This window comes from Zootoca vivipara, chromosome 2, assembly GCF_965207765.1.
Source record: "Zootoca vivipara chromosome 2, rZooViv2.hap1.1, whole genome shotgun sequence".
Lineage (NCBI taxonomy): Eukaryota > Metazoa > Chordata > Lepidosauria > Squamata > Lacertidae > Zootoca > Zootoca vivipara.
The window spans coordinates 81827189-81898790 of record NC_142584.1 but is presented as its reverse complement, the minus strand read 5'-3'; the positions used below and the strand labels follow the sequence as shown (position 1 = coordinate 81898790).

Sequence of the window (71602 nt, the reverse complement as noted above, 5' to 3'; positions counted from 1 at the left end):
AGCACCAGGTTAGCTCTGCTGGTGCACCCAATCAGTCCCAACTTCAGCAGTGTCTCACCCCTCCAGGTACATGGCAGTGATGCTGCTTCCTGGATGATACCATTGCAGCTCTGCCCCACCAGGGGAATCTCTCTTGCAGGTTCTTATGGGAATAGACAATCCTTCAGGTACTAGGGCCCTAAGCCATGGTCTTTAGAGATTAAAAGCGGCACTTTGAATTGCTAGGAAACATATTGGCAGCCAATGCTGATGGGCAAGGACTGGTACATAGCTGCCAAGTCTCCCGTTTTCCCGGGAAACCCCCGTTTTTAAAGCCGTTTCCCACTGTCATCCCGAATGGCGAAATATCCCGTAATTCCCCCGGATTTCTTCCAGTGCCGCTCTGCCCATGTCTGGGTACTGGACTGGAAATCGGGCAGTGCCGGCACCGGAAGTTGCTTCTACGCATGTCTGGACATGCGTAGAAGTGACCTCCGGTGCCAGCGCTGCTGATCCTGTCTTTTTCTAACCGGGACTTGGCAACTATGGATTGGTATGATGTGAACAGAATCTTTTGTCCCTGTTGACAGCCTAGCTACTATATTCTGAACAAGCTGACATTTTGGGGCCCTTCTCAAAGGCCACCTCGCATAAATCACAGGGAACTTGAAGTAGATCTACCTTCTGTCACTCCTTTCCCTTGGGCGTACTTTGGGTTCACAAGGAGCAACAATGAGACCCAATAAGCAATGGTGCTGTCAGGGCAGGGCTTTGGGGGAGATGTCCAGGCCCCATTTAGCAAAATGAACAGAAGTGCCCCAAAATGCTGCAGGGCTGGTATACCACTTTCTAAATTTTGTGAATCAATGGGATTCCTATCTAAAGACAGGGGACCCATAAAGCTATTAATTTCAGAGTCTAAAATTACCTAACTGCACTAGTGTCAATAGGCCAGACAGACCAATAGTCTCATGTAAGCTAATTTTACAGCCTATGACATATCCCAAAATCCTTTGAAACTCACAGAGGTTCCTCAGCAGATAAATTGAAGTGGAAAGGGTTCTCTAAGGTGGTAAATTTGAAAAGCACAACTCTAACCATTAGGATGCATTGATCTGTGCTTGAGCAAAATTATTCTCTGTCACGCCCTATTGTCCAGTTTTCAACAAAGACTAAGAGGTAAAATAGAAGTTCCCTGAACACTCTGCAATGTGGGCAAGCAGTTACTTTCTGAAATGTAAATATGCATTAAGGAAGCTCCTACAGGCTTGTGCTAGGGATTTTTTTTTACTGCTTGCATTCTTTACATTTTTGTGTAAGTGCCAACAAAACTAAATGTTTTTTTCCCTGTTTTCTTTAAGAGCAGCTTTGTAAATATAGCAATGGTATTGCTGATAAGAACTCTTCAGGAGAAAAACTGGTGTGATTGATAGTGAAAGAAGAGAAATTTCAGCTTCTTTTTCTAGGAAACAAAACTAATCCAAGGACTTAGAGCTTCAGCATATATTTAGTCTCTGTATATGTCACTTGAGAGTCTAGAGGCTTAAATGTTTATTTATTTTATTGAGAATGTAATGGAAAGATTCACAAACTCTTCTTTTTGCTATTGTACATAGAGTGTCCATTCTGCGTGACCCAAAATGAGGAAATGCATCACCTAAAAAGAGAACAAAGATGACAAAAAATGCATTAAATTTGCACATGCTAATTTATAGGTACTGATGCACATTTAGAAACAATTAGTATAATTTAAACATAAATACAGTACATCTTGCCATAATGGGGAAGACCATAACCAGATGAGCTATGTGCTGCTTAAGTGTTAACTGTTGATGGGAAAATTCAAAGTGCTTTGTTTCCCTTCTTATGATTTAAACCAGACTTGAACTGAAAAGCTCTTTATACCAGACTTGGAACAGATAGCCCTTTATTTGTCCATGCTCTAGTGACCTCCCATCTGGACTACTACAATGTACTCTACTTGGGGCTGCCCTTGAAGGCAGCCCAGCAGTTGCAGTTAGGTCAGATTGAGGCTGCTAGGTTGGTGGGCGGGGCAATCTGATGGGTCAATGCATCACAGGCCCTGAAAATGTTACACTGGCTGCAGTGAGCTACTGGGATCAAGTCAAGGTATTATTGTACTAGCATACAGAGCTCTAAGAGGCTTGGATTCCAAGTACCCAAAAGAGCCCTTCCCGCAGTATCAACCACCTCAGTCCCTACGATCAGAAGGAGAGGCCCTGTTGATAGAGCTGCTGCTGCTGGGTGCTGCCTGGTTGCTGCTGACCCAGAGCGGGGTCTTCTTGGTGGTAGTTCCCTGCTTGTGGAATACCCTTCCAACCTTAGGTGCCATCTCTCTGGAAGCCTGGGGGCCCAAGCACCCACAAAATTCCCCATGAAGAGGCCAGGCACCCACAAATTTTGGTGCCAGGGCCATGCATGCTGCATGGCACCCACGGCCCCGGGCCCCCATGGTTGTGGGGCCAAATTGGCACTCCTGCTTCCTAGTTGAGGTGCAGCTACCTTCCTCATTATTAACATTCAGGTGGAATTTTAAAACATTCTTGCTTCAGCTTTACCTAGGCCAGTGTTTCTCAACCAGTGTGCCTCCAGATGTTTTGGGACTACAACTCCCATCATTCCTGACCACTGGTCTTGCTAGCTAGGGATGATGGGAGTTGTAGTCCCAAAACATCTGGAGGCACACTGGTTGAGAAACACTGACCTAGGCATTTGATGGCTGAAAGATACTATTCCTGGCAACCTTGAAATTATTAGCTATGAAGATATGTGGCTGTTTATAAATAGTTTTGGATGTTTAAAATATTCTACTTTTTAGTCTTAAAATTGTATTGTCTTGCCATTTTGTTGTTTGCCATCCTGGGCAACTCTGGAAGGTGCCACAACAATGTTATGGAACAGAGCACAAGAGGTGGGGGACGACGACCAAATTTTAGCACTGCACAGGGCGCCACTTACCATAAATTTGCCCCAAATCTTCCACTGACATGGATTATCCCCACATTTAAGTGTCTGCACAGAGTTCTTGATAGATCTTAACTCTGTGATCATCATAGAAAATAGTATATTTAGGCTATAGGGAAACCACCAGACCAGACCAGTGAGGAAACATTACTTTCTGGTTTGTTCCACACACCCAGGCAATAAAAGGAGTTCGGATCAGGCTGGGTTAACAATTCTGAACACACAAAATGATTCTGAGAAATGAAGCTTAGGGACAGAATCTCCTCCAAATCTTTTCGGAATCCCAAATCCTATTTATATGAATCCCAGTCAGAAACGGAACAGTCCTTGCCGTTCATCTTCTCTTGTTGCAGTGGGAAGGCCCAAGGCCTTGCGCTGGTTTTTCAAATGAAATATAATCACTGAAGGACCTTGCCCAGCAGAAGGTCTTTATCTGGCTTCACAACAAACTGGCATCTTTGTGTCAATGGGAATGACTTGGCTGTTGATGCCACTTGGCAGGGAGGGTAAGAGTAGTAAAACAGCACATTCTGCTACAGAAAAAGACTAATGCTCAGCTTTGTCTCTTTTTCCTACCCCCCCCCCCCTTTATATTTTGCTCCTCTGATGGGAGTAATTTGACTTCTGGCAGTTTGAAGAGACCCACTGCGAGTCATTACTTACACTTGACTTCTTTGATTTGCTTATCACCCTCAGTCGAAGCTCCCTTCTTCTACTCCTGACACAGGATTGATGCCAAATTTGGAACGGAGGAGCCAGCTGTTCTGAAGAGTGACACGCCAGTGAGATTTGCAAGCATTCAGATATACGGTAGAGAATTTTACACTAGCCCTCTCAAGAGACTAAAGTGAAAGAAGAAGATCACAACTTTTAGTTAGACATCAGAATGGGACATTTCCTCCTCCGCCCCCTAAAAACCTCTCTCTCAGAACAAATTGTCACTAGTTTGGGACAAGGACTGTAATGCTAAGCATGCTTAGCTTGAAAGTAACTCCCACTGAAATCAGCAGAACTTACTTTCAGCTAAATATAATCAATATAGAATTTTACTTTTTTTAAATCCAAGGTGCCTGCACACACACACACACACACACACACACACACACACACACACAAAACCTGATTCTTGGGAACTGTAGTTCACCCCTCACAGAGGCACAATCCACAGTGCCCTTAACAATCTAGAGTTCCTAGGATTTTTAAGGCTTTAAAGGCACTTAAAATGTATGGTATGTATGCAGCCCAGGTCTGGCAATTACAGCATTAGCAGTTCAGTTATATATGTACAGGTGAAACTCGGAAAATTAGAATATCGTCGAAAAGTGCATTTATTTCAGTAATGCAACTTATTATTTTTTATTTTTCTTTTAATTTTTACAAATGCTTTCTTTTGGAAATTCCACAGTAATTATATATTATCACTATTATTATTATTATTATTATTATTTCAATGATGTATAGATAATCTGTATAAGAATGTTGCTTGAGTGGAAATAAAAAAAAAATATTTTTAAAAAAAGGAAATTCCACAGTAATAAAACAAATTGTTACAATAATACAAAAATAAACATCACTATTACATTTCATTAATTATATTCCATTTATAATTGACCCGCCTAATGACAAATAATTACAGGCTTGTAATCTTGCTTTGCATGTCATGCATCTATCTCATATATTGGTTTCACCTGTTAAGTTGCGTTACTGAAATAAATGCACTTTTCGACGATGTTCTAATTTTCCGAGTTTCACCTGTATGTTTATCCAGAGGCTAAAGTTCAATGAACTTACTCCCAGGGAAGTATTGTTAAGCTTTCAGCCCTCAAATATATGAGGCCTTCTATTCTGGGTTTTTTGATAACTGTAGATGTACCAAGAAATCTTGAAGGTTGAGAAGAAGTAGAAAAAAGGGCATAGATTATCATAGATTTGACATGTTACCATAGATTTTAGACAACAATATGAGCTAAAGTTTTATGTAACGTCAGTCCCAATTTTTGCACCAGTTAAATAGATGATTATTTTACAGATTGTTTCCCCCCAAAAATCCATCATATCGGGATTTAGTTACTAAATTTTAGACTTTGAAAACTATAATTAAATAATGGGACTCAACAAAGTTCGGTGGGGGTACCCCCTGTCCATGATGTCTGAACGTGTGTGTATCCCATCAGGTCTGCCCTCTGTGGTCCCAAGATGTTTTGCACAAATGACTTTATTTTTGTTGTAAGAAAATATGTTTTACTAGGCAGCTTTATGAGGTCTGACAAAATGCCTCATAAATAACCCAGCAGGAAATATGGGGTAAATAAAATCTTTACAACTTGATCATAAACCTTAGGAGTCTTTGGTTTCTTTACAAATGGAACAGGCAGGGTATTTCATTAAGGGAAAGGACATGCTCCTTAAAGCTCAAGAATTACAGATGCAATGCCTTTTTAACCTGCAATTCAGTCAAACAGGTTTGGTGGCAGTGGAAAATCTAAAAGGCCTGTACGGGCATCAAGGGTCATGCCCTGCACAAGTCTCCAAGTATTCAGAATCGGTGGCACGCAGGAGTGGACACATAATCACTTATCTGCTCAGTCCTGAAAATGGATTGTAAGTTTCCAGGGTCAGATGGTGGGGTATGCTGTGAAATGCTTTTCTGCTTGTGCATGTTAGCAGCAAATTACAGAAGTGGATATATTACAGAGTTACCCAAAAACCATTACTATCCACACATGTAATATGCAAAAGGCAAGACAAAACAGTGATATTCCATTGCTTGTAGCATCATTTAATACATTTAAAACTGATGTAAGACAATTGAATTTCTTTTGTCACTATCTACCTATCAAGGTTTTTTTAAAATCCTGCCTAGCCACTACTATGCGATGCACAAGGCAGTCCACAAATAATAAAAGAAATAAATTTAATCCAACACACAATCTATTATTAATTTTACACACATACCCTACACAGCTTCCCACTGAGATGCACAATGCAGCCTCCATGGTTCTTTCTCATTTACCATCACAACAATCTTGTGAAGTAGGTTAGACTACAAAGAGAGTGACTGGCCCAAGAGTCGCGTAGGCTGCAACACACTTTATTTACCCCAGATCCCTTCTTTTCTCTTAATGACAAAACAACAACAACATTTGATATGGCATTGTGAATTACCTTCGTCACTTTCTCCAAGCTGTGACCATTTTATTTTGCCTGTACTGAAGTATTTTTCTGTTTTCTTTTGAAACCCTAATAAAAATGACTTGGGAAGCAGAAGCCACAACCACCTAGAAGGAGAGAAAAGGGGGGTAGATATGCAAAACTAGAACAGAACAGAGATATTGCCTGGGTAAAAAGATGGTTATGCTCGTCTAGGGGGATTGGGAGAGAAATTGATAAAAGAGTCGATTCCACACTGGGGGGGGGGGGGAGAGAGAGAGAGAGATCTGTTGAAGCAGTAGAAGTTGGTGTTAAGAACAGGGAAACTGCTGAGAGGCACTGCACAGCCATAAATAGGTGAAAAGGTGTGCCAGACAGTGGTTGTTGTCCCTCAGGTGCTCAAACAGGATCACAATCAGTCAGGGTGTAGCAGTTTACTACAAGGTGCTACAAGGGCACCAGAGAATGGAAAAAATGCATGTGACAGGAGGAAGACCACACTCCAGCTTCACAATTTGTGTCTACAACCATGTTAAAACCATTTTTATTCCCCATTTCTTCTCTTTTCTCTCTCTCCGGCCAAACTGCCCCAACTGTCACTTTTTCAGCATGCCGATTCCCTTGGCAACAGTTGCCGAGGCCACCCAGAATGGTCTCAACCCCAGCTACCATAGTTGCAGTTTTATTTATCCCTTGTTTTCCTCAGGCAACGTGCCTTATGAACTGTGTTAAAACCAAAACAGAAATATGAAACAAATATCTCATCATGAAACTACACATCATCGTCATCATCTGCCACAGGGTGAAGTTTCAAGTAAAATAGCATTGTGTGTTTCTTCCATTATTTGTTACGTTTATAGCTCTTGTTTCCTCCAAGCAGTTCTGTGTGGCATACGTAGTTCTCCGCCTCTTCATTATCCCCACAACAACCCTATGAGGTAGGTCAGGCTGAGAAAAATACAACAGATCTAGATGGCATCTGGACTGTGTAGAAAATGCAAGAACTTGGTCTCCATTGGCAGTCTAGAACAAAGTGTTGTGTGTAGGCAGCCAAAATGGCTTTGGGAAATGGTGCACAGGGAGAGAGTTAAGCACCAGCACATCTTTTCAAACTTATTTTATTTCTTTGAAATCATTTATATCCTGCTCTCCCTCCCTAAGACAAACAGAGCAACCAAAATGGTCAAAGGCCTGGAAACAATGCCTTATGAGGAATGGCTTAGGGAGCTGGGTATGTTTAGCCTGGAGAAGAGAAGGTTAAGGGGTGATATGATAGCCATGTTCAAATATATAAAAGGATGTCATATAGAGGAGGGAGAAAGGTTGTTTTCTGCTGCTCCAGAGAAGCGGACAGGGAGCAATGGATTCAAACTACAAGAAAGAAGATTCCACCTAAACATTAGGAAGAACTTCCTGACAGTAAGAGCTGTTCGACAGTGGGATTTGCTGCCAAGAAGTGTGGTGGAGTCTCCTTCTTTGGAGGTCTTTAAGCAGAGGCTCGACAGCCATATGTCAAGAATGCTTTGATGGTGTTTCCTGCTTGACAGGGGGTTGGACTGGATGGCCCTTGTGGTCTCTTCCAACTCTATGATTCTATGATTCAGAGCGGCATACAGTTACAGTAAACACAACATAAAAAAACAGTAAAACTCACAGCAACCAAAATAACTCAAAAGCTTGGTCAGAATTCTAAGTTTTTTACTTTCTTCACAAGCAGTGAAAACTTCGAAATCCACAGGTGGGTAAATACCTTTATTAGCATCAACCAAAATGTCACAAAAATGTAGCAAGCTTGCAGGCAAGATGCTGCACAAAGCAGGGGTGAGAGAAAAAAGAAGAAGAAAAGTACAAATACTGGGCTGCTGTAGCCATGCTTATAGACTTGTGTCCCATCTATGTTATACATTTAAAGCAGGATCATGTCACTTTAAACAGCCATGGGTCCCTCCTCCCAAGAATCCCGGGAGCTGTAGTATGTTAAGGGTGCTGAGATCCCCTATTTCCCTCACAGAGCTCCAATCCTCATAGTATTTTTTGCAGTCAATCTCTCTTCCCAGGGAACTTTGAAAATTGTAGCTCTGTGAGGGGTACACAGGGGGGTCTCCTAACAATTCTCAGCACCCTTAACAAACTACAGCTCCCGGGATTCTTGGGGGGGAATCCATGGCGATTTAAAGTGGTATGATCCTGCTTAAAATGTATAGTGCAGAATGGAGCCTCAGTTCCAAGATGGCAATTCAGTGAAGTGACTGAGTCGTCTAGATCTCCTGAGGGAGGGAATTCCAGAGGAGGGAGGCTGGCTGCCACAGAAAACTCACATGTTGACACCTTATAAATAACAGGGACAGCAAGAAGGGCCCCTGTGGAAGATCTCAAGTGTCAGGCAGGATTATAAGGAACAATCATATAATCAGATAACCCGTTCCCAAGTCATGTAGGGCTTCATAAGTCATGAACAGCACTTTGAATTGTGCTCAGTAACTTATAGGCAGCCAATGCAGTTGGTACAATACTGTTGGTTTCTCACGCCTGTGAGAAACCTAAAGCATTTTAAAGGTGCTCATCACAAAAATAGAAACAAATCATTTGGGGTATCACGACACATATTTGTGTATTGACCAGACTTAGGACCAGGATACCTAAGTGACTGTCCGATGACAGATCATATGTATCCAATATCATCTAGACAGTCCCTGTAGTAAGTCTCATGGGCATCTGAGACTTGGCTACCTCATAGCCTTTAGATATTTGTCTGACTCTCTTCTTGATGTTGTTTCAGACAAGGTTTTTTTTTCTTCCTGTTCCAAGAGGCCTTCCAGACTGTTGCTATTTGGGGATGGGATTCAATCACACACCTGCATTCAGGTATGTGCAATTATAGTTTATTAACCTACCTCACAAGATTGTTGTGAGGATAAACCATTTCTATCCCACTAGCTCTTTGGAGGAAGGGCAAGATAAAAAAAAATGTAATGTGTAGACTAGGTCTGAGGTCAGATGCCTTGTGGTCACACCCTGTGCTGGAGGGTATGCAACAAGTTATAGAAGATCTGCAAGGTGTGATTATTTCTCCAATAAGGAACTTTATCACTTGCAACCCAGTGCCCTAAAGGAACTCAGGCTTTGCGGCTCCTAATTTGTAAATACATCAGTGGGAAGCACAGCTTTCCCAAAGGCAAATTCCTTGCTCCCTCAAAGCAATGCAGTCCCACTATCATTTTTTAAACAGACTCATTCCTCTAGCAGTGTGTATTCTGCGAGATCCTCGGCTCTCACGCCTTGGAAGTGAGTGACAGCATTTCAAAAGCCTGGTAGAGTGGGCTATGTGTGTGGAATTGGCTTCTTTGTGGTACATAACGCTGCTTAGGCGAAAGCCCCATATGTTGCTGAGTTATCTGTTCTCAATCCCCTGGCATTATCTCTTGTGATCCTGTCACTAGCTCCCCAGACACCCAAGGTTAAATAAAATATCATTTCCTTCTGATTAAGCTTTTGTCTTTTGCATTTTAAAAAAGCTTTAAAGGTCCCCATGGATTCAACCTTTCAGGCCAGAGCAGTACATGGGAAACCCCTTCCCAGGCATTTCACTCTAGATAATGTCATGCTTGATTCATGAGATTATTCAAAGCACTGCTTTCCGTTGCTGCTGCTGCTGCTGCTTGAGGCTTTGATGGTTCTTGGCTTGGGTCCTTTCAGCTTCTTCCCAACGCCACCTCTTATTGTCACAGTCACAAACGTGCTCCTTGGAGAGCTGCTCAGAAATAAAGGCCATGATCAAATGAGAAGAAAAATATCAGCCAGCTCTTGTAATGATCCGGGGGGGGGAGATAAAGGGGGAGAAGCTGTGAGAGCTTTTAAGGCTCTACATGACAGGTGTCATCTAGAGAATGAGAAAGCAAAGGGGCTTGTGGGATTCTTCTGTAAAGAACAGGATCACACTGGAGAATATAGCACGCTAGTGGGAGGCCTGTGGCTCTCTGGATGTTGCTGCATTCCAACTCTCATCTCTCAACTTTTCCACTTTTGATTTTAAAATGTATGTTGCGGTGCACATTATCACAGATAGATGTTGTATATGTCTTTATGGACACAGCACAGCCCAAGTATTTCAGATATTTAGAATTTCAAATTTCAGTAAACACTTGCATGGTTGTCAGAAACCACTTCCTAATCCAAACAGAGTTTTGCCAGATAAAATAGGCACTCCACGGTCAGAAGGAACATGCCTCTTACTACCATTTGCTGGGAATCCTAAGTCGCACGCCTCCCATAGGCATTCATTGGCCACTGTAAGAACCATACCCTCCAACTCCCGGTGAGAAAAATCCGGGATCAGCAGTGGTGCGGCACCGGAAGTCGCTTCTACGCATGTCTAGACATGTGTAGAAGCAACTTCCGGTGCCGGCGCTGCCTGATTTCTGGTGCCCAGACATGGGCAGAGCGGCACCGAAATCGGTTCTGCGCATGTCCAGACATGCACAGAAGGAGCCTCCCTGGCAGGTAGGAAATCCGGGGGATTTACGGGATTTTTTCTCTATTCAGGATAATAGCAGGAAACGGGTTAAAATAAGGGGTTTCTCGCAAAAAACAGGAGACTTGGCAGCTATGGTGAGAACACAATGTTAGACTAGAAGGGCCTTTGGCCTGATTCTTATGTCTAACATGAGCAGGAGTCTTCTGTTAGAGTTGACAGTTAAGATTCAACATTCATAATGGCAACCAACACACACAGTGAAATAATATGTACAATTGCCAATGCTAGCGTCCGTTTTCTGTGGGAGCCTTTGAGCAAGATGGGCCTCCCTCTAGGAGTGTGCTCACCTCCATATTGCCACTGTCACTGCTCTTGTTCACTCGCCTTCTGCCTCTTGTTGCTGCTTGCATGCTTGGAGAAGACAGGTGAACAGACACTGGCAGCAAGGAGTCTCCCATGGCAAAATATCACCCCGGACACGACACCAGCATTGACTAACATCAAGTAGATAAACGTCCCATAGAGCTAGAGTGGCTGAGCTATGAAGCAGGAAGTTCTGCTTCTGCCATCATCTCATGAGGTAGCTTTAAGCAAATTTTAACCTCTTGGCCTCCTATTTACAGTAGAAGTAACAATCCTGACTGCCTTACAGAGTTGCCATAAGGTTTACTGGGGAAATGTAAGCAAAGCACACCAAACACTCAGAGGTAAAGGTAAAGGTACCCCTGACCATTAGGTACAGTCGCGGACGACTCTGTGGTTGTGGTGATCATCTCACTTTACTGGCCGAGGGAGCCGACGTACAGCTTCCAGGTCATGCGGCCAGCATGACTAAGCCGCTTCTGGCAAACCAGAGCAGCACATGGAAACGCCTTTTACCTTTCCGCATGAACGGTACCTATTTATCTACTAGCACTTCGTGCTTTCAAACTGCTAGGTTGGCAGCAGCTGGGACTGAGCAATGGGAGCTCACTCCGTCGCGGGGATTCGAACCCACAGCACCACTTAAATGCTACATATCGCTATTATTGTCCTATATTTATCCTAGCAGTTCGAAAGCACATCAAAATGCAAGTAGATAAAGCAGGAAGGTAAATGGCGTTTCCATGTGCTGCTCTGGTTTGCCAGAAGCGGCTTTGTCATGCTGGCCACATGACCTGGAAGCTGTACGCCGGCTCCCTCGGCCAATAAAGCGAGATGAGCGTGCAACCCCAGAGTCGGTCACGGCTGGACCTAATGGTCAGGGGTCCCTTTACCTTTACCTTATTTATCCAACAGCTATGATTAGAAAGGGCAGCGCTAATGGAAATTTATTGTTTCGATTTCATACCTGGGGAGGCCCACATTAGCTGCTGTGAATTGGTGATGTTGGATGTTTTGAATTGTTTTTAGGGGGTTGTTTTTAAAAGTTTGAATTGCTATTGACATATTTCTCACCCTGGGTTCTTTCAGGAGGAAGGGTGGGTTGTAAATTTATGGAATGAATGTTGCTACCCAGTTTTAGTTTGTCTTTTTTTTTTACCTATTTCCCTGTGTAAATGAAACTATCTTGCAACCATTCTTGGGGTGGAGCAACACATTTCAATGAAAGATAAAACAGTGTGCCATTGTTTTGTTTGAGCTCTAGAGAGAGAAATACAGAAAGGCTGGGGATGAAAAAGAAGCTGGCGAATGTGAATACAGTCACATCTTCAGGTAGAAAGGGAGAACAAAAGACCCTATGCCCAGAAATGTCCCCCACCCCTCATTGTCACTTCATGGCTTAACATTATCCCATCTGCTATATAGAGACAGACTACTGGCACCTGAGTGCCATGACAATAGTCGCCTTTACCTTGCTGTGGCTCCAGACATGCCTGAGGTGTGGGTCCAAGAGATGAAGGGATTATGCAGATTAAACTCCCTGACACCAGCAAGGCTGCCAATACTGAAACAAAAGAAAGCCACAGAAATCACAAATTGGTTATTTCAGTAATGGGCGGTTTAAGACCTTCAAATTTTATAATCAATAGCTTTGTTGCAGGGCAGGAACAGGGGGAGTTTATTGTGAAAGAAAGAAAGAAAGAAAGAAAGAAAGAAAGAAAGAAAGAAAGAAAGAAAGAAAGAAAGAAAGAAAGAAAGAAAGAAGGAAGGAAGGAAGGAAGGAAGGAAGGAAGGAAGGAAGGAAGGAAGGAAGGAAGGAAGGAAGGAAGGAAGGAAGGGTGGAAGGAAGGAAGGAATCTCATTCATGCAACACCATCCATGTGTATATGGGATTTCTTTTTTTTAACCCTGGGATTTAATATGATGCCTCAATAGTGATTTAAGAAGCCCCCGCAGCCTAAGATTCTAGGATCACCTCCTCTTCCTCTTAAACTGACCATAACTACACACTGACATTGAACTTAAATCAGGGATGGAGAATCTGTCACTCTCCAGATGTGGTTGGATTCCAACCCCTTTCACCCCTGACCTTTGGCCATCCTGGCTGGGCGGTGATGAGATTCAGAGCCCAAGAATGTTGGGAAGGGCCAATGGTCCCCCATCCCTGCCTAAAGAAAATCATTCCTGGGAGAATCATCAGACAGGACTCATTTACATGCTGAGCGTCTAACACATCAACATATTCAGGAGTAGGAAGGAATTCCCCAGCCACCCCCCAAGGTTAGATTAGCTGGTGATTCTCACATAATTGCCAAAGCAAGCATAAGACAAAACCCTTAGAATAAACTGTGTTGGGCTGAAGGGGTGTCTCTGAGGTGGCAAAGTTAGTTCTGCAGCTCTTTATAATTGGATAACCAGAGGATGTCCTCTATGGAAAATATGTGTGCTAGGAGAATAACTTAACTGCAAAAGGTTACATTCCAGGTGTGTTGGTCTGAGGATGCTTTCCCAGAAAAGCAATCTCAGCACTCGGAGCCCATACATTTCAATGAAGCTGTGCTGACTTACAGGGAGAATGCTATAGTATATTTAACTCAAATCCTCCAGTCCACAGCATACTGAGTTGAATTACATTTAGGGTCAACAGCTTCTAGGTGGTACATAGATGGATGTGAGAATACACTTTATAGTCTCTCACATTAAACTTCCTGGTTTCCTAGTCTCCTTTTCTGAGAGACATTTGTGTAGGAATCAACATATTGATTTCCTAGAAATCAACAAATTAATTATCATAAAACATATTACCAGAGGATCATACCTAATGAGTCACATTTTCAAGCTATTTTTTACATTGCTAAAATTTCCATCTTTTAACATCTTTTTCTTCTTTTTTTGCTGTTTTGCAAAAAAAAACTTGGAGTGGAAGGAATGGTAGTGTGATCCTAGATATGTGTGCTCAGAAGAAAATCCCACTGAGTTCAGTAGAACTTACTCCATGGTAATTGTGTATAGGCTGCAATATAATAACACATTTTGCTAGTAGTAGGCCCCATGAAATTCTATGGATGGTCTTGAGCTAAGGTTTACCCAGAATAAACCCACTAAAATGAATAAACATAGCTAACTCAGATCTATTTATTTCAATAGGTCTACTCTGAGTAAAAAGGGACGAGGGTGGCGCTGTGGGTTAAACCACAGAGCCAAGGGCTTGCCGGTCAGAAGGTCGGCAGTTCGAATCCCCGCGACGGGGTGAGCTCCCATTGCTCGGTCCCTGCTCCTGCCCACCTAGCAGTTCAAAAGCACGTCAAAGTGCAAGTAGATAAATAGGTACTGCTACAGCAGGAAGGTAAACGGCATTTCCGTGTGCTGCTCTGGTTCGGCCAATAACGCGAGATGAGTGCCGCAACCCCAGAGTCGGTCACGACTGGACCTAATGGTCAGGGGTCCCTTTACCTTTACCTTACCTATCTACAGTGGTACCTCGGTTTATGAACTTAATCCATTCCGGAAGTCCGTTCTTAAACCGAAGCTGTTCTTAAATCGAGGCGTGCTTTCCCTCATGAGGCCTCCCACCGCTGGTGCCCTCCCACTGTTTGGCTTCCATTCATAGACTGAAGTAAAGTTTGCTAACCAGAATACTATTTCCGGTTTTGCAGAATTCATATACCGAATCGTTTGTAAACCGGACTGTTCTTAAACCGCAGCACATACAGTGGTACCTCTAGTTAAGAACTTAATTTGTTCCAGAGGTCCGTTCTTAACCTGAAACTGTTCTTAACCTGAAGCACCACTTTAGCTAATGGGGCCTCCTGCTGCCACCGCGCCGCTGGAGCACGATTGCTGTTCTCATCCTGAAGCAAAGTTGTTAACCTGAGGTAGCTACTATTTCTGGGTTAGCAGAGTTTGTAACCTGAAGCGTTTGTAACCTGAGGTACCACTGTACAGGGTTGAAACTGAAGGGAAAACCTTTCTGCCATTAAGACAAGTGAATGCATTGAAACTAGTTCCAGTTCTGAACCAGGCTTGAATCTCTCTCCCCCTCCCCCCCCCATATTTGCTACTCATAATTTATTTGGAAGTTCTGACAAGTTTACTTTATTATTTCTTTCTTGTTTATGCATGTGTGCATGTGTGTGTGCATGTATGTATGTATGTATGTATGTATGTATGTATGTATGCATTTATTCCCAGAATATGTTTGTCCCAGCCTTCGTCCAAGGAGTTCCAGTACAGGGAGACTCCCATGTCCACCTTGTCTTCTTCTTTTCATCCCTTACTTCCAACCTACACTAGTACTACCCTTCATCCAATTTCTTCTCCCCACCCCACCCCAGATATATTTGTAAAAGGCCACTTACGGTATTCCTTTTAATCCCTTTGGCTATAATTAGCTAACTCTGCATTCCCCCCTGCCCTTATCTCCCCCTGCAAGCCCCAACTGACTGAATATTCCTGTTTACTTGCATCTCCTGTTCTTTATTTCCAGGGCAAGTTTTCTTTTTGATATTCTTAGATCCTGAAGCAGTCTCCTGCGAATTCTTAATTTTTGCGCTCTCTCCTCCACCCCCTTTATCTTCCTCTCTTCATCCTCCCCCTTTCTCCAGTTTACTTAACTACTCCATCATTTAAGATTCCTGATTTTCTCTTCTTCTTGCTCACTATTATTTATTTTCTCATTTTATTAAGGACTTGTTTTACCTTTGAGTCAAGGAGCAGCATATATTGGAGTTAGCCCATTTTATTTTCACAACAACACTGTTGCAGACACTAAAGACAACAGCCATATCCAAGTAAGGATTTCGGAGGTCTGGAATATCTCAGCGCATTCATGCTGATATTTCAGGGCTCATACCCACCCCCTTACTATTTCCCCAAACAGCTGATTGGTTGTGTTTTAGCTGCTCCCTCCCCCCAAAGTATAGCTGCATGTTCCATTGGATCAGGGCAAATGTATTATTTAAATTCAATTGCATTCCTATTCCACCTTTCCTCCAAGTTGCTCAAGGTGGTATACATAGTTTGCCCTCTCCCTATTTTATCCTTGCAGCAACCCTGTGAGGTACGTTTGGCTGAGATACAGTGAACTGGCCCAAGGTCATCTGTGAACTTCATGGCAGAGTAGAGGTTTGAACCTTGAGCTTCCCAGATCCAAGTCCAGCACTCTGACCAGACTGGCAGAGAAACACCACTATGTTTTGCATGACTAAGTGCATCTCCATTAAAAAAAAACACAGAAGAATCTTTCCTTACTGCTTCTATTTTTGTGTGCATGAGACGAGTGGTTTGGGTGTTTGCTTGCTTGCTTGCTTGTTTGTTTGTTTTCACATTTGTAACTAGAGAGATATGCAAGCAAATTGGATCATTTTCTACACACACACCCCGGGTCAGGGCACCTCCTGCTTCTCATATTTCCCCTTCTGCTGCTTTAATGTGATCAGGGGAGCAGCAAAGCCCCTACAGGTCCATAAGGTAATTGGGTGGGTTGCGATGGCAATAAAGAGCCCACTTCTTTGTCCACATTATTTTGGTAACAAAAGGCTGAAAAGGCCTGACAGGTAAACTGCAAATAACCATTTTACCATTGTGTATTTCCTGAATTTTTGGCAGACTAATCCTGTCAAGAGTTTTGGCCTGGTGAGCAGCTCAGGTTGCTGTCATGTGAAAGGAAGGGGATACATCTTGCTGAATCCCAGAAAGCAGCAGATGTCGTCCACCCACCTTGTTCCTTGATTGATTGATATTTATTACGGCCATTGGCCCATCACACAACAATTTCCCATACCAACATATATGTACTTAAACCACCTTGTTCCTTGTTCTGACTTCTCTCCCCATTTTGCCTCATACGTTGGACCATCACACAAAAAAAGAGAACCATTTTAGAATTCTGGACTGCATAGAAAGAGAAATAAATTTGCCATATTTTCTCTCTCCCCCCCCCCCAATTTAATTATTTCACTTAGTTCTGGGCATTGAGCCCACTTCAAATACGAATGGAGGGAAACAGGGGAGTCAGTACCGCAAGTCAGCCTTTGGAGCTGAAATAGTGGGGTCTCCTGGGCATAGCTTCTCTCTTGGACACTGTGTGGGTGAGAGAGGATGAGCTTTATGACTGAATGTGTACTACTGTCTCTCAAATGATGCTGTACATCTCCAGACAAAGGCAGCAAGAGGCACGGGCTACACATTTGGTGGCCTTGGACCCAGCAAGTAAACAGGGTTCTAGTTGCCACGAAAACAGAATCATTCTCCAATGAGATGTTTAGCAGTAGAATTATGTACATGTCTATTCAAAAGTTAGTGTTGTCATTTTGCAATGGAGTTTCCTCCCAAGTAAGTGTGCATAGGGAGGAAACCAGGGCTATATTTGGGAGTGGAGGTGAACCTATGTCTCTGGACATTGTAATGATAAGTGCCTTTTCTGTTGTGGTAACCCCCCCCCCCCCGGCCCATGTCAAACGCCCTGCTCCAGGAGGTCAGCTCAGCTCCTACTCTTAAATATTCAATTACCACCTACAGGTGTGTTTTCCAGTGTGAGCATTGGGATTATATATTCCAGTGTGCCCGCAAGTACCTCCTATGATGCCAAAGGAAGGTCTTAATAAATATCCTCTCAAAAATCCACTGAGCTTTTCCTGCTCAGTTCCTCTTTGCACTGGCTCATTTTCTCCTGCATTGAACACACCTCCTTAAACACACCCAGCTTCCACTGGATGATAGGAGTGGACACCCTCTCATCCATTCTGAACGAAAGAGAGGTTCTCTCTGTGAGCAAATATAGCAGCAACTGCCATTCCTCTCATTGATGGGGTGGCTGATGGGGGTGGGTATGCCTGCACCGTTTTGTGGCCCTGCCGCTTTTTCTGCTCTTTCAGATGTGGCAGCCATTTTGTGACTGGTGCCAAAGCCCTTCTCAAAATTCCCTATGTGCTCACTAGACCCAGAGGGTTGGCAAACCCTTATCTGTTGTACATAATTTGTCTTATTTGCTCCCGATTCTTACTGAGTATTCGGGGTTATCTACTCAACTTTCCTCTCAGCAGCTGAAACAACTTGTATAAACCTTCAGTGCTAACAACACTCCCCTGTGTGGCCATTGTGTTGTTAATGTGTTGTTGTTTGTTTGTTTGTTTGTTTGTTTGTTGTTCACAGGACAAATTACATCATCAGTGCCCACTGAACAAATAGTATGCACAGGAGTGATGATTGTCATATCCCTGTGTGCCAATTTATTGTCGTATAGGGTAGGGTTAAATCACACAGGAAAACCATGCATCAAAGTCGTGAAGAGCCTACAAAGGCAGTGAAAACAGGTATGCAAAACTTGAACAAATGGAGGGGTGGCACCAAAGAAGCTCCTTGTCTCTGGTGCCATTTGTTCTAGGTCTGGCTCGGCATAATATATTACTGTATCGGTATGATGGCCTGAGTGCTCACTGGAAGGACAGGTCCTAAAGCTGAGGCTCCAATACTTTGGCCACCTCATGAGAAGAGAAGACTCCCTGGAAAAGACCCTGATGTTGGGACAGATGGAGGGCACAAGGAGAAGGGGACGACAGAGGACGAGATGGTTGGACAGTGTTCTCGAAGCTACCAACATGAGTTTGACCAAACTGCGGGAGGCAGTGCAAGACAGGAGTGCCTGGCGTGCTATGGTCCATGGGGTCACGAAGAGTCGGACACGACTAAACGACTAAACAACCACAACATGATGGCTTAGTATCAGAGAGCTCCTTAGCTGGTTGGTATGCAAGACCCGGTGCGCTGAACTGGAGCGTAGGAAGGAAAATGTGGTGTCAAAACAGTCATATACTCTTGAACTAGGCCTACAAAACCTGTGGCCCACAAAGCCATGTAAAGAGGCCCCCACAACCCTTCAGGTACTCTGTTAAACTCCTATTTTTGCCTGACCAAATTCTGCACCCCTTCATGTTAGTTTATTTATTTAATTATTTGCAAAAGTTCTGGATGAAAGATGCGTGCAGGTCTCCCTTGTGTCCACCCCCCCCGCCGCCGCCCCCCATTTCCAGAAAGGTTAGACTGAGGTGGCCGGAGGAAAACAGACGTTTCCATAGGGTGGGTAGGGTGGTTGTAAATAACCATTAATGAATACCCTACGGTCCTTATTCCATGGTGGTACAGGCACTGGTGCTGGTCTGAATTCTGCTGTCCACATAAAGGGGCCCCTCCAGATGGTGTTTTCTTGCAGGTGTATTCTGCAGCACTTCCCCCCCCCTTTTTTGCATTCGTGGTGGATTTTTTTCTACTTTAATTTGTTCTGTGATGCTTCCCCCATGCTACCACATTATCACCGTCTTTTTTTAAAAAAAATTAATTTTAACCAAGATGGCCGCTGGGCATGCGTAGAAGCGACTTCCGGTGCCACTCTGCCCGATCTCTGGTGCCCACACATGGGAAGAGAGGCACCCAAAATGGAAGCTCCCTGGCAGGTAGGAAATCCGGGGGATTTCCGGGATTTTTCTCCATTCGGGAGAACAGCAGGAAACTGATTAAAATCCGGGGGTTTCCCATGAAAAACAGGATACTTAGCAGCTAAGAACAAAAGTTGTTTTAAACATTTTTTTAATTCATTGTAAATAATTTCCCAGTATACCTTAACTCTTTTACAGTCCCACCACATATGATAAAAAGTCCCTTCAACCTCTTTACACCTCCAACATTCATTCTGTTCATTTATATATATATTGGCTAATTTCACCGGTAAGATATACCATCTATACATCATTTTCATGTAATTTTCCCTTAGCAATATACAATCTGTAAATTTCAAATTTACTTTCCAAAATTTTGTCCAATCTTCAAATTGTATGTTGTGGCCTATATCTTGTGCCCATTTAATCATTACTGATTTCACTTCTTCATCTTTCGTTTCCCATTCCAAAAGGATATTGTACATTTTCTTTAATAATTTTGATTTCTCTTCTATTACAGTGTACCCCGCAAGACGAACGCCTCACGCAACGGGAAAATCGCAAAACGAAAGCGTTTTGCGATTTTTTTTTGAAGACTCGCAAAACGAAGTCATCTATGGCCATGCTTCGCAAGACGAAGCAGCCTCGCGACAGGAAGGGAAGCCGCCGCCGCTTACCTTTAGGACTCTGCTGTCATGGCTGGGGGTGACGTCCACGGCCGCCGCTTCTGCCTCCTGCGGCAGCGCAGCACTCATGGTGGCCTCCGTGGCTCTGGCCTGGCCCTCCTTGGCGGCCTCCATGGCTCCGGCCTTGCCCTCCTCCATAACCTCCGCGGCTCCTCTGTGGTGGGCTGGCGGGATCCGGCAGGAGCAGCAGTGGAGCTCGCCAGGCGGCCCTTGGTGGGAACAGCGGCAGCGCCTGAAGGAGCGGAGGCTGCAGCAGAAGAGACCCCTGGCCCTCCTGCTTCCCCCTCCCCAGAGCCTTAAAGACTTCCGGTGGCTGGTGAGCCGGCACCTTTTTTTTTTGCGCTTCTTTTTTGCCCATAGGAACACATTAATTAAATTTCAATGCATTCCTATGGGAAACCGCGCTTCGCAAGAGAAAATTATCTCAACACGAAATGACTCGTGGAACGAATTAATTTCGTCTTGCGAAGTACCACTGTACTTCCTTTTGGAATTTAGAAACCGTGTAGGAAACCCTTTTTTATTGTCCTCTTTAAAAATATCTTTTAGATGCCTATGGTGTAACCAGCTTTGAAGATGTTCTTTTATTTCCTCATATTCTTTAATTCTAGTTCCCTTCCTGTTCTACTAACAATTCTCTATATGTTGGCCAGTCTCCCCACATTATCACTGTCTGAAGGGGCTATAGTACAATAAATGCAGGAGAAAAATAAACCAGGACATTTGTGCTGGATAGAACATTTGTGGGAAGAAGTGGGGGATTACTGGTTTGTTTCTGTTCTTGTTTTAGATTATGTACAGTATTTTGTGTTGTTTAACTTGTATTTTTATCTTGTGAACTGCCTTGAGATCTACACATGAAGGGCAGTATACAAATATAATAAATAATAAAATAATAATGTTTTTTAAAAAAATTACAGGATTTCAGCAGGATGTTATGCAATATGAAGCACCCCAACATTTTTGAAGGTGCAAAAAGTACAGACAGCAGGGTCACACATGAGCACCATATTATTATTATTATTAATTGCATATTAATTGAATTTATATCCCGCCCTATACCTGGAGGTCTTAAGGCAGTTCACAGAATTAAATCAAAATATAAAACCACAAAATACATAATCAAACTAAAAACAACAACCCAATAACCCCCCCCAAAAAAACCCGCCACATTTTAAAAGGGCAGAGGATGTCAATCAAATCAAACAAAGGCCCTATATCACCGCAAGCACAAATCCTCAGGGATGCACAATAGAAACGATGTCTGGAGGGGCCTAAAATTAGAGCTGCCAGCTCTTGAAAACAAAACTTGTAACTGGTCATGGCCTGGGAACAAAGCCCAGATCAGGTCCAGAGGTGAAGGGAGGGAGGGAGGGAGAGAGCCCATCATTAAATTTTTTTGGGGGGGGGGCAGATTCAGGGAAGAGTTAGACAGGGCAAAGACTATTTGCATAAGGTGTACATACAGCGACAGAAGGAAAAGGAAGGACTGATGGGCAAGAGCGAAAGAAAACCAACCTCAGCCTTGCCCCCTTGCCTTTCTGGCAACTGGCTTGAAATCAAAATAAAAGGGGAAGGGGGGATCCAGTCTAGCCACGCTTTGTTGTCAGTTTGTTTCTGTACAAAATGCAGGTGGAAATAACATCTCCAACGACAACGGAGAATGAAAGGGGGGTCACGGAGAAAAGCTGCAGATAGGTACTGACTGCAGACTGAGAAGGGCATCTGAGCCATACATCAAGCATCACTCGGAGGTAGGCCTTGCCGTCTTGGCAGTCATATTGTTGCAAGGCCAGCTGCAGCTCCTGGCAGTTGCATCTTCCTTGTTTGAAATCCTGGATCTGCTGGTGATAACCAGTTCTATTATTCACTCGCCAGTGAATCAAGACAAACATACTATCCCAGAGTGCAAGGAAGCTTGTCCGCGTGTGAGTTTGCAATGATCAGACAGCCTCAATGAGATCAGGGCCCATCCTCCGGTGCAATGAGGGGACTAGCCCTGCCTACTTAAAAACAAAGGGGGAAGTTACAATGATAGGGATGGGTAGATTCATCCCCCCCCCCGCCCCTGCCCCCCAGAAAAGGTTTCTGATGAGATAATCCCTCCTTTCTCACACACTAGAATCTGCAGTGCTTTAAAAAAAAGTGTAAGCAGCAGTTTATTTTCTAAAAAAGCAAGCTATTGAACAACAACTAAAAAGAACAAAGACCAGTTTTTATTCTCTAATTCCAGTCACATAAGCGAAAATGATTTGTGCTGAAATGACTAAAGATGCAAGTGATGATAACCCAATGATGTTGATTATACCTGCTTAATTTGAGCCAGGTGCTCATCCCTGGAACAACTTAGTTCCAGTGCCAGGGCTGGATCCTGGAACAGATCCATACCAGGAAAAGTCACACTTGTTGCTTTTTCGCCTGTCATATAGCTGTTGAAGGCACAGGAACCTATCTATGGGGAGGAGGAACACAACGTACATGCAGCAGGTTGAAAGCCTTCCGATTCAGCTTTTCCCAGGGGTTCAGGGTCTTTCTTAGCGGGGAACCTGTAGCTCTCCTGGTGTTGCACTGCAATTCCCATCTGCCGGCACCAGCATGGTCAATGGTCTGGGTTGAGAGTTGTAGTCCAACAACATCTGAAGGTCGCCACACCCATCACCAGCATTAAAACACATAGATCCAATGGGGCAGGCATGCAATATCTCCACCAACAGGTTAACAGGCACTGGAAGATCACCAGATGCAATGCCGGATATGGGCACAGCCAGGATTTATTTTAGGGGGGGCAGGCTTTATGTTGGGGGGTAGAACCAAGTTAAGGTGGGACACGGGTGGCGCTGTGGGTTAAATCACAGAGCCTAGGGCTTGCTGATCAGAAGGTTGGCGGTTCGAATCCCTGTGACGGGGTGAGCTCCCATTGCTCGGCCCCAGCTCCTGCCAACCTAGCAGTTTGAAAGCATGTCAAAGTGCAAGTAGATAAATAGGTACCGCTCCGGCGGGAAGGTAAACGGCATTTCGGTGTGCTGCTCTGGTTCGCCAGAAGGCTTTGTCATGCTGGCCACATGACCTGGAAGCTGTACGCCGGCTCCCTCAGCCAGTAAAGCAAGATGAGCGACGCAACCCCAGAGTCGGTCATGACTGGACCTAATGGTCAGGGGTCCCTTTACCTTTAGAACCAATCTGTGATGCAATTGGTCAGTTAGTTAAGTATTTTTTATTTATTTTCTTGATTTGGGGGTGGGGAGCTGCACCCATGGTGCCTGAGGAACCTGAGAGGGGGGATGTTTCACATTCAGGGGTGCCATTACTGAGTAATGTCACAGTATGGTTTTATAATATATTTCAAAGCATGTTCAGGTATCTTCAGGGGCAGGGATAGGAGAGAAGAACTTGACCATTATGAATGTTTCTCTTAGTCACTTTCTAGAGCTGAAGAAGGACAGAATATTGATGTAAAGTCCAAGCCAGGGGAAGCATCATGGGAGTTTTATTAGCGTGGTGCTTCCTGTTGCTCTGGAGGTGCTGTTCCATTCCAGTGGCCTGCATTTTCAGGGTGTAGCTTTTGTCTGTGTAGGTCCTAACAAAAGGGATGGGGGGGGGAGCTGTTATATATCTGCCTTAGAATTAGATGTTCAGTCTTGAGTTTTTGTTTTTTTTAAAAAAAAAATAATAATCCAGACTTACCACCATTGCATCCTGGAAACATCCTACCAAAGCTGTCCCTATTGTCTTGGCTTTTATTACCTCTATAGGAAGCAATAACCTCTTAGTCCTATCAAAGCTATCTTTCTCTCTCTCTTTTCTCACCTCCTTGGTTAATAAGAGACACCTTTCGTCATTTTTGAAATGAATCTCAATATTAATACAATCCATTACCCCTTTAATGCACCCCGACAGAGAAAAGCAACATTTCCACAAACAATGGCTTCTTGTGAAATCTGATCTATCCATTCTACTAGGATTTCTCTCATTGCCTGGATTTGTTCCAAGTAGTTCTCAAAGGCACTGGACCTTGGGTCTTTGCTTCCATTAGGCGAACTATTTCCGTCAGAAGTTACTCACTTCCTGTTTTCTGTATTTAGACAACCCATGTACTGGAGAGGCTTTGATTTGATTTGCTGTACAGTTCAGCTAATCTAAGTGTTTACAAAAGGGGGCCAGGAGGAGAAATTTGAGGCATATTAAAGGTGCTTCTAGAAAGGGGTTTATTCTGGATCAAGGGCGTACCCACCATGCGGCAAGTTAGGGCAGCTGCCCTACTCTAGAAGCAGGGCTGGTGGGCAGAGGCGGAGCACAGCCCGGCGGAGCGCGAGTTCGCCATTCCCGCCGCACCGCGCCGCACCCTCCCTCCAGCTCCCCGGCGCGCCCTCAGGCAAGGCGAAGCACGGCGGGGAACCAGGGAGCGCGGCGCGGCGGGCAGGAACGCTGAACTCGCGCTCCGCTGGGCTGGGCTCCGCCTCCGCCCACCAGCCCTGCTGCTAGGGAGGGGCACAGCCCGGCGGAGCGCGAGTTCGCCGTTCCCGCCCACTTTGTGGCCCCTCCCCTTCCATGCCTTGGCCCCTCCCCTTGCCCCCCCTAGTTTTGATCCTGGGTACGCCCATGTTCTGGATCTGTGCTGCTCATAAATGCAAAGTTTTCACAGCACCCACACATTGTCATCAAAATGCCAAGGTCTATTTTTAATCCCATTAAATCCAGATTTCCATGTACCTAGCGTTTTTCTTCTAGAAAAAATGGTACTAGTACTCACCATGAAGTTGTAAGTGCCACACTTTTAACCAGTGCTTTTCTTCTTCTAAAAAAAAGAGAGGTGCCGATATTCCATACCCTTGAGCACCCTTGAGATTTACCAAGGATTATTACCAAATAATCCAATAGGTAAAAATGGGCTGTGATACATTTGCAGTCACTGTTCCTGTTGAGATGCAATAGAATCATAAAATTGTATGGTTGGAAAAGACCATGAGGGTCATTTGGTCCAACCCCCTGCAATATCACATTGTTTGAATGGTTTGTCACGTGTGTGGTGGCATTTTGGTGGGTGTTCCCTATTGCTACAAGCCCTATTTCTGTTTGCTTTTCAACCGAGCACAGTCTAGCTATTTTGTTTCTGCCAGCTCAAACAATGTGACAATGCCTATTTCCACCAATTGCTGTGTGCTGCTTGCATGTCGGAACTGTAGTATATACAGTGGAACCTCGGTTTACGAACGCAATCCGTTCCACGGAGGCATTCGCTCCCTGAAGGCACGCTTCTGTGCGTGCGCGAAGCGCCGATAGAACACTTCTGCACACGCACACGCTGCGCAGAAGCAATCTGCGCATCCGACACCGCAGAACCCGGATGTAAACACTTCCGGGTCCACGGTATTCGTAAACGGAGGCGTTCATAAACAGAGGTAGTTGTAAACCGAGGTTCCACTGTATCAGCTTAAAATAAAATAAAATAAAATAAAATACTGAGGTCTTGGGCAATAGCACTCTTGTGCTCTTACACAAGAAAACTTTTGTGCAAGACCTCTGTATTAAATATAATAAATATTCCCCTAACAGGAGTCGCAGCAAGCAAGTCCCTCAGCTAACTGTTTGCTGTGTGAGGAAGGAGCTGGAGCAGGACAGCTGCAGTGCCTGCAGTCACTACTGGGGTCTGTGGCTGTCATGGAGACCCAACTGGCTAGCCAAAAACAACAACCACCCAGCATAAGGAAGCAGCGATTCTGCATCAGTTGAATTTCCGGGTGCTGTGCAAATGTTAAAGGCCCTAGAGCCTTATTGGGGGAAATACGGCAACCTTAAAAGCATTTTGTGAACTGGTGAGTCATTTTGTCCCACAAGACTTACAACATTTCAGAAGCATGGGAGTTTGGTCACATCTTGTAGAAAAGGTTCCTTGTTTCCATATTGTTAATGTGTCTATTGTTACATTATAGATATCTTGTGTGTTTCAATTCACAGCACCTCCCAGTAGAATTGGGAATGTCCCTTTGTCTCAGTAGCCCTGGAGAATTTCTGCCAGTCATTGTAGACAATGCAGACAATATAGATGGGCCAGGCTTAATCTGCCTCCTGTGTTCCAGAGTGCTTCAGTTTTGAATGGCTGGCCAGAACTGCTTGCACAAAGGCACAAAGGTTGTGTTTGCCTTTTGGCAAGGCTTAAACAGCTCAGGAATGCAATGCCTCAAGGACCATCACTTTCCATATGAACCTACCTGGACGCTGAGATCATCTTCTGGGGCCCTTCTTCATGTGCCTCCTCCACAAGAGGTCCAGAGGGTAGCAACACAAGAATGGGCCTTTTCTGTGGTGGGTCCCTGCTTGTAGAATGCTCTCCCCAGGGAGGCTCGGCTGGCGCCTTTAGGTGCAAGGTGAACATGTTCCACTTCAACTAGGCCTTTGGCTGTTTAACATCCTATACTCTTTTGTTTGGGGGAGGGGAGGGAAGTTATTGGTTTGTCGTGCTCTTGTTTTTATTTTTATTATGTATTTTGTATTTTTATCTTGTATTTTTATGCTGTGAATGGCCCTGAGATCTATGGATTAAAGACAATGTGCAAAATTAATTAAAATAATTAATTTAATAATAATAATAATAATAATAATAATAATAATAATAATAGTGTGTGTGTGTGTGTGTGTGTGTGTGTGTGTGTGTGTGTGTGTGTGTGTAAAGGGGGCATGTTGGTTGGTCTCCACCTCTCACCAACACCAAAATAGCTTGACCAATGCCAATGAAATTTGGCACAACGTCACATGCGAATAACCGATATTGGTTATAGCAACCAATATGCTATAACTGCCAGAATGGCCATTCCTCTACAAAGGGCCATGCCGGGATCCTGCCCCTAGCCACCCACGTCCCAAAACACATCAGCTCAGGTTTGCAGGGAATGGAGTTGGGGACTCGCCTGCGTTGTGGCTGGGGGCAGGATGGGGACGGGATAGCTCAGGTTTGCATGGAACGGAACTGGGGACCCACAGCAACGCGTGGCAGGGCCAGCTAGTAATAACAATAATAGTCCTGAGTGTGGCCTCTGAATGTTGCTTTTTGTCAAGCACAGTGCATTGTGAGCTGAAATCAACATGGTTGAAATAGAAAACATAAGCTTAACCAGCTAACTGAATTCTATTGCTGACTCTATATGGTCAAATATAAAACCAATTCATTACCACAGCTATGCTGCAGTTAAAACGCTGCCAAGAATCATACAACGATGCAAACGGCAGGGTTTATTAAACCATCAGAAGAACATTTCTGATGACAAGCTGCTCCTCTTTATAATAGAGCTTATTTTGGTAAAGAAGAACGGTGCAGTAGCTGCTTCCTCTTAATGACTACTCTGGGACTGTTGCTAAGTCTGTATCTGTGTTAGATGCCACAGTGTAGTAGGCTAAAATAAGGCAAGGGTAGCCAATGTGGTGCCCATCTAGATTTATTACAACTTCCACCATTAAATCTTATTAGCCTGAAAATTGTTTCCCAGCATAATACACTTATGGGATCTGGACTAGTAGGGACTGGCTGGGAGCAGGACCTTGTGGTTGTGGATAGCTCAATGAAGAGGCAGCAATGCTTCCGAAGACCAGTTGCTGGAAGCCACAGGAGGGGAGAGTGCCCTTGTGCTCACTTTCCGCTCCCTGGTTTCTCACACGCATCTGGTTGACCACAGTGAGAACAGGGATGCTGGACTAGATGGGCCATTGACCTGATCCAGCAGGCTCTTATGTTTTTACATTAAGATGTCACCCCAGTGTATGTGGGAAAAGTGAGTGCCGTGCTAGGGATCATTAGGAAAAGGGGTTGAAAATATAACTGCCAATAGCTTAATGCCATTATGCCCATCAATGGTGCAACCACACTGGGAATACTGTGTACAGCTCTGGTTGCCTCACCTCAAAAAGGATAGGAAAATAAGAACATAGGAAGCTGCAGCAGTGGAGTTTCATTCTCTGGCACTGGGGGTGGAGAGCAGGCAGGGGCGGGGCTGGTGCGTGGTTCTGGGGGCATGAAGCACCGCACGTAGGGGTGTGGTGCGCGTTCTGGGGCGTGACGCGCCACATGTAGGGGCGGGAACCGCGTTCTGGGGGCAGGGACCGCCGCCTGCAGGGGGAAGCGCCCAGTGTGTGGGGGGGCAGCTGTGATGGCGCCCTCGGGATCGCGCTGCCTGGGGCGGAGCACCCCTATCGCCCCTCCCTTCCTACGCCCCTGGGAAGCTGCCTTATACCAAGTCAGACCAAGTGTCCATCTATCTCGGTACTGTCTTGACTGACAGGCAGTGACCCTCCAGGGTTTCAGACAAGGAGCCTCTCACAGCCTTACCTGGATATGCCAGCATCGAACCTCGATCCTTCTATTTGCAAAGAAGATGGTCCGCTATTGAGCTTGCCCTCAGTTATAATGGCAATTATAATATTAAAGAACCTTTGGATATGTTCTTTATTTGAGGCTGCCAGGGTGGGTTGGAGTTGTTAAGATGAAGGAGGAAAGAAAAGGTGCCTTGTTCTCAAGTACTTTGGGTAGGAGGTATTTTTGTTACTTTTAAGCTGAAGTAAGATAGTGGACAAGAATTATGAGGCAGGAAGTGTCCAGATAAGATCTAACCTCAGCCATCAACTCACTAGGGGTCCTGAAGTGTTTATTTCTGACCCTCGCCACCCCCATTTGTAACATGGGGGCCAAAATAGGTTCCTACCTCGAAAGATTGTCACCTGGGTTACTGAGGTAATGTACAGAACTTTGAGCATTCAAAAAGTATAAGGATTGGGTCCATTTTTATTGATGATCCTTCATTCTTTTGAGCAATTCTGGACTGGAAAAGCACATAATACATAAATACATAATGCATAAATACTGTACTCATCCTGAACCCAAAATAAATGGAATAAACTTGTGGTTCCGACATTTGATTTCTTCCCCGCCCCCCAACCCATTACAGACCCAGTAGCACATCATTTTAATAGCTGTGTGTCCGGCATTAGAATCCAACACAAGGAAACGTAATGTGTATCAAGTTTATAAATGGGTTAAAAGCAGTAGAACTGTTGTTGAGCTAAGATCCAACCTTGTTTCTATTTGATGATGATAATTTAATACTACTTAAGAAATCACTGCTGCATACAGTTTCTGGATGCCTTGGACATTTGGGATAATGAAGCATTTCACTTTAAGATCCCTCACCCTTATCCAGCCTAGGTTGAAGATCAAGGCATACTGTCACTTGATGACTCACTCTTCTTGATTCTTAGCCCTGTTCACATGGCACACTTGCTGCTTATCCTATCTATTATCAAGGAATTACACAACAGCCCTGCTATTTACTCACTGCTGGAGGGGTTATTTGCAAGGTAAAGGTATTTACCACATAGCAATGCACCGTCCTTGAATTTAGAAGCCATCCCTTCCTCCATTCTGTAAATTTTATGCTTTCATTTCCTTGCGTGTTCAATAGTATATTTAAAGAAATCTGGCAATTCAGGACCTACTTATTAGGATTTCTGGAGTGCTTGATTACCAAGTATAGAATCCTGCAATGATGTGAATTCAGCATGCATTCATATATATATATATATATATATATATATATATATATATATATAGTCCAATGCACAGACCCCTTGCACAGAACATGTGAGATTGAGAATGCACCCTGCAGGCAGCCATGATTTGTGTGATGGTGGCACCCTTTTTAAATCACTGCCATTGTGCACATTTCGGCAAACCCAAAGAAATAGGGGGGTGAGTGGGGAAGGCACCGGACTTGGGGAAAATCCAGAGAGAACAGGCTCTCAAAGTGCCAAAATGTTTTATTGTGCCCAACACATTTCGGAATTCTGAAGTACCTTTGTTTCTGCGGGTAGCATTCCTACTGGAAAGAATAACTTTTGTTTATCGTTTTTTTCCTTTGCTAAATATACTCACATGCATAAATTGCACTTCACCATTTTAGCTGTTTGTCTGAATGCATCAACAGAACAGAGGCGCTAACTTTCTTTTTTCATCTCCCCAAAGCTACTCCATAAGGTCAGCTCTAATGGGCCCCCTTCTTAATACTTTGAGACTGAGGAAAAGCCAGGAACTGAGTGTCTACATTCCTTTCCAACACTCCAGGTCAGGGTCACTGTTCACAGGAAGTTGGTCTGACTATTGGCCATCCCACAATGACCCATATATATATATATATATATATATATATATATATATATATATATATATGTATGTATGTATATGTATATGTATATGTATATATGTATATATAATTCATTTAAGAAACAAGAGGGAAGGAGAAGCAGAACCATGTATTTCCCCATCCTTGATTTGTATATTCTGTAACAGTGTTACAGAGCTATTTTTGTTGTTGTGGCTTGCCGTCTTTTGTCGACTTTTCAAGCTGTAAGTGGTACATATTTGGCAAGGGAGTAAATGACAAAATTCTCAAGGGCCATCTGCAGGTCACCCAGATAGCTTAAGAAGTTTGCATTAATTATGCTGTGTTTACTACCCAAGAGGGAGTACATTAACTCTTTCAAGCCACAATAGGTAAAAAACCATGGCATTTGGCGGTGGGGGATGAAAGAGATTTGGGGGTTTTTTTGGGGGGGGAGGGAACTACCCTTTTAAAAAGCATTCTTTTTATGTGCCAGTCGAAAACCTCGGCAAAAAAATAAATAAATCTAAAAAGGTAGACTATTTTCTTTTGCTCTTAATCTATTTTTCCCCTGTATTTTGACATCAAACGCTGCCTGTAACCTAATCTTCTAGGTGTTTGATGTGGCCTTAGAGACATGACAATTAAGCATGGCTTAAAACATTAATCCTAACAACAGAATCCAAAGACAAGTAATGTCAGCAACTCTTCACCAGCGAGAAACTATCAGCGTTTGTGGAGAAAATGAGTTGCAAATGAATTTAGGCACCTAGAGCATCCTAAGTGGCCTGGGTTCAGAATCCCTTGGGGATCATCTTCCCGTATATGGGTCAGTCCCCATCCTCTGGATTAGGGTGATGTGGAGTCACTACTGTATTTCAAGACTCACCACTGCTGGCAGTGAAGTTGTCCCCTACTAAGAGGAGAGCATGTCCAGTGGTGGATGAGTGTTGTGGAATGCCCTCTCTAAAGAAATCCACCAGGGATGCTCTACTGCAATCTTGAGATGCTTGATTGAAATCTGTATCACCTCTTCCTCCAGACTTTTTATTTATTAGTTTTTGTGTTGTGTTTGGTGGAGTGTGGTGGTGGTGCTCGCCTGACTTCTGGTCGTCCACAACACTGCTGCATACCAGGGCACAGAGACAGGGAAGAGTGAGGTGGCAATAAGGTTGGCATGGTGCAAACACACTGGCAGGAGAGTCAGTTTGGTTCTGCTGCTGCATTTGCATCATACTGTCCTCTCCACTAGCTCAGCCCTCTCTGTCCCAGGATGCAGCAGCATGGGCGAACAGGGGGCACCCCACCATCCACTGCTGCTTATGTTACCAATAAAAGAAAAGGCAGCTGTTCTTCTTTGTACTGAGAAAAGCAGCATGTTCGTTTAAAAAAAAAAGAGGCATGCAGGCTTTAAATCAGGAATGGGGAACCTTAGGCCCAGCGCCCAAATGTGATCTTCTAGGCCTGCTTGGCTGGCTTTTAGGAGTCTTCCCTGCCCTCAATTTCTCTAGAGCCTTAACAGCCCTGGTTTGCACCCTCCTCAACTGCTTTTGCCTTCCCAGAATGTGTACGTGAACTCTGATAATGCTTCTTTGCTTGCCTGGATAAAGAATAGAAAGCGTGAGTGTGAAGAAACAAACCTACTATACCCAAAATAAAATTCACTTTTGTTACTTTGCCCACTTTTGGCCCAGCTCTGCCCACCAATGGCATGTGGCCCATGGAAGGTCACCCAGAAGGGAATGTGGCCCTCAGGCTTAAGAAGGTCCCCCGTACCTGCTTTAAATAAATAATACTGTTTGAGATATCCTCTGTGCTTTATCATTGCAATTAAGGACAGACATTGCCCCAAGTGTTATTCTAGTTGATTTTTCAGATGCTGTACAGCAGTATCTGCAGACACACATAACATTCAGCTTGATTTTATTTTTTTACAGATAATAAAACTATGAAAACTATCATTTTATGTATTGGTTGTAACAATCAAATGCCTCTAGTGGAGCTGTGGGACATTTTGTGTCTCGTGGCTGATTTCAGGATGTTACCAGGACTCAAGCTGGACCAGAAGAGATTCCCTCCAAGATGGGGATCTGCCTTATTCCTATTTCTAGATGTGGTAACTACTTGCGGTTATTCAGTGGTGAGGAAAAGATATTCTGCAGAGGCACCCAGCTATTACTTAACATGTTCCAGAGTGTTAGGACTACGCTGTGGGCAACAGTCTGAAGTAAGCCGAAGGCTGGGGAGACAGGCCACAGGTAAGAACCACTGGGTATGGCAAGGCTGAAGGACAAACCAGGCAACAGGCTCAAGGAGCATGGCAGGACTAGAGGACAAAGCAGGAGCATAGACCAAAGAAGAAGACAGAATAAAAGCACCCATGAGTGCCCAAAGAGACCCTTGTTGCTCAAGTATGGCTTATCTGGAAAAGGAAGCCCTTTTTACTCCTTCCTGCCCAGAAAGGTCTAATGGTCACAGTCTGGGTGGGTGACCCAGTCAGTTCTGACATCCTGTTGCACAAGCAGAAGCACAAGGGGAAGTATGTTATGCTAACACAACAGCAGTAACAGATGGTGGTGTTGTGGGTCCTAACCTGAACTCCGCTCAACTGCATCACTGCTGCATTCTGGAATGGAGATGGAGAGGGGAAGGGCAGCACAGTGCAAATGCAATAGTGGGAATGCTGAATTGGCTTTGACCTCATCATCCCAGTACGCAACAATGATGTGGGCAACTGGAGGTTAGGGGAGAATTGATGCTCCATCCTATAACCAAACTATACATGTGCATTCTAAGCCCCAGGCTCACTTCCATTTCATTGCGTATCACCCTATAGAGACAATCCAGATGAAGTTAAGCATGCTTTTAAGTGCTACTGAAAACAATGTAATGAAACCCACCGAATCGGGTCTAGGTATCGCAGACACTGTGCCAGATGAATGTTACTGCAATGGGGATTTATTTCTGCCCTCTTTTAATAGTTGCTAAAACTTATTAACAGTGAAAAGATCTGTATTAAAATGTGTTACAATATAAAATCGGGCATTGTTGGCAGAGCTACAGACAATGCATGTTGAATTCTGACTCAGGTTATTGCTCAGTGCCCAACAACTGGAGCGTGTGTGACGTGCGTGTAAACAAAGTGAGTTTTCACGCAGGAAGCTGAAACTGTTAGGTCTGTATTGTGAATGCAAATCTGCATCGGGTGGAATGTTATCAAATTTAAAACTGACTGCCCTTCATCTTCTGTCTTGCATTTCCATCCTTCACATCTGACAAAAATAGAGAAGAAGCTCAAGGGCACTTTTTGACATTGCAAATGAAAATAGCCTTAAATCTAAATTCTCAAGTTGACTGCTATGGCAATTCTTTCTACCACCTCTCTCTTCCAAATCAAGCTGCACTGTCTTCATACCTGTGAATTCCATCAGAAAAAAGCACTGATAACATTGAATGGGAAGTGGATCTTCTGACCCACCTGGTCCAAATTGCAGCAGCAGCCTGTGCATTCAAAACGCTACTCCCCAAACTCGAAGATTCTTTGGAACATCTGCTTATAGTATAAGGAATTCATGTCTATGTGGGGAAATTCCAGGGCAGCTTGTGTGCTCAGGAGATATGCTTTTGTCCCGGATGCTTGCTGCAGGAGTAAAATTCCCATGGCTTCTCTTCCAATACTGTCACCAACTCCCAAGCCCCATCGACTCCAGAAACTCATAGCTTAGGTATCATCCTTTCACCACACTGCCCTATGAAGCAACATCATCTAGAGACCAGTGCTCTTCAACTGGTGTGTGTCAGGACCCCCTGGCGTCACAACCTGATCTAAAGTGGATCCCAACAATGGCACTACCACCATGCAAATATACGGTTAAAGATTAAGAAGGGGTCCCCAAATGCACATTTAGATTCAAAGTGGGTCCCGGATCTGAAAGAGTCAAAGAGACCTAAAGTAAAGAGAGAGCAAAATCTTGCTTTCACAAAAAAGGGGGTATTTTTTATTATTATTCTTAGCAGTATTCACCTTGAAGGAATATGAGGGAAGCATACACTTTTTTTTACAGACAATATATAAACATGTTGTACATAATTAACAATAACTTAGTTCACTAAACCAAAAATTAAGCCAAAATTAAAAAACAAAACAGAAAATACTGCCAAATCTTTATGCTGATACAAGTACAAAATAATTTAAATCCTGACTGCGGTTCTTATACGCTGCAGTGACTGACAATATATTGCACTTTGTCGACTGTGTGGACCCTGCCCAGCAAGCACTCCTGCTGCACAATCTCCATTCACCAAAGTGGGGGCTTGTCGAGGGCTCACCCCACAGAGACAAAGGAAGACTGTGGAGCAGCAGCGGCAGCACTGGGTGGCTATTCTCCCCCAATGTCATGAAGCCTCTCATGCTCTCACCCAGCCACTCCCACCCCTAAAGAATTTGAATTGAGTTACAAATCATGTATAACTGTACCATTTTTTAAAAAAGTCCCCCCTGCCTCCCTTAAATATAAAAGAAAACGTAGTTAAATTTCCCAGTTTGTCAATTGAAGATGCCATTTCTCCCAGACAGAAATTCTCTTCCCTTTGTTTTGGCGATTATTTCTATTTCTTCACAAAGTGCAGCTATATATGCCCACACCGACCAGAAAAGGGAGGAAAGCAACTTTTCACTTTGGATGCTTGGTCCTTTGTTCTTTATAAAACAGCTGAATTATATATATTTGGGGGGGGGGCAGGAAAGAGAAACCAAAACCAACGTACACCTTTGTTTTTTTGTTTTAAGCAGACTTTTGCAGTTAACATACAATTGGCTTGATTAAAAACAAAACCCATTAAAAAATAAACAAGAAAAAGCTTGTCACAGAATTAAGCTTATGCGGTTTACATTATCAAACCCCTTTGCTCACAGGGGCTTTTTTCTCATCAGAAATATAGCTAAATATGTACATCATATGTTATACTGGACCTTGTGATCATGAAAGTCATCAGATCATAACAATTAGGAGAATACACTTCACACTGGCAAGAGCTTTATTTTTCGGTTGTTTACATACAATATGGTTTCAGAATGGGATATAACTTTTTTTCTGTTTCTCAACATTTGTGATTTTCCTTACAAAAAACAAACAAACATATATGTGCTATAAGAAATGGCCAGCATACCCGTCTATGCTCCCCAGTAGCAGATCACTTTCCCATCACTCAGTAGCTGTTGCTATGTCTGAACTACTGGATAAATCTGAAATCAGGTCTCTCTCGCACGCTCTTCCACCACTTATAGATCTTTGCCTATTTTCTGCCCTTCACCAGTTTCTCAGCTAGAAAAAGGTGCTGTGTGACATGCATGCCTACAGATGGCAAACTCCAGCTCTGGACACATTATTTAAAACATCTAGTGGGGAACTAGCTACGCAACATTTCTTAGTATCTTGGGCAAGATCAATCAGACAGACGAAATGAAAGCATCATGGCAGATCCTTAATACGGTTTTCTTCCCCTTGCCCTGAATTAAGAGTTGCGTGTTAGATCCAGGGGCACAGACCACTAAAGCAAGGGCTACAACTCCAGGGTTTTGTGTGTCAAAGGTTCACCACCTGGCATAACTGTCTCAGAAAAGAAACGCTCTTGCCCGAGACCTGGGAGACCACCTGCCATACCTCCAATCTCAGCAGACTGTACTGAGCAGGATACAAGGAGGGTCTGAATGTTAGGGTGGCTCAATATACCAAACTGTGCTGCAGCACAAACAGCCCCCCCCCAATCCTCAAGGTGGGGCTGGGAAAGACAGCAGAGCTGTTGCCATCAGTCTCTGTAGGTAATACTGAGATAGACTGACAAATAATCTGACTTGGTATAATCTGACTTGGTTCATATAAAACAAGAACTCTATACAAAAACCATCAGAGTGACTGGAGACTGAACAAGAGCAATGCATAAAGGTGGTGCCTCGATGAGGGACATTTTTAGGTTCTGGGGGGCTCCTAGTGCCAGGAGTTAGTAGGGATTTTTGGTGCCAAGGGCTTGTCTTTGTGCAGACGGGGGAACAGGGAAAGAAGGCACAGATAACAGGAGTGATAGAAACAGAGGGGCAGCTCTGCACCGACTGGGAGGTTGAGAGCGGATAGGGCACAGAGGTTGTGGAGTGTAGATCGCAGGTTGCCAACGTGGTGCCTGCAGGCACAGATGTGCCCACAGAAGTCTCCCTTGGTGCCCAGGGGGTTCCCTCCTGCCGCTGATGTCAGACAACAAAAGAAGCATTCTATTGCAATCAATAGAATGGATTGCAGTGCATGCTTGGCTGTGTGTGTGTGTGTGTGTGTGTGTGTGTGTGTGTTGTGCCCATTTTCTGAATGTGCCCATGGGTTCCCAAAAAAGTTGGCAACCCCCAAGCTAGGCGGATGGAGCAAATCATGGAACTTAGTGGACTGGTGTGCTCTATCTAAAACAACACAATCCATGACCGGAGGAGATAAAGTTCAGACCTGCTATTGGGAAGGAGCAAGAGAGAAGTGGGGAACCAGGGCAGCCTGGGATGCAAGTATACCTGTTATCACTTTCTACAACCAACTAGATCAGGGGTCCCCAAACTAAGGCTCAGGGGCCAGATGCGGCCCAATCTCCTCCTAAATCTGGCCCCCGGACGGTCCGGGAATCAGCATGTTTTTACATGAGTAGAATGTGTCCTTTTATTTAAAATGCACCTCTGGGTTATTTGTTGGGCATAGGAATTCGTTCATATTTCCCCCCAAAATATAGTCTGGCCCCCCACAAGGTCTGAGGGACAGTGGACCGGCCCCCTGCTGTAAAAGTTTGCTGACCCCTGAACTAGATGCTCAGAGAGGTATGATGGGGAAGAAATGCTGATTTTTGTGGATTTTAGCCCTCTGGCCAATGCAGGACTGTTTGGTATGGAAAAACCTTTTAGCCATTTGTCCAGTGTATCTTGGTCTTCTTGTAGGATGCCGCGCTTTTAAACAAAAGACCTTCACATTGACAAAAATTAATACACAAATTATGTCAAAATAATCTGCACCTTGAGGCTGTTGGAACCTAGGTCAGCGACAAATGTCTCCCTCTTTCACGTACACAGCCCCTTCCTAGTAGATTTTTTTTTAAAGTCTAACAGTGATGAAGAGAATCAAGAGTGGCCATTAAAGCAATAAGATGATTAAAAAAAACAAAACACTTTACCTGGGCGGACGTATCTTTAAACAAAATAAAAAAATTTAAAAAAAGATCCACAAGAACATGCAAGAGTTTTGAAGCTCTTTCTGGAACACAAGAGCAAAATAAATAATGATTTTTTTTCCTGTATCTGATTTCTTTTCTTAAAAAGTAGATTTTTTTTATAAAGTTGTCCATTTTTCCTCCCCTGAACACAAAATCTGTGATAGAAATCCAGCGTGGGCGGCTACCACTGAGCTTCCTCTTGCCTTGGGAAGCTGCTAATCTCTTTACAATATTCACAGTAATTAACAAAGAGAAAGGAAAGCTGGCTCCAGCTTCTTCGACTGCTTCAGCCACCTTTTCTTTCTGCTGGGACCAGAAGGTATCATTTCAAACAGGTGAGTTCCTCTTTCTCCATTTACCTGAGGGGGCAAAGTGCATAACAGGCACCATATTAAGCATTTCTGCAGAAGACCCATCACTGCAAAGTTTTAGTCTAGCGCTAGGAGTCGAACCACACTGGAATGAGATCCCCTTTCGTTCCTCTTCCTTCCCTACATTCTCTCCTCTGGGCAGATTTTTTCCCTCGCTGTCGTCTTATAGGCAAAGCCCAGTGTTTTCAAGTCCTCTGTTAGGATCTTCAGATTCTATCCCATGGCTGTGACCATGCTGGATGGATGTGGATGTCCAAATGAGATGCTGGAAGATGGGTGAATGGGGGTAGGTGTTGGCAGGATATGTCCAGAGTGGCTGAAAGGTGGCAAATGCCCCATTGGTGTCATGTGACTGGCAAGGGCAGCGGCACTGAACGGAGAAGATTTCTCCTGCATGCACTTGGAAAGTTCCTCAAAGCATTCAGAGCCTTTCTTGCTCTTCTTCGACTTGTTAGACATTTTCCTATTTCTGGTCTGAATTCCTTCCTTCTTCATAGTCAAAGGCCTGTTCACCTGCAAGAAATGAGAAAATCAGGCTCATGCAAGCAAAACGACCTTCTTGTGTACAAAAATAAAAATATTTAAACAGCCCCTGAGAGTTTCCTGGACAGAAATCATTTTCAGGCCAAAAAACAAAACGAAAACCCTACATCTCCTCCTTCCTCCCTGCAGATTTTGTTTATAAAATTTGATTTGTTTAATGAAACCACACTGGAAAACTTCAGACATAAAAAAGCAAGTTGGACCAAATACTGGCAGTTTCCACCCCTCCTTTCCTTAGCCTTAGCCCTTAACCTTCATTCATTTCCTAATTTCAAAAAGAAAAAGAAAAAGATTTCCTTTAAAAAAAAGAGGGAGGGGGAAGGCACACACACAGCACCAGATTCTAAAGCTGGAGTGTTTCAATTTTTAAAAAGAATAAAGTTTGCACTATTTCCATGTTCAGATATATAAGATTTGGAACTGATCAGAGCATGCTACAATTTCTTTCATGCAGTGCCAAACCTCTATAAAGATACCCCGATTGAATTAAATTTTACATGAATCCATTTGAAACGTCCTCTGAATTTCTGGGAAAGGCAGAGAACCATGCCGTGTTTGGGTTATAACCAAAAGTTCTAACCCTATTTTGCTTAAATCAGCCGTGTGCTTTAGAAGCCAAGCTAATACATTGTAATGTCACTGAATTCCACATCACTATGCCAACAAAGAATGGCCGTGACTTCCCAGGGGAACCCTAAAAAGCTTTTCTCTTTAAATAAAAAAATAAAGAGACTCCCTGCAGTGAATACACAGGGGCTGGTGGACGCCATGCAGTTGCGGCATCAATCGCAGCTAAGCAAGCAAAAGGGTGACACATGGCAGGCAAATACTCACATTGTGCAATTTATAGTACAGTCCACAGGCATTGCACACTGGGTCCCCATTCGCATTACGTCGCCATAAGGTGGTGGTTGTTGTTTGGCAGTTGGCACAACAAGTTCCTGCTCTCCTAGCTGCTGACTAATTAAAGGGGGGGAGAGAATATGTTGAACAATCTGTTCTTTCAATGATTCACGTGCAATATAATTTAATTTTTAAGAAGCAAGCTTTTTAATGAAATAAATGAGCACACACACACACAGAGTAGGGGGGGGGAACCTTTCTATGTTCCACCCCTCGCCCCCATTTGTTCTGGGATTTAAATTATCTATTTTGAAAATGTAAACCTGGACCTAATGCTAATGGGTGGTACATTGCTCTATCAAATGTATTTGGTAGCTAACCCGGGATATTGTGATGCCTGAAGGTCTTCGGTCCCATAGCTCAAAAATTGGGAAATGTATGTGCATTAGTGCACTAGTCTAGTAGTTCCTTGCCCACCTGCGTGGCCTCTCATTCTTCTGTGTCAGAGAACTAAATGGAAAATTCCAACTCTGCAAGAGCTGAAGGTGTGCATCAAAAATGCACCTGGAGCTCCGGGCTGTATGAACAGTTTTGAAAAATTGCATGCGAATCGTCATGTTATCCATGTATATATAGTCGTACCTCGGAAGTCGAACAGAATCTGTTCTGGAAGTTTGATTGACTTCCAAAACGTTCAGAAACCAAAGCACGGCTTTTGATTGGCTGCAGGAAGCTCCTGCAGCCAATCGGAATCTGCGGGAGCCCCGTTGGACATTCGGCTTCTAAAAGAACATTCGAAAACCAGAAGACTCACTTCCGGGTTTCGATCATTCGGGAGCCGGAACGTCCGACTCCCAAGGTGTTTGGGAGCCAAGATACAAATGTAAAGCAAGAGAGGAGCAGAAGAACGGACTGAACATCACCCAAACCCGTAACTTGCTGTGTTCCACTACTTTAAGCAACTTTCTTCTAGGCTGTTTCACTTCCGTCACCTGAGCCAGAACTGGGAGAAAGCGTCTTAAAACAGAAGAGCACAGAAAGGGAAGGCAGGGGGTGGGGGAGAGGAGGTTTGCACCTTTCCATGTGAAGCCTTTGCCCACACATTCTTGCACGCAGTGCTTTTTTCTAGAAAAATAGGTGCCAGTATTCACCATGAAGTTGTTATAGTAAGTGCCACACTTTTTAACAACAAAAGAGATGCCAGTACTAAGCACCCCTTGAAAAAAAGCACTGATTGCCCAGATGCTTTACTCACGGTGACTAAATTGACTCAACCTCCCATGCTAGTTCTACTCAGTAGACCTATTAAAGTTAACATATATAACTAACTTTGGTTCATTAACTTTATCTACTCTGAGAAGAACTTATTTGGCTATAGCCCATTACCCATATACAGAACTTTGTGGAACAGTAAAAAATACAATTAAAAAACCCCTGTTTTCGTTATCCTAAACTCCTTGCTTTTAAAAGGATATTTATTGCCATTTTGTATGACACATTGTATAGCACCGCCAATGTTTCCCTCAAACTCTTAACTAATGCACCAATCCCTCATGAAGTATGAGGTATATTCAGCAGTTATCCACATTTCTAATCATCCAGGTCACTTGAATAAAATGAGTTTGTACTGTTCTCTTGTCTGTGTATTAAATGCAGCAAGAGTGCATTTAGTTCTAACCACAACAAAAACTATGCATTTGATTCTAATTTGTAACCCGATGGTTTGGTGTATTTAGGCAGCTAGTCAATTCAAACTCGATGCTTTGCTTAACACTCGGACCCTAAACAACTGGGCTGATTAATCTACCTGTGACATGGCAGTAACATGAAGATGTGCAATACTGTACTGGCACCCAATATATATGACCACATCTATACACTTCTGAAGATGTTTGAGTTTGCATTGGAATATGCAAAATTAAACTAGTCCTTCTGACTTGCTAAGCATTAAACATACTAAACTTCAGCCTTGCTACAGTCTGCTAAAGTGGAAGCTATGACCTCTAGGGCTACCAGACTGAACTGAAAAGCTCCTGTGGATTGTGATTAGTGTTTACTGTTGTTTTATAATGTTGCCTGGCCCCCAAGGAGTGGGAAGGGAGGGAGCTCCTCAACATGAAAGCAACCTAAGAAAGATTTACATTCAAGGGCGGGGAACGCTCCCCCCCCCCCCTAGATTGGCACTTGGCTGAGTGACCCATAACCCTGAAAACAATGGGGTCATTTCAGAAAATTTTAGGAGTGGGAGAGGAAGTGCACCCTCTCTTTTAGGAAAGAATCCTTCATACAAAGGGTTCAAAGGTATTCTGCTCCAGGAAATATGTTCAGTACACTATGTTTGGCACAGCCTAATGAGTGTGTCAGAGAAATATATACAAATATGTAAAAAGCATGGATGAGCTGATCCTCAAAAGCTCCATGAACATTATTGCACCATCCAAGAAAATGGAATGTGTACTACGACAGCCCCTTATGGCTCAACCTGCGACACTGATCCAATTTCTACAAGCCCAGTTTCTGAAGCTGACACAAAATGTGAAATAAGCAAGTATCCACCCCACTATGGCAGAATATAGGACAGACCTCTACTCTGGATCCAGTTTAGACCAAAAAATTATACCTATCTACTGCTACCACTGCTCTTATTCCATCTGATTTCAGCTGCAACGAGATTAAACGTTGGGAATGTCTTACGTATGAGGACAAACGATCCAACCATCTTGACTGTGCACAACAGTCACCAATTCTCCCAAGTCTTTCAGTGTACAGTGGTACCTCATTTTAAGAATAGCCCTGTTGACGGACTATTTGGTATACAAACTTCGCAAAACCAGAAGTAGTCTTCCGGTTTGCGAACATTACCTCGGTCTATGAACGGAAGCCGAACGGTGGAAGGGCACTGGTGGCGAGAGGCCTCATTAGGGAAAGCGCATATTGGTTTAAGAACGGCTTCGGTTTAAGAACAAACCTCCGGAACAGATTACGTTCGTAAACTGAGGTCCCACTGTATACTAAAAAGCTCGTGATTGTGTTTACCAGTTTTCACAATTTCATCATGAGTCTCACAACTAAGCATGTTTGTCTTTAATAGCCAGCTGTCAGGAGTGGAGAAATGAGAGAAAAAGAGAGAGAGACAGAAGGATACATTTATTTTTACAACTACTGCTATTGCTACGTTTGGCACCAAGAATGCGTTAGGAGCTGCAGAAAAAATATATCTGAATCATAAAGTTACAAAATGAATGGAAAGAAAGCATGTTCAGAAACAAAGCAATATTATAAAAGGACTATTGAAAAAAATCATTATAACTGGAGCTGACCATACCATGAGACAAAATTAAGAGGCTAATTCATTCAGGTGGTAGAAATTGGTTGCCCTGAAGTGCAGCAGAGGCACATCTGCTCCCTGGATCCTCCAAGAAGCTCTATTCAAAAGACCAATTGAAATGAATGGGAACTATGTAAAAAAGCATGGTAGTGGGATCGGGGAATGCGTTCCATTGGAGTTTTTTTGTCTAAGGCATGAAAATGTAATGTGCCAACTGCAATTACACTATTCCGTTTACTGAAGTTGTTTTCAAAAGCTCCTTATAAGACACAGCCTTCTCTTACACCAGGCTGTTGTTGGACTACAACTCCCATCATCCCTAGCAAGCAGGACCAGTGCCTAGGGATGATGGGAATTGTAGTCCAAAATCAACCGGAGACCCAAATTTGGGAAATCCTGTAATAAACTAATCTGTTACTTGCCAGAAATGAATCACTACAATTGCTTCTGCAGGAAAAGCACATACATACTCTGCCACTGGGCCAAGTCCCCCTCCCAACTTATTCCAAGCTTACTGAGTCCCATTCAAAGAACTAGGGGTGCAAAAAAGGCAAAGTAACCCTCTGGTTCTCAAAGTGATGAAGGCTGGTGAGTAGGAGCTTCTCACAGCTGTGATCAGTTCAAGTAGGACCAGAGCAAGGGAAAGGGGATGCCTGGGGCATAGCTTAGAAGTTCCCGTCCCCCACTGAGGCCCCAGCACTGTAAGGGACTTCTGGGTGATAAAAATGGGATGAGGGAATAGTGGCAAAGGCTCTCAAACTGAGTCATGCGCTTTCCTGTGTTTCTACTCTGCCTATCAGCTCATTTGTGTCCTGAAGGGCTTCCCTCAAAAGCCCATCACAGCACTAATCTGCTATTGAGAGCACTGAGAGACACCCCCCCCAAAAAAATAAACACACCAACACCACCCTTAAATAGAGCTAGATGTTCAGGCTGAATGATTGAAGCTAGCCTTCCCCACCCCATCATGCTTTCATTGCAGCCAAGTAATGTTTAGATCCCTATCACTGGATCAAGATTATTTCTTATCTCTTGTACAGCTACAGCTTCCTGGCACAGTTTATAAACATTTTCATCTTTTATCCAGACTTCCAAATTTTGCAATGCTTTTTGGAGGTCTCAGCGGGTAAAGAAAGGTAGTGCAGCATTTTAAAATTAATATCATTGTTACTGGACAACAGTGGTGATTTTTCAATACCGATTGTTTATAATATTGGAAAGTTCTTAGAATTTGGATTGTCCTGGCTCATTCCTTGATCTAACGAATAAAAAATATATAGTAACACAAACTCCAGAAACTTTCAGTGAGTTAAGGACTTGCAGTCTCCCACCAAACATTTGAAAGCAGAGAGCTATGTTTGCATATTTGAGATAGTTTATTGATACTAGACTCTGCCGCTTAACTCTATGGCCTGTCCCATTTAGTCTGGCATGGAGTTTAGCCTGCGAGAGACGATAATGTTACACTGTTGTCTTAACATTTTTCTAGACGTGTCACTCACTTCAGAAGGAAAGCAAGTCATTAAGAAGCTCGCCCTGTTGAAATTCTGACTCAAAGCCGACCCCCCCCCCTGTAGCCCATCCTAGCTTTAGATTGCTAGAGCTTCTCCTTCAGTCTCCTCCTAGTTCTTGCTGTGGCAAAAAAAAACCACCCCCCAAATGATGAGGGAGATTTTTAGGACCTCCACCCAACCCCACAAACCACATTGCTCCAAAAAAGAAAAATATTTATTATTCTTAGCATATTTTTTTTACAAGCATTTGTAGAGTGGAGCATATTCGCAATTTCAAAACAGACAGCCTGACTGGCATGGCTTGTCTATAGAAACTCTTTAAAGCTTTTAAAGTCAGGAAACAGATACACAAAGTTTCCTTATCTTCAGAGTACAGATATCCGGATAGGAAACTACTACCAGGAGCCTAGAATTTTTTTTTTTAATCACTCAAATGAAAATACACAGTATAGGTGACTCCATGGAAAAATAATCAGTTCTTTTAAAAAGGCAATTAGAGAATTGCCCAAAGAGAGAGAGAGAGAAAAGAGAAAAAGAGAGCTAATGTTAGTTTTGCCATGGAATCTTTTGAGTACAAAAATTACTTTATCAAAATAATTACTGAGCAGATAGCAACAACTTTTGACGCATCTGATTTCCCAATCTCTTTTCTTTTTCCTTTACAATTTCTGCTTTGGGTCTCTTTTTGGACTTTCGGGCTGGAAGAGCATTACATGACTAACACTTTCAGTTCCAGCCTACTTCTGAACTGTCCAAGAGGTCAAATGAATTAAAGCTGTCCTCTCTGGATAAAAGGGACAGAATGCAGCCACAGGAACAAACAGGCAGGCACAATTGGTTACACACCTTTCAACAGCCAGAGCTTTAGAGAAAACACAGACAGAACAGGAGAAGGTGAGCTGGTTGTTTCACACTGGCTAGTGTCTTTGAGCTACAAATCGGCAGCTTCAGAGTTTGAATCTCACCTCTGCAGTGAACTCTGTAGCCTTAGGCAACCCACCCTCTTTTGGCCTCAGTCCTTACCCCTGCACAATGGAAATAATAGCACTAACCTACCTTACAGGATTGTTTTAAGAGCTACAATAAAAAAAATGGATGGGGAGGGGGGAGAGGAGAGAAGCCACTCAAATACTAATTGTGTGATGTATATCCACAAACAAAATTGCTATTGTTCTGTAACTTGGCATGCAAAGTTCTGCGGGCAGGACCCCTGCAAAAAAAGAAAGTACGTCTCTAAGCGACACCGTGACCGCTGAGTGACATGGGTCTCATGTGTAGTGCAATATCTAGATCCCATACAGGCTCTGAAGCACACAGAGATGGGTCAAGTTGCCCTCTCGTCACCATACACGCATGTGTGTGTGTGTGGTCCCATTAAATCATTTTAGCCTCAAAGCTGGTAGAAAGAAACAGGCACCTACCAGTCTCCGTTTAGGTTTAATGAGAGGTCGGTTTTGACCGTTCATTTTGTGGTAGAGCCCACAGGCGTTACACAGGTAATGCCCAGTACCGTCTCTTCTCCAGAGAGGGGTGGCAGTAGCTCCACAGTTGACACACTCTCTGCCTTCTAAATGGAAACACGAAGAAACCGGATTTCTTTCTTTAAAAACAAATTCACAAAAGCTTTTTGCATTGTCCTTTTAGGCAGATTCCAGAAATCAAAACAGCACATTATTCAAAACAGAGGGGAGGAAAACAAGAGAGACACATGAATGGCAACATCTACAGTGCATGCAATAAAGGTCAAAATCCAGGAGAGCTGCAGTGCCACACAAATTTCAAGTATCAATTTCCTATACAGCGATCAGAAAGCAATTATATCTAGTAGAACTTGCATTGGTATCAATCACAATGTGGCAGAAAATGTCCTGCTTTGCTTCTCCAATCTAATGCAGCTATATGGCCACAGCATATTTGGGACTGTTCTTTCCCCTCACTCCCCCCCCCCCAAAAAAAAGAACTCCCAAGAAAAGCAAAGTAGGAACATCAATAATTGTATGGATTGCATTGCCAAGTTAGCATAGTTATCTAAACAGGATGGCAACTCTCCCACCACCAGCAGATCCAAACTGTTTTTCCTGTGAATACTACTCTCTCCGGAATTAAGCAGAGTTTGAAAGTGGACAAAGATATGAAATAGTTCAGTAAGGGTTTTCAATATATGGGAGGGAAAACAGCTTTAAATGTATTTAACTTTTTGAGCTTGCAGTTTACAATTTCATAAGGAAGTTCTGATTGAGTATACTCTTTGTTGCTGGCTTGTTCATATCATACCGCTACATAAATTTTCACTGGTTATATGTTGTAGGATTGACCTAACTTGAAAGATTCTTATACAGTATGTGCATGCTTGTTCCTCTAAAAAAAAGGGGGGGGGGATATTTACTAAAAGTTCATTTGTCTGTGAGAAAGTCTAGTTAATAGAGGAAATTCTTTTAGCACAGTTTATGCAAATCATACAGTATTTAATGCAGAGGAAATACACTTTGGCCAGTAACTCAAGCAGGCTGAGTTCTGCTGCATCTATGTCTCCTTTAATCTATGGAGTGGGTGGTTTTTAAACAGTACAGACTGGAGTGAAAAATGAGGGAACTCTGTGAAGCTGAGTTCCTCGCTTTTGTCCCTCCTTGGGCAGGAAGCTGCAGGAGTCGCCTTGTCGTGAGTCTTGGTTTTTCTACGAAAACATTAAATGGTCACGAACTCTCCCCACTTCCATCTACAGGACAGGGTCTCCATTACAACACTTAGGAAAACTCACATCTAATAAAAAGCCTTGTGCTGAGAGAGGAGAGGAGGGGGGGCCGAGACCTAATTTTCCAAGGTGACTGTTTTATCTAGTTTGGAGCACTTTAGAAAAGTAACAGTGGTGTGGGGTATTTTTAAAATTGCATTCTGTTTCTATGTGCTGGAGACAGTAATCTATCTCGGGTCCTGGGGAAAATGTGAATTCCTTCGTTCTTGAAAGGGAGCAATTTGAAGTGGAGATCCTGAAGCAGTAAAAACATGTGATATTTGGGTTGCAATGCTCATAAAAGAGATCATGTTTCTGAATTACTAGCCACTTTGAAAAGAGATGTGTGTATAGACAGATATATCCTGTTTTATTTTTATTTTTGGTCACATTAAATTCTGCATGTATTTACTATGACCTGGTAAGGTTTGAAAGCAAAAAATATAAATGAAGCAATATGAACATAAATTATTAGCTTTTGTATCCATGACAATATTATTCAATTAAACAGTACACTTTTAAAGAAACAGAAGTTAAGAGTCTCTTTGGCTTAAAGATTTTATATGTGATGACAGATGGGAATTTTTTTAAAGTTGCTTGTTTTAACAAACAGGGATGAACTGGAGTTAACATGATGAGTGGCACTTATTTCCCTCCCCCAGTTTTATTGAATTCATTTGAATTAATATTTACAAGGTACCTTAGTAGCCAGCATTGGTATGTAAACTATATTTGAACTTTTGCTCCTTGTATGATCTGAAGGAAATCAGGCCCTCTGGAAGTTTTAAGAAAATGGCCTTGTAAACTTCAAGCCTGAACAGCTAGTTCTTTGCAAAATGTACTGCTTAATAAAGATGAACTTTTATCACAAGTTAACAAAAGCAACTTAGTGGAGATCCCGCAAAAAGCGGCAAGGGAATACAGGATCTTGCCAGACATTTCCAGTGAATACAGCTGGCCTAGGCCTTTATATTGCTGTGTTAAGAGATTTTCCAATATAAACCCTTATTTGCATAATTCAGATCTGCCAGTTTTGTGGGGGTTTTTTTTAACGGATTACTGCATCCCTTGGGCCCAGCAGTGACCGAATGCTGCAGAGACCAGCGGCAGGAACTTGAAGGGAGAGACAGCTTGCCTACAACCAATTAGCAATAACAAACTAAACTTTTGAAAGCTAGAGATGCCCCTGCTGTTCCAAGCTGCTCCCCCATCCTCATAAAATGTATGAGTAAGTTCAATTTGGTTACACTTTCTCACTAAAACTCAGCAAGGGGAATCCATTCAGGTCGAAGAAGGACATTTTAAAACATGTCCTATGACACACAGAATCACTTAATCCAGATTATTTACCTACACCTGAACCCATTTAGCCACTCTTTTTGCACAAGATCAAGGTGCTTAAAGAGTTTTAAAATAAAAAACAAGTGTTCCAGTTTTCAATATATGTTAATACACCAACAGCAATTCTAATCTACCTTGATTATTCCAATTACAAAACTAAAGGAGCAGTAAATTTAGACTGAATTAATAAATTGGATATGAACGTAAGTGGGCCAGTACTTCCAGCATCCATTCAACTTATTTATTTATTTATGTAAATGCTACTATACCGGTATTTTAAATTTAAATAGTTAGTTCAATGTGGATGGTTTGGTCTTTGCAATTTGTACTGAGAAAACTACCCCGCAAAAGGCTTGTTTTTAAGCACTTGTTTGCATTTTTTTTTTGTTTTATCCACTATACCAAAATCTCTGAACTCTTATCTGGTGAATGACATGAAGTGCCTTAATCCCCCAGCATTGAATTTCAGAGAGGAGGTCACAAAGGATACATGCCTCAAGTCACCTCGGAATCCTTTGGCCCATTTTAAATATATATCATTATTGCTATTAGATGTTAATTAGCAGCGGCCAGGGTAGCAGTTTCCAGTTTTTATCTCGGAGTAAGGCAGGAGCATTATAAATCCTCTTTTGAGAATATACACAAGACATAAAGTAAAGCAAACACTCATACCGGCTGCCTCCTCTTCCACCCCCCACCCCCACCCCCCATCCATGCACATGCAGCCCACCGACCTATTTTCCTTTCCTAAAGACTGAATGAACTCAAGGGGTGCATTATTATTACTCTGTGAGAAGAGGATGGGGCGGACAAGGGGCTTACCTGAGCAGGACCGGGCTTTGCTCCTCTGCTTGGGGGTGAAGCTGGAGGCGGGCCCCCCGAGGAAGCTCCCCGGGTGGAAGAGGCTGCCGCCGTAGTCGTGGGCGGCGGGCACGTAGGAAGGGTAGGTGGGGATGGGGTGGTGCGTGGAGGGCTGCGCGCCCATGGAGGCGGCGAGGCTGCTGCGCAGCGGGCTGGCGCTCTCCATCTTCATGCCGTCGGCCAGAGACACCTGGTACTTGAGCGGCTCCTTGTCGTCTTGCCGGCCGGCCGAGGCCGAGGCGGGCGAGGCGGCGCTGCTGCCGGCGTTGGGGTCCGGGGAGACTTCCTTGGGCGGCGTGGGCGGGAAGCCGAAGAGGTGCGAGCCCGAGTGCGAGGCCGGCGTGAGCGACGAGGCGGAGGCCGCGCTCGACGCCGAGCTGCCGCCGCCGGGGTACACCGAGATGGCGCCGGGCGGCGCGCCGGCCGCCGAAGGATGCAAGGGCCCCTTGGTGAAAGGGTTCACCGTCCACGGGTTGTGATGGTGCGCCGCCGACAGGGCCGCTTTGCTGCTGTCCAGCCAGGGCAGGCCGGGGCTGTGGAGCAAGTGAGGCCGGCACATTTGGCTCCCGGTGAGGCGGGCTGCGGGCAGGGAAAGGGCGTCAGTCAGTCAGACGGTCAGGGGAGGCCTGAGGGCTAAAGGCGCTTTTCTCTCCCGGCCACCCAGCTCCCGACCCCCGAATCCCGCTCCGCCTTGGCGGGGCCTTGTGTGCAAGGAAGATGGCACGCCCTGTGGCCTTGCCCCTACTCGAGCCACAAAATGGAGTCAGCCTTGCCCCGCGCCCGGAATTCACGCCATCTACCAGCCGCTTCAAGCAGCCATGATTCAACTCCCATTCCAAGGGAAACACTCTTTTGACTCCCCAGAGGAGGGTCAAAAGCTTGTTAAATGAGCGCAAACGAGGCTGCCGTGAGCACTGCCATATAACCTACCCAAAATAAAATAAAAACCTGCAGGAACACCAGTGAGCAGCAAGAAAAAGGACACTTGGGGCTTCTTTTGGAAATCAGCGGGGATTCAGGAGTAAAGTGCCCGCATGCTTGGATCCCGTGCTTTGGAACAGGGTTTTTTTTTGGGGGGGGGTCCAGATAGGAAGGTACCCCACAGCTCCTCCACTCTTTGCTCAGGCCAAATGAATGAAGGCAACCGCCAGGCAGGCGATCTTCCCTCCTGCAATCGAGCAGCAGAACTACTTCGGGCATGGGAGCAAAGCCCCACCGTTAAAAGTACACGAGTAGAGGGCGGGGGGGGGGTTGTCAATGAGTTGGGCCTTTCCTAGTCTTAAAAGCAACACGCACACCTCCCAACAGAGCTCTATTAAGCAGAACGAGTTATTTTTGTTGGTGGTGGTGGTTTTGGGAGGATTTTTTCTCCCAGTGACTGCAATGCTTTTTAAAGTTTTCTCCACACACATGAAAAAGGTGCGCGTCATCTCATCTTTCCCCGCCCCCGCCTTTATATGCATGCTGATCCAAAAGTATTTCAAATAGGATTAGATTTCATATCCGGGAAATGGCCCGGTCTTGTGCCTGCGAAGTACTGTATATCTGTAGTTAACAAGCCCCCTTCCCCCTCTCCCAACGCGAAAACGCCGCTTCCCTTTCCTATTCCACCCCCTTTAAAAAAATAAAAAAGGGCACGCCAACCTTTTTCTAGGATTAAACCCGATCGCCCTCATCTACTATTGCTCCTTTGCCAGAAACCTCCCAGTCTCATCTCCATGAAGATCAGAAGGAGCCCGAGGCAGAAACAGAAAGCAAGAAGAGCTGGGAGGCCGGGGGTGCAGGGAGGAAGAGCGGGGGGGGATTTACCGTGCGCCTGGCTGTAGGAAACTCTGGCTCTGGCATGGGCCGAGTTGGCATAGTACGGGTTGCCTTGGGAGTCCAGATGATTGAAGAAGACATCCACTTCGTCCGGAGGTAGGAGCTGCGCTGGTTCCATATAGTTATGAGCCAGTCCCGGGTGATGAGTCTCCGGGTGCTGCCCGTTCAGTACGGCGTGATGGGCCATCCAGCGCGGCTGGTCCGTGGCTACCTCCATTCCTGTGGGCTTCTCCCCCACTCCCCCCCTAAAACCCTCCCTCCAACCCAAAACCGTTTTGGTTTTGAGTTGGTTTTGGTTTTGAAACAGTAGAGATCTCGGGAGAGAGCTAGGTTGATCTCGGAAGGCAAACAAAGGTAACCGTGTGTCCCTCTTTTAAACAGGGAAGTTGCGGAGAGAGGTTCCTGCCACACACCTGGGATCACCACCTGTAAGGAAGGAAGGAACGGTTAGTACCTTACGTGCCTTTTGAAGATGTGCTCCAAAGAGTACGCGTTAGATTCCAGCAGACACAGTCCTGTAAAAATTGTCCTCTGAATCACGGGATGGAGGTGGAGGGAGGGAAGAGAGGGGAGCGAAGGAGGGTCCATATTTTGACCATCACATTCTGTAGCCGCCGCCCCCCCTCCCGGTTCAAAAATATTCATTCTTCCACACCGTCCCCAGGCTAACCTCAAAACATTTGTTTTTAATGTTCCGCTGTACAAAAAAACATAGTAGCCTAGGCTATTTACTTTTCTACAGTTGTCAATAAGCGACGAACTGTAAGAAAAGGGGAAAATAAGTGAGTCCTTTGGTCTGCGTTTGTTTGTAATTCAAACTGAGATAAAAGAAAAGAAAACTCGGAGTGATGAGTGCTTTAAAAACAAAAACAAAACAGCGATTCGAACGCATTTTCTCCTGCAAAATCAGCGCAGTCGCCTTTTCCTCCCCCCGCCTACCCTCGGTTCCACTAACAAACATACTTACAGAGAGAAATTCCAAGCAGACTGAATCTAACTCCAAATGTTTGAAAAGTTTCTTTATGAGGCTGTAAAGGGGGGGGTTATTGTTTGGAGGATGGAAATGCAGAAAAGAGAGAGGGAGAGGCGAAGGAGAGCGAAGAGAGAGAGAGAGAGAGGAGGTTTGGATAGAAGCTCTTACTCAGATGGCAAGCTCCACTTATTCTGGCCTTTTTTGTAACATCCCCAAAGCATCCTATGTCAGCTCTGGCGCCAGCTGGACTCAGTTCAGTAGACATGAACTAGGGGCGACGCGCAGGCTAAGAACCAGCCAATCAGCAGCCAGGAGCTCAGCCGAGCCTTGCGATTGGCCCCGGACAATCCACATTCCCCTCATTTACTCCAAACAGCTAAAAAGCGCTGAACCCGCCAAAGACTCCCTCCACCCCCCACCCCACGCGCCATTCCGCTCCTCCATTGCTTTTTAGACTTTCGCTGCCCCCCACCTCTTCCATAACTTCTCGGTTCGCCCCATTCCAGCTTTCTCGTTATTAAGCAAGCTCCTTATCTCTCAGAGATCGTGCTTTCTTCTTGTTGCAAAGTGTATACTTTACTCAGCGTAAAGCATGCTCCTTACAGTACCTAGGATTTGGGAATCTACACGGCACTAAATAACATTGAGAGAAGTGTGTGTGTGTGTGTGTGTGTGTGTGTGAGAGAGAGAGAGAGAGAGAGAGAGAGAGAGAGAGAGAGAGAGAGGAGGAGGAGGACTTCGAAGCAGAGTAGGCAGGGACATGGGGTCACGAAATATGGTCAGCTTTAGGAAACCCACACCCTATTTCTCAAGGCCCAGAGTCCGGTTCCCCATCATTTTAAAACAAGGGCAACAATTGCCTGCATTCATTTGTTTTGTTTTATTCAAGCTGATTCAGTTGTAATTAGAGTAGTGTTAGGTGAGTTGCATCCTAGGCATATGCAGAGTAAACTAGAAGTACCTCAAATAAAACTGAAGTGGCTGTTAATGTACCAGCGAATTCGAATCCAAACTTAAAAGCAATGGTTTTATTTCTAACTACATGCCTTATTTCTTTCCGCTGTAGTTCAGTGTTTTGGTTCTACTATTACATAATTGTTATTTCACCATAACTGCAGTGCTCAGTCCATTCACTTCACAGTAGATCAGCCACACAAGCTGATTTAACTTCTTAGCAGTAAGTACATTCAGGATTGTAGTAGATGTGGCATTTTTCTCAGGCAGCTTGTTTTGTTCACCATTTAAGAAATAAACAAAACCAATACCCAACTTGCATTTAAAAAACAACAACCAAAATACGTTTTCCAAGTCACACTTTTAACATCAGTTTAAAATCTTTGTTTAAAATAGTAAATAATTTTAGTAGAAGTGAATTAATTCTATTAATACTCCACGGGCATGACAATTTGGAAATAATTCTGGGTAGAAGTATAATTTAGTGATAATATAGCTGCCTGATCATTACAATAGCCTCCTACAGCTCTGGATTTTCTTAAATCTGATATTTAGGTTAAAGCAAGAATACAAAAGCACTGGTTTTGCATGGAAGTCATGAGTCTCCCTAGGAAATAGCTTGAAAAATCCTGCCCTAACCAAGGCCATATTTAGAACCCTTTGTGTCAAATATGACTATTGGACATTTATAATTCCAGGAAAATCCAGGAAAATCACACAGGTTATTTATTGTATGCTCTTTTAATTCCTTATGGGGCATTGAAACGATATAACATGACCAGCTCTCAATTATGTTCAAAATATTGATATGCTTTTAACTCTCTGAATGTAAACCATGACTATGCTACTGCTTGGGCTTTCAAAAACTTTTTAAGAAACCGCTTTCTGTTAGTTTGAAGCCCCGAAGCTTTCGAGCCTGCTGCTTGAAACAGCTCCTGCCACAGGCGAGGTGGGTGGCTGGAGAGAACTAGCCGCTTGCTCAGCAACTCTCACTCCCCTAAAACATTTCATGTACCCAGCAAAAAATAAAAATTGAAAAGGAAAATTCTCCAATCATCCCCAGAAAACATTGATGGCAGACTGAAAGAACGCCCCCCTCACAAGCAAAAACATTTCTAAAAGGAAAGAAACCATCCAAATCAAGCCCACGATTTAGAAGACAAACTATTCAGTGGATACATTCTTCTCTCCACCATTCTGCATTGATAAAAACAGCAGCAGCAGCAACAACAACATCATTTCAGGGGACTTTGCTTTTGCACATGAGATCTACGAGCGGCTAGTTACCTTCCCTTTCCTCAAGTTAAGTGCGTTGTTGTTGTTTCCCATCGCCAGCATGACTAACCTTAAGAGTTTTAATTTTCGCAAATTTTTGCTAAAGGCGCTGCTGCTCTTGTGCCTTCCCTGCTCCGGATCAGAACTCTAAATCTTTCTTTCAAATTCAGCCCACAGAGGAGCCTAATAAAACCTCTCCTCTCATCTGCCACTATTTTAAATGTTGCCTTTTCTGCGGCGGTTTAATTGGGGACGAAGTGTGGAGTTGTTCCTGGATCCTTCCTAGCACGGGAGGGAGCAAGGGCGCCCAACTGCCCAGAAGAGACTCCCCCAGATCATCTACTCGAGATCGGATTCCGCCTCCCTCCGTGCCTCGTTGTAACGAGGGTTAAAGCTGTGAATTCTCCCCCCTTAACTCGTTTCTCTCGGCTCCTTCTTCCTCGAGCGAGCTGCGCGTCTCTAGTTTCTAGAAAACTCTCAATGCCATGGACGGCGGCTAGATAAGAGAGATATTATTGCGGATTTCTCTCCTCAGAGCAGAATACTGTTAAATATAGACATGCCTTTTGTGCGGTAAACGTTTCGATCTCCCTAAATCTGTTTTCGGGAGTAAGGCTATTTTCATAATAAGGTAGATTAAAAAATTGCTTTCTTCATAGATACTACCCCTTTCACTCTCCCACCCTGCTTTTGAATAGATATCTCCCCACCCCTCGCCGGATTTGAGACTCGCTCCCCAGCTTGCTTTAAATTGATGGACAGGTAAATGCCCTGTTGTTGCTGTGACACGCGCCCACGCCTTAGCATCGGTTCGCTTGTGTCATTTGAGGCAGACCAGGCACCTGTGTCTCTGATCTGGGGGAGACACACACAACACACCAGAGAATGACCACCTGGCTGGCTGGAGGAAAACAAGCCAGCCCACTGCAATTGCTATAAACTAGCCAAGCCAGGTGAAGAAATAAGTGGAGGCGTTAGAAACACACTCACCAACTTTGTCTCCTTCTCGAGTTCGCTGCTCCAGCAGGAGCCCGCCCCAGACCCCTCTTGCTGCTTTTGCAGGTAAAGAAGGAGGTTTATATACAAGTGACGTCTCTCCAAATATTTGATCTGCGGGCGGGGGTGCAGATGACGGCATCGAAGATAGGGTGGGAACACCACACACACACACTCTCCCCTCCCCCCACGAATGCAGTCCCGACTCTCCCCCTACCCCGCTTCAGTTTGGTGCAGCGTGCTTACTCGGAAGTAAGCCCTCCCGACTCTGCTGCGCGCAGTCTCGGCCTGCATTTCCTCCCAGAGCCTGAAGCCGAAGCGACCATGGGCTGTAGTTGCCGCCTGTGATTTCGGGCTCTTCGTTGGGCATTGCACAATCAGGCCAGGATCGCCGTCGAATTTAACCGACCAGATAAAGGAAGTTCTGAAAGCCAAGCTCTCCTCCTTCCCTCCGCCCCCCGAGACCCCCCCAAATACTATATTGCTGCCCTGTGTGATCCTTTCCCCGTCACACACACACACACACACACACACACACACACACTCCAGGTATGGATCGGGCGCACGCGTCCAGATATAAACTAGATCGCCAAGGAGGGATGGCGACTCCGGTTGCAGGGCAGGCAAGCGCCGCGTCTTAAACTTTCCTAAACTCCAGGCCAACCGCCGCGCCGAGGGCCAGGCTTGCTAAGCAGCCACCCTTCCTGCCCTTTTGCTCAACACTCAAGCGGTCTGCTTTCGCTCTGGTGGAATATCGCATTGTTATGCTTTCCTTCGACCTTCTTCCTTATTCGTTCCTCTTCACAGTCGCCCAGGACTACCAAGGCAAGGCGCTTGCGCGGATGGTAAGAGACCTCAGCGATGCTTAACCCCTGACCCAGACCCAGCCCTTTCTTCAGAATGGGGTGGGGGGAAGGATGGGAGACACGACACGCTCCCGTAATTTAGCCATTAATTCTCTTCCTATTTGGACGGAAGGTACAGCAGCATGTCCAGCCTGCATCAGTTCAGGAACAGCAGAGGCGTCATTTTCCATCTCAGTTTTAAGGCGCAGTTAATGAGAAACTTTCCTACAAAGTCAAGGCACTTTCATCTCTGGGTCTTTAATAAAGTGCACGCACACAAACGCGCAGGCTGTCAATGGAACCCGCAAATGGGCATCCCGCCTCTTATTTCCAGTCTCCTCAAACGATTATTCAGCTCTAATGTCACTTTTTTTGAGGGGTGGAGGTTGGGCATAGGGGGGTAATAAGTATTTCTCAAAGACACCCAAAGACACCTCATATATTTTTCTCTTTAGTCCCTTGCGTACCTTTTACCTTAGTGACGTAATACAGGTCAGTCCCCTTTGATGCATACATTTAGGACAAATTTGGTCCTAAATTCACCTCAGATTCTTAGGTGAGAGAGGTTAGTGTCCACAATCTTAAAGCACGTTTACGCAGAGCCCACTGTGTTATCCTAGGTAAATGTGCACGGGATCGCAGCCTAGTAAAAAGGAAACATTACAAACCCGTCTCGAAACGCCGTTTTGTTCAACACCCCCCCCCCCGCAAACGCTGCTAAAACTATCTTATAGTATTCGGAAGGGATGGAAATAAAAGCAATCCCCTCTGACTAATGTTCCCCGTCAACAAGGCAAGGCTGGTTTATTTCAAACGCCCAGAAGATCTTCCTTCCTTTGACACCCTGAGCTGTTCAGCTGTCACTGGGCATTAGCCACTCTTGGAAACGACAAGCCCCCAAGGTAGAGTTGGAGGGAGAAACTCCCCCTTTCCCAAAATGGGCTTTGTGTCCCTGCAAAGAGTTAGAGAAGTCAGCTGGAGAATGGAGCCAGTTACAAGCCTTTGCCAAGGACACCACCAAGGCTGAAGGAGCCTCTCCAGGTGTCCGGCAGCACAGAAGCCTCTCTTCTAAGGCTATAGGAACAAATCAACAGGACTTTTCATTCATGGCGTTAATTCAGTCATCACATTTTGAAGGTTCTGTCTCCAGCTACCTGCACCTTAGGAAATCTTTAGCCAAGAAGAACTTAAGATATGGGAGTTTTCCTTTCTTTTAAAGTACCTGGTTGTGAGGGTAGGGTGGCTGTTTGTTTAATTAATTATGCTAATGGAACCAGATGTCCCTATTCTCCCCTTCCACAAGGTATAATACTGTCTCCAGTATGTGTGTGTGTGTGTGTGTGTGTGTGTGTGTGTGTATACTGTATATATACACACACGCAAACAGAGAGAGAGATTTAAAAATGAAAATGAAATCATGCCATTTAATGGAAGAATGGATGCAATCAACCAAATGTGAGTCAGAGGGAAGGAAAGACCTCCTTTCCAGTTCCAAAAGTGACTGGGATGGAAAATATAGGAGTGCCTCTGTGACTGACCCTGGTGCTATTATGTCCCAGGTGTTTGTTGTTGTTTTGCTTCTCCTGACACTTCCCGGGATCCAGGCCACAGAACAGAATAGATGATGGCACTTCACTTGGCTGAGCATCCTGGAGGAATTGTGACCCATTTGTAAAGCCAGGTAGTGTAAGCATGGACAGGAGGTCATTGTTTGTGTGTGTCATTGTTGCTTGTGAAGGATCCCTATTTATAATGTGCAAGCAGTGTAGGTGAAACAGGAAGACAAATAAGAAAGTTTCCCAAAGTTTCAAGTGATAACATACCTATTTATTTTGCTAACAAAAAAAGTGCAAGCTTTAGAGCTGCGCAGAACCCCTGCCCACCCACATTGTTTTCTTTCAAAAAGGTTCTGTAAAACTGGAAAAGGTGCTGTGCTGCATACATGCTTGATGCAATCAAAAATACCACCTGAACCACATCTGCCTTGTATAGGACCAGAATTCTAAATATGTACACTTCTAGGTGCTCTTGAAAAAGAAGTAAAGGTAGCTTTGGTGGCCCATAATCTAAAATCCATATTAGGGCAATGGCCTTGCTAGGCCAACCAAAATGCTACACAAAACAATAAGCAAGCTTTAGGGTGCTTCAGAACTGTTCATCAGGCTAAATGGCAAGAGTTCTGGGGAACAAGTCTGCACCTTGTTTTGTGACGTTCCGGTTACCGTTAGCCTAATAAAGGGATTGCCCTAATAGGGATTTTTTTGGAGCTGCAAAAGGAGGGAATTGATGCTGGCACCAACTTATAAGACAATACTGCCACGTACACACACATTCCAGCCCAAGGAACTACAGTATATACCTTATGCGCTGTGTGAGGAGAGGGAGGAGATAAAAAATAATGAGCAGACTGTCATTCCTAGAGTGCTGGAGATATAAATTGAATTTCAAGCGTCAAGCAAGACTTTGGGATGTGCGCGATCAAATTGCATCATCACTCTTCGTGGGGTCGTTGGCGGGTGCCAATGACAGCACAGAGCGTGAATACCTGTTAGGGTGGGTTAGGAAGAAAGAGACGCGCTTGCAGCATCCTAGCTGGGGAGACAATTCCGCTTCCTCCTCACCTTACAGGCAAAGAAGGCTAGGCTGCAAGGGGAGCGAAATGGCACGGAGGTCAGATGCAGCACCCTCGGTGGGGATTTGCGCAGGGTGGGTGGGTGCTTCTCTGCCTCTCCTTGCTCCCCCGCCCCATATGAAGAAGGAGGGGGAGGCCAGACCACTTTCCTGAAGGGCGGGGGAGGGGAAGATTGACAGCCCGTAATTGGGCCAGAGGAGGCTCCTTCTCCCCAGCCAGGCGGGCCGTCACCGAGACGCCGGGGCTCTGACGTCACCCGCCGCTGCCAAATTCGCCAGGAAATGAACTTTTTAATAATATACCCCAAAGGGGGTGGGCAGAGCCCACCCTGCTCAGCCCTCGTTCCCCTCCTCCAAGGCTCCGCGGGCTCTCCGGGGAGCTGGAGGCACCCTCCTGCACCCCTCGCCTTCCCTCCCCCCGGCCCTCGCCTCCCTGTCACCTTCCGAGCCAGACAAAACAATTCCAGATTCCCAAACAAGGCGGGCGGGAAGGCGCAGCCCAGAGCCCTCTCTCTCCCTCTCCCTGCTGCCCCCTCTGCGTCGGCTCCTGCGGGGATCCAATCCCACCCCGTGGGGTGGGGTGGGGTCCACCAGGCCCTTGAGGTTAGGACGATGCTCCCTTGCAATGCCCTTTTTACGCCCTCCAGCTTGTGCTTCTTCTCTCTTTGTTTTCTCCCGGATGCCTTCCCGGAGTCCTCGGCTTCCTCTTCAACTTAGTTGCGAGCAGAGAGACAGACAGACAGAGAGACCCCCCCAACCCACCCTCTTCCAAAGCAGGAGGGGAGCCATGGCGATCCGGGTAAGAAAGAGGAGAAGTGGGGGAAGCCAGCCAGGGCAGCACGGTCCCTCCGTTCTGCTCCTGTGGCTGGAGGGTGGGATGAGATGGTGGGCTTGTCAGGGAGCCAAGGCGGATCGACCCACCTCAGCACGCACACACACGCACCGCAAGCAGACCCTGGCCCAGCAAGATGTGAGCTCTGGGAGGCGCCCCATGTCCTTCAGGCTCAGTGTGTGCCCGAAGAGACGAGAGGTGACCGGGGCAAGCAGCCCATCTCCATCAGGAGTATGTGCCACGATCAGGCCGGTCCCGGATGCTGCTGGCCTTTTCAGATCTTCACCCCCACCCCCGCCCAACCCGCTTCATTTTTGTTTGCGTGGTTTTGTTTTCAAGAGAAGCCGCTGTTTCTCACCAAAACCTAAATCCTTTCCTACACGCACACAGTGCGTGCGTTTGTAATCTAAACAATACAGCAGCAACCAGGAAGCGCGGGTTCTCCTCGGTCTCCTGCCGGACGTTTTCCTTCCCCAGGTAAAAATTCTGGAGAGGGAGGAGAAGCAGCAGCAGCAGCAGCGAGAGATCCCTCCAAACACAGAAGAAGCCTGGAACTCGGAGGGGACCTTCCTAAATCAAAGGAAGGTCAAGGGGTCGTGGGAGGTTCAGTGTCAAGCCAGCGCTAGAAAATATGATATTCCCCCAATATCGCGTTGTGAAGGGCTTCCGGCTCCACCAGGACTGGCAGCCGGGAGGGAGGGAGGGAGAGACCAGTTTGTTTCCCCCTCCCCCGTTCGTGATCTGAACCTTTTCTCCTGTTCTAATATTAGGTTTGCCTTTACCACAAAACGATATTTTAAAGTGACATGCAACATGCAGAATTATTTCACTCCCTAGACCCAATGACAAGAGACGGAAAGAAAAGCTTCGATTTTGTTACTCGGGAATAAAGTTGATTTACCGGAGAGCCTGCCCCGCCCCCGCCTGCCCTTTCGAGGTTTCAGAGGGGTGTTAGGATGTGTGTGTGTGTGTGTAGATGGGGCATGTTTTTAATTAATAAATGAGCAAACATTTTACAAATTTCCAAATTACCAAAATCCCAGAGGCCAGATCGAGACCCTCTACTGAGGCATTGTGGGATAAAAAGGTAATTTCATTGTTTGCTCCCCTAGATGCGCCCCTGCACCTCTCTGAAAGGCTGGCATAAATGCATGCATAATAATGCGCTGTGCGTTCAAACCACCGTTTTAAATATTGCCCTTTCCCGCACTCAGCAAAGCTGCGGGTGTTTCCCCCCTTTTTTTGGAGGGGGGTGTTAAGGGAAGCTGTTTGTTTTAGACAGGTGATAAAATCGCAGTTAACGAGCTGATAATTCGCCTTGTTTGTTTTAAAAGACAAATTGTAAAGATTAATCAAGCTGCTTGATTTATGGCGAGCGGGAGACCCTAAGGCTGCCCAGGAAACTCCGCTGAAGCCCCGCGTGTCATGTTACCCTACAGCCGGCTCCTGCCACTTCCCCACCGCGAGAGAGCCAGTCGGCCCGCCGCGCATCCTTCGCAGGCCGAAAAGCGCGCAAAAACTCTAGTTCAAAAACAGCGATGCGGCAACATTCCCAGCGGCCGCGTTCCTCCTCTCCACCTCCCGGTTAGCATTCTTTCATGGCTTTTGCACAAAAGGCAACTTGCCTCCCCTTTCTCCCCAGATCCTCTGCATTATTATTAGTGCCTGCCACTAGCATGGCTAAATTTGGGATTTTAGGAATGGCTTTTGTTTTGTGCTTTTGCCTTATGCCTCGTCTCTTTTCCCTGCTTCGGCTCAGATCTCTAAATCTTTTTTTTTCAAATCCAGCACATCTACAAGCTTCATAAAATCTCCTTTCCCCCCGCCACTATTTTAAATGTTGCCTTTTCTGCGGCGGTTTAATTGGGGACGAAGTGTGGAGTTGTTCCTGGATCCTTCCTAGCACGGGAGGGAGCAAGGGCGCCCAACTGCCCAGAAGAGACTCCCCCGGATCATTTACTCGAGATCGGATTCCACCTCCCTCCGTGCCTCGTTGTAACGAGGGTTAAAGCTGTGAATTCTTCCCCCTTAACTCGTTTCTCTCGGCTCCTTCTTCCCTGATCGAGCACCGCGTCTCCAGTTTCTTTTTTTAAAAAAAAGCAGACCTCTCCGCTAGCTAGCAACTCTATCTGCGCTTTCTGAGGTCGCGTTGCTATTAAATGCATCGCTGCAGCCGACTACTCCGAGTAAGGAAACGAAGGAGAGCAAGGCAGGCGCGCGCCTGTGAGTGAGCGTGTGTTGGGGCCTCTTATTTAATTAATTCACTCATCGGAACATCAACTAACCCGCACAAGGACCACGGGTGCAGCAGCTTAACTAATTTTCTGGGGCTGAGATTCAGCCCGCTTCACACGGCTGGTTAAACAACTATTCTGTCAATTTTATTAAAGTCCTCTCTGGAGAGAATCTGCTTGAATGGGCAGTGGACTGCGGCGGCACTGCAGCAGCCAGCCGGCTCCAATCCCTGACAAATCTCTGCGTGGGCCGAAGAAGCAGCCTGCGCCGTCAGGATTTCGGGGGGCGATCGGTTGTTTAGTGGACTCTATGCCATAGCTGCCAAGTTATCCCTTTTTTTAAGGGATTTTCCCTTATGCTGAATAGGCTTCCTCGCAAGAAAAGGGAAAACTTGGCAGCTATGCTCTATGCGGGGAACGCCAGATTCAGAAAGAGAAGACAATTTTAAGAAACCCCCCGTTGTTTTCCTTACAGATGCACGTAATGGGATGCATTTTATACAACAGCAGCAGGTTTGAGACAGGCAGAGGGAACGCGGGTGGTTATATTTCGTCCCAGGAAAAGGTTGGCAGCTGCCTCCTACCAATGGACAGGGAGATAATTCTAATCAATGTATATAATTCAAGGACAGAGATCGCTCGGGCAAACTCGCTTCTTTCCTTTTGTGGTTTGGTTCCCTTTTGTTTTTGAGTTGCAAAAGTTTTGTTCTAGGTAAATTCTTCCCTGGGATCAAAAACAACAACCCGCCTCCTTTTTAATATACTATAAATGCATTTCCGATTAGGGAATGATGTACAGATGCACATCTGCTCCCTATCCCTCGCATTCAGTTTTGCTTTTGACGGGAGATTCCCCAGATTTTACTCCGTGGTTTTATCCGAATGGACATGCGATGCCATCTCGCTGAGATGACTCCCACCTTGTTTGCATTCGCAACACACACACACACAAGCAACCGTTAATTGTGCCTATCAAGGTAGGCAGGCACCTGTGTCAGTGACAAGAGCAGAGGGAGACCCCCATTGTGAACAGACATAACAAAGATGGTTTATTTACACGCGCTGCTCGTTTTCTCCCTCCCTCTCTCCTCACCCCAGACTGGGTTTCCACCCCTTCCTAATTCATCTCAGTTTAAGAGACTTTAAAAAAAGGAAATAGTAGGAAGAGAGCCATTCCTATAGTCACCACGAGCTCTGACCCCAGAGAGCATTTGCCTGTGCTGGATATTCACCGATACAGTTTCCTCCACGTCCACAATCGCCTCTAAAAGTCTAAATTCACTGCTTCTTCTCTTCAGGACACACTACATGTCACTCCGTGGCTCTTCCTGACCCCAAACACTCCCCAACTTTTGCCACTCAAGCTGACCGGGTCTTCTCTCCAGCTCCGGGCGAATATGGTCTCCAACCACCCACACTTTCGAGTGATTTCATTCCAGTTATTTGCACCTCGCTGCAAATAAAAACAAGCTACCTCTCCTAACGCTCCCGCGCGCCTTTTCGAAGGCGGCTCACATCAACCAAGAGTGCTGCAGCCACGTTTCTCGGAAAGCCGAGCTGAGAACTGCCTCGCTTCTGCCGCCTTAGGATCTTCTCCACGACGGAGCGGGTCACCCTTTGAACCGCCGTCTCCTCAGACCTTTTGTGTGGAGATCCATAGCCTACCGATCTCGACGGCAAACTCCGCAGGCGGCAGCCCTCAGCTTTCGCTGCCTTTTACGCACACGCCAGACTCGCCCTTTCCAGCCGTAACAGTCACCATTTCTCCCTTCTTCCCTGCCTGTATGTAACAAAGTCACTCAGCGACCCAAACCAGAGCAAAGTGGTACCGAGAGAAAGAGGGAGGGAGGGAGCAGTCAATAAATATAACCCCTAATGAAAAGGCGGCTTCACATCCAGGGCAGCAGGCAGAGAAAGAAACGGCCTTCCTCGGGCCGCCGAAGCAAAAAAAAAGGGAAATCTAGAGATACTCACCCAGCAGTGCCGAGCAAGGGTGGTCTCCCCGGACGCCGCATCCCAGACAGCTCCTCAGTGCCAGCAGGGGGTTGAAGGGAAAGATATTGGTGGCGGCCGGGAGGGGGCGGAGGAGCAGCGGGAGGGAGGGAGGAGGGGCAGCCAGGAGCAACGCTGGTCTGGAGAGGGGAGGGGGAGCAGCAGGCTGAGCCGACGGCTCTCTCTCTCTCTCTCTCTCTCTCTCTCTCTCTCTCTCTCTCTCTCTCTCTCTCTCTCTCTCTCTCTCTCTCTCTCTCTCTCTCACACACACACACACACACACACACACACACACACACACACGCCTCTCCCAGCTCTCTCGTCTTCCGGGTTAGCCGTCCAGGTCGGCAGGCACCCCAGAGTTAGTCGCGCGCTGCAGCTGCAGGTAGCGAGAGAGCCAAAGAGCCTCTCGCCTCTCCAAAGGTCTCCTCTGCTGCTGCTGTAAACGACTAGCGCGGAAGGGGGGGCTCTAGATAAAGGGCGGGCTGCTTTAGAGCGGGGAGGGGGGACACACGCTGCACACCCCGTGGGGTTTTTCTTTCGTTTTGTTCCCCCATCAATGCGTTGCAGACTTTTTTCTCCCCCACCCCGCCTCTCCCTGTTCAGTTTCGTTCAGCCCAATCCTATTGTACGTCTTCTCGGAAGTAAATCCCTCCGAGCGGGGCAGCTTGGGTGGGATGGCAGCAGCCAGGAAGGGCCCCCCTCCCTCGCGCGTGTTTACTCGAGAGTAAGCATCGCTGCGCCCAGTGAGAGCGCGCGTCGGTGTGCAGTTGGAGGCGGGGGGGGGGAGGGCATTGGCAGTCCTCTCCTCGAGGGTTGGATCCTGGAATGTCCAGCACCATATCACTCTCTCTCTCTCTCTCTCTCTCTCTCTCTCTCTCTCTCTCTCTCTCCCCCCCTCCGATTGCTGGCTCTTTGTTTCGTTGAGCCATCACGGGCTCATATTCGGACTTGGCCGGAGAGACTGACTGAAAACGGTGGGGGAAGTTCCGAAAGCAAACTCGGGGCCTCTTTCCCAGCCCAGATGCTGCTCCCCCCCTCCACACACCTCAGCCTCTTATGACCCATATAGGTGGGGATCAGGCGCGCACATCTAGCTCCCGGTTGTGGTTCTTGAGAATGGCAAGGAGGTGAATCTGACTTGCAGGGCGAGCGAAGGGAAAAGACAGAAGCGCCCAACTGGGGCCAGAGAGCTCTCACGTCTGTCTATGGAGCCACCCCAAATTCCTCATTAGCCCCATTTCCGAGGGCAACCCGCTTCCTGCAGGCAGGCTTCCTGCTTCCTAACCCCCTTTCATGGGCTCTAGTGGGTTTTCTTTTTTAAAATAAAAAAAGATTATTCATTTTCTTCTGTTCTCCCTTTTGTTTCTCTTCAAATACGGCCAATGATACCAGTGCTTTTGAATGGCAACCACTTAACTACGAGGTCCGGTTAAGCTTCGTTAAAAACGATAACAACATATACATTATACATATACATATACGTGTGTGTACATATGTATGTATGTATGTATGTATGTATGTATGTATGTATGTATGTATGTATGTGACCCCATGGTCCATGGGGTCACGAAGAGTCGGACACGACTAAACAACAACAACAACATGTATGTATACATATACATATACGTGTGTGTACATATGTATGTATGTATGTATGTATGTATGTATGTATGTATATGTTGTGAAAGCATCCTGTATTTCTAAGTCCTCGTTGCCTCCAATCTGTTAATTTGTACTGTACTGGATATTCTCCCCTTTTTGAGCCTGTTTCTCGTTTCACCTTCCTATTCTTCTCTCTTTTCCCCTTTCAAATCCTGACCACCAGATGCACCTGACACTCAGCCTGCAAATGCATTTTATTAACCTGCAATTTGTCAGTCACTAAGCACCAGCCACCCGCCCCTCTCCCCGCAACCCATCTCCTCTGTCCGCCCCTCTGCCAGCTCCCCGCTTCATTCCACACCAGTTAGAATCGAAAAATAGTTTTACAAATATCACTTTGCAAAACAAAAGGAAAGAAAAAGAATAGGCGAGGTTGGCTTGAACTCAGACCCACATACCTAGGGGTTCATAAAGAGTCGCGCAATGCCCCCTTGAAAGGGCTCTTGCAACCTGGGAGGGATCGATGTCCTGAATTAATATTTTTAATGCGTGTTGACATCGGTTCAGCAGTGCCCACCCGCCTTCCTTTCCCACGCAAAGCCCCGGACTCGTTTCTCCAAGAGAAAAACGCTTCGGGGTGGAGGCTGTAAAAGAGAGCCAAGCGGGAGGCGGAAATTTGGTCCGTTTCAGAAACAGGCCACGAGTGTGTTGCAAAATGGGATCCTGCCATTTTGCAGCACGGAGATGCATCATTTGTTCAGAGGACTATTCATCAAAGTGAATTCATGGATCCTTTGGAGAGGGAGAAATGGGCGGATCATTTTCTTTTTTTCTTTTAAAATGACCTGCTTTAAGATACCGTTGATGGGCCCAGAGACAATCTTTCCTGGGTTATATAAAACATGCAAGAAATAAATGAGCCGGCACAGCCCCCCCGTGCGTGATACTGGGAGGTAAGCCGCACTCTTTCAACGGGACTTACTCCCTAGTAAGTGCGTTTAGGACTTGCATCCATAAATGAGGAAGGGATCCTGCTCCAGTCTGCATACAAATGTTAGTTACTGCTAAAGGAGAGTCGACGCAGGGTTGCCCTTTATGAGTAATTTGTGGGATGCAGCCAAATTGGTAAGACTTAGAAATGTCAGCTAAGACAGAAAGGAAAATAATAGTAATAATACATTCTGCTCACCGGGGCTTTCATCATCATCATTATCATCATCATCACCATCGCTGTTTGAATGCATAAAATTTGAGTCGTTTTTATCTGCGTTTAGTGCGTTATATTTAATTTATTTTAAATAGACGTTTTTTCTGTGTAGTCAGCTTGTAAGTGGGTTTTCTTTTTAACTACATTTGAGAGGAAAGTTGTTATTTTAATATTTATTTATGTAAAAGATGTATACACTAACTATTTGGCTAGCCACACATACGCACGTGTGATGCCTGGAGTATCACATTCGTCTCATAGGAAATGGCTATTTACAGACACAGAGACACACAAACACACCCTCAGCCTTACGATTTATACTGTATATAGGTTACTCTCCGCTTAGCTTCTTCTTGTCTTGCGGACCAAACCTACTCTCAACCACAGCCTTCCCCTCTCCCTGCTGAAATCCTCTCCAAGGGACCCAGCTCCTGTAATGCGCTGGCGGGGTATTCGCTGCGACTTTGAGTCCCGACAACAGAGGAAGATGAGGGCAGTGTGCAGAAGGAAGAAGAGGAGGTAGGGTCGGTGAGAGAAGAAAGAATTATTTTTAAAGCTGACCCCAGCAAAAAAGAAAGAAAGAAAAAGAAAAAAGGGGGTAGGGGTGGGATGTGGGGGGAATCGGGAAGAGGCTGGTCGCCTAGAGTTGGATAGTTCTAAAACATGCAAAGCTGTGCAAATCTTCTGCACGGGACCGGGACTGAGAAAGCTCCCTGGGCAAGCAGGTGCAGAAAGACCAGAAACAGGAGAGGGTGCGGGGAAATCCTCGGAACTGCGGGGGTTTCCAGGGAAGAAGAAAAAGAAACCTCAACCCCCCTTCAAATGAACCCTGTCCTCTTAAAACACACACACACACACACACACACACACACACACACACAAAATCTCAGAACAATAGGTTGGGGAAAGTGTGCCCGCGCGCGTGTGATTGTGGAGGAGGGAGGGAAGAGATGAAACAGGGCAGGGGGTATTTTGTTTTTTAAACCTTTCTTTTCTCTCTCCACTTCTCTCTTTGCTTATTCCCCCCCCCTCCTCCCCAAGTGGGAAGGTCGAGTTTGTGTGTGTGTTTTCTTTTTATAATGCACATACATACACGGCCTCATAAGATTGGTTTCTGAAAGGACTCGTCGCCCTGCGATGCCTTCTGGCTGTTTTCTGTTCTTTGGCCCGTGACAAATAAAATAGAATAAAACAAATCCTTGCGCACCTCTCCCATCGGAGGGATGGCTCCGTGGGGTGAGAAGAGCGTGTTTTGGTTTCCAGAACTCCCTAGTAAAATTCTCTTGTGTAACTATAAAGAAAGAGGAAGTTTTTTTTCTCCCCTTCCTATTAGAAGGGTCTTCAGCCTGTAAAATGCGCGTCGGTTTCTGGACAGAAGCGACATTTTATTTCCCTACGATTTTAAGACGCTGTTAATTAGAAACTCATTTCAAGCCGCTCCATAAAGCCAAAAGCACTTTCATCTGGGTGTCTTTCATCAGGCACACTTAACAGCACAAACTACACGACGGCCGGGAGTCCCAGCCCATAATTCCGCCTTCCCTGAAACCTCCTCGTGTCTAAAAAAAATCGCTATTTTTAACAGAAGAAAATTATTTACTTCTCGCAGGTACCAACACCAAGTCTCTTTCTCAGACTGTTTTCTAGAGAGCTCTTAGCCACTTATTTTTCTTTTCTTTTTAATGCAGCATCTTTGTCCCTTATTTAATATAGAGTCCATATACGTATTACACCAACATGCTCATATTTATACTGGTAAGAAAATGTGTCCTATATAAATACATAGAGAGAGGTTCCTGCGTGTAGCCCGTGCTTTGGTAGCATAACCCAACCTGGCTAATCTGCACCCCACCCCCCGGCATCCCAAACCACGTCTGATTAAAAACCCCTTTTAAAATCACAGCCCCGGGACTTGTTTATTTATTTGTTTTCCGAAATGGTTAGCAAAAGGCACGCCGCTGAATGCCCGTTTCGGGCAAAGAAAAAAGGCTGGCTTTATTCCGCTTACCCGGCGACAACTCTTTCTCTCGGGCCCCCGGAGCTGCTTAGTTCGTTGTCACCGGGCATTAGCCCCTCTTGAAAAAGACAAGTCCCCAGGGTGGAGTTGTGGGAAGCCGGTGTCCATCTCCGCCCCCCTCCCAACAGTGTCCTCTGCTTTCCTTCAAAGTGTGCATGGCAGGAACAAAGAAGCGCGGCCCCCTTCCCCACCACCCCACACCAGGTGCCTTTCCAGGTGGCCTCGATGGGGGGCATCTCTGCCGCCAGCTAACCCCCAAGCCCCTCTCCCTGCGCTGCCCAACTCGGAGTGGATCCTGGGTTAGCCCGGAACCCCTCCGTCATCGCTTATACAAAGTCAGTACTGTCTGCACTGGCCGGCAGAGTCTCCCCGGGATTTCAGGCAGGGACGCCCTCCTAACTCCAAGATTTAGCCTGGCACCTTCTGCATGCCAAGCAGGTGCTTTGCTACTGAGATACAGCCCTTCCCCCTGCGCGCCATCCAGTCTCTCATCTCTCTCTCTCTCTCCTCATATTTCTCTCTCCCTCCTCATATTGGCCTTGAAATCACGCGCTTACCTTTGCTCTCTTCCGAGGTGCTTCCTCTCCGCGCGCTCCTGTAGCTCCTGGGACCCTTTTCTTTCTCCTCCTTGGGATTGTGTGGGTTCCCCACCACCACCACCACCCAGTCTCTGTCTGTCTGTCTGTCTGTCTGTCTGTCTGTCTGTCTGTCTGTCTGTCTGTCTGTCTCTGGCTTGCCCTTCACCCCCACACTTTCTCTGCCGTTGGGGTGGGTGGAGGAGAGCAGCTTTAACCGAGACTCCCTTCCCGAGGAGGACTTGGGCTCCGCAGCTGGCACATCTGGATTCGCTGAGAGAGACAGGCGGAGAGAGCGCGCGCAAAGAGCGACGACGACCACCCTTTCGCCTCTGCCCCGGCGCTCCCCTCGGCGGATCTGAATAAAGAAGGAGCGCCAGGGGGCAAGGAGCGGCTGATGAATGGGCAGGAGGCAAGGCGAGCGAGATCGGTTGCCAGGAATTGGGGTGGGTGTGGGGAGGAGGTGTGTGTGGGGGGGGAGAGAGAGAAGTCAGCTCAAAACCTGGCAGCGAATTTCTCTCCTCCTCCGGCTTCCCCCTCCGCTCCTCCTCCCGCGCTCAGAGATGGCACGGCGAGCCCGTGCGCGCGTCCTCTGCGCGCATTTATGTACATAATCAGCCAGCTCGGCCCCTCGCCTTCATTTGCATCATTACAATATCTGTACAAGCGCCTGGCATTGTCTGCGGCTTGCACCTTTTGTTGCCTTCCCTGTCACAGGCGACGCGACTTGACTTTCATATTTCCCAATGAACTGATATTATTCCAGAGACGCGCACCCGCCACTGCCACCTCTCTGCATCCCCCCCCACAACCCACTCCGGGGCGCAGGGAGTCGCACAAAAAAGTCTCCCCGTCCCAAGCAAGAGGGGCGAGAGGTTGGGGGGGTGTCAGAGCTCAAAAGTCTGTAGGCCCCCACAAAAAGCCACCAACACCCCCAGCCCATCACCCGCATTCCAGACCTCTTTTAAAAATTAATTCCTATTGATTTAAACCGGGGGTGGGTGCGGGGAGGCGCGGGGTTGCCAATCTCCCTCCCCGCAGTTCTCAGCTACTTGGTCTTACCTGGGCTAGGGAGAAAAGTATTCGATTGAACCCTCTCACCTGTTTTAGCACGTTGTCTTCTCTCTCTGCCCCCCCCCCCCGCCCATCGCCCAAGCTTTTGGTCCTAACTTCTTCTGAACTGGACTTCATAGACCTAGCTGGAAAGTGTTTGTGTCTAGGTGTGTGAGAGCGCGCAGGGACGTTTGGAAAAGGCAGCAAGAGGCGCCCTTCAGCCATTGTTGCAGGAAGAGGAAAGGAAAGGAAGAAAAGATCTTGAAATTCATAAATTCTTGGCCCATTAGGCTAGTCAGCCGGAACTAATAGGTTGGGAAATGGTTGGAAGTCAAAGACGCCACCGCTTTTAAGGGCTGGCGAAATCGAGAGCTTTTTATTTCCTTGTTTGGCCTACAAATATGTTGCGCTAGCTAGGGATCTTCTGGTTTGTTGGCTTGTTTGTTTGTTTGTGTTTGTTTGTTGTTCCACATTTACCACCTAACACACACGCACGCACACGCCTCCACCACCTTGCCAGATCGCAGCCAATCAAATAATTTGTTTGGTCCCTTTCGCAGGAAAGGCCACTTCTGCTCTTTGCGTGGCAGAGGATGAGGGTGAAAAAAGCGTATGGTGCACTAAGCAAAAGGAGTGTGTGTGTGTGTGAACAACTTGAAGCAGCCATAAGAGAAAGTCAAATGCCCAACAGCCCAGACCTTTCCTGGCCGTGTTTATTCGGTGACCACGATGCGATTGACGACCGGCTGTATGGCTTGCAGTCTTAACTCCCCTTTCTTTCAATGGGGCTTAAGCCTTGGATGTCTCGGGATTGCGCCTACGTTCTCGAATCTGAGGTCCCCACAAGTTAAAAACCGCCACCACCGCCACTTAATATTTTTATGCTCATAGTAAGGAACAGGAAAACTTCACATGTCTGGTAAAAGAAGGAGGGGTGTGCGTTTGTGTAAGAGTTTCAATGGAAAAGAATTATCATCATAATGGTATGTGGGATATTCACACACACACACCCCAGAGCAATAGCAAGGAGAAGGGGGTGGAATCCTATTTTGCTGGCATTTTCTGTCTGTCTTTGTGATATGGTTCAGGAGGGGAAAGGGCCCCTTGATATGCTGCAGATAATTCTTATCAGTCCGAAGCAGCCCATTGCCAAAGTAACTGGTTTAATTACCCTCCTGTATCACTCTTCATTCTAGGAGATGAGATACATAACTAGATTTATTCAAGTATGTTTTAAATCTCCTCCCTCCCTCCCCCCCTGCCATGTTTTTTGCAGTTCCAGGTACAGTACTGTACTGGGAATCTGAGGGATGGAAAGAACAGCAAATGCTCTCCACTGAACAAACTGGTGTGAATGGAATCACTTGCAAAGCTTGGGCGGGGAAGGGGTTAAGTTGGACGTATGTGTTGCCAATTTATAGTGGGACTGGAGCTTGGAGACCTTGCGGGGAGATACAATGGCTTATGGGCGGGGGGTTAATGTGTCGTGGTGTAACAATACCAGTACTAATACCCTGCTGTTATTGATATTTCTGCCCCATCGTAATAGTCTGAGCGGTATGGAAGTTTATAGGGGTCAGTAAACACACACACACACACACACACACACACAC

The 71602-nt window shown here is 45.4% G+C and overlaps 1 protein-coding gene and 1 long non-coding RNA gene across 9 annotated transcripts; both read right to left on the bottom strand.

Annotated features, from left to right (window-relative positions):
- Positions 1-1515: 1515 nt before the first annotated feature.
- LOC148686939 (uncharacterized) lies at positions 1516-7117 on the bottom strand. 2 transcript variants are annotated; one of them, XR_015948252.1, is made up of 3 exons: positions 6130-7117; positions 3628-3806; positions 1516-1636 (listed from the first exon to the last, which is right to left on the bottom strand). It is a non-coding gene; the product is annotated as an uncharacterized LOC148686939 (long non-coding RNA). The 2 variants fall into 2 exon arrangements; XR_015948253.1 differs by having other exon boundaries at positions 3628-3728.
- A 27069-nt stretch (positions 7118-34186) lies between these two features.
- GATA2 (GATA binding protein 2) lies at positions 34187-69446 on the bottom strand. 7 transcript variants are annotated; one of them, XM_035106445.3, is made up of 6 exons: positions 68919-69446; positions 50789-51226; positions 48941-49558; positions 45468-45646; positions 39196-39321; positions 34187-38331 (listed from the first exon to the last, which is right to left on the bottom strand). In XM_035106445.3, exons 2-6 carry the CDS (start codon positions 51015-51017, stop codon positions 38032-38034), a joined length of 1452 nt encoding a protein of 483 aa, XP_034962336.1. In that variant the 5' UTR covers positions 51018-51226; positions 68919-69446; the 3' UTR covers positions 34187-38031. The 7 variants fall into 7 exon arrangements, with proteins under 7 accessions (XP_034962336.1, XP_088518461.1, XP_034962334.1 ...); XM_088662335.1 differs by having other exon boundaries at positions 45468-45613; positions 68919-69443; XM_035106443.3 differs by lacking the exon at positions 68919-69446 and adding an exon at positions 63515-63674.
- Between the last annotated feature and the right edge of the window lie 2156 nt (positions 69447-71602).

Bases quoted from the DNA above. Each gene is read 5' to 3' on its own strand.
- GATA2 (XM_035106445.3), bottom strand. From the start codon at position 51,017: ATGGAGGTAGCCACGGACCAGCCGCGCTGGATGGCCCATCACGCCGTA. The intron at 45,647-48,940 runs GTAAGCCCCTTG...TTGTTTTTAAAG, and splicing joins CAAAGCCCGGTCCTGCTCAG to AAAGAAATCCGGTTTCTTCG. The intron at 38,332-39,195 runs GTGAGTATTTGC...CATTTCTTGCAG, and splicing joins TGTACTATAAATTGCACAAT to GTGAACAGGCCTTTGACTAT.